Consider the following 70,092-nt stretch of genomic DNA (forward strand, 5'->3'; position numbering starts at 1 on the left):
TAACAAGTAAATTTCAACAGTGGCCAACATTTTTCCTTGTAAAAAGCTTGAAAGATGCTTAGATAGCACCAAATTCTTTGCCTTATTAGTACTTGATTCGCTGGAAGGAAACCAATTATTTAAATGTTAAACATTATTTTCAACTATGCCAAAAGCGTTGATATTGTCACCATTGCAATATTAAGAATAATGAAGTAAGATGGAGGTGGGGTTAGTCAAAAAAAGTAAGTTAGGATGTGTTTGTTCCACCTTTTTGTTCATCTTTTTCCACTTCCGCCTGGCCTGCCTCGTCCGGAATTTCCTCGGTGTCATCTTTTCCTAAAAACAGCAGTGATAAGCGTGAAGCATATTCTAACAAAAAATAAAGCTACAGACTATGCAGTCGCCATTGTTGTAAACAAACCAAATCTTGTGCGTTTTATATGCTGAAAATAACTAAGCCTGTTCTAACATATTCTTTTTTCTGATTTATAAATAAAAGCGGCAGCTCAAAGTGGTTTTTAACTTTTCTCAAAAACATATTACAAATAGCGTAAGCATAATGCAATTCATTAGATACAGAATGAAGATGAAGAGAGTACATAACAGTATCAGATACCACGAACCTTTCTTGTGTAGGAACAATAAAGACTACAATTGATCCCATATTATTGTTTTGAGGAGAGTTCTTTGTCCACTGAATACGTAACAAAATACATATATTGAATGTTGAACGCACATCATACAATGAATCGGAGAAAGTAAATGCTTTTGTTTAAACATATTTGCTGCTTCAAATTCCATGTGTCTCGCAAACTACCATAATTGCAATTGCCCTGAAAAGCAGCAAAGCATTTTTAAAACTAATATCTAAAGTAAACTTGTTACAAATATATATATATATATATAAAGATGTCAGTTCATATTTTATATACAAATCATATTAGAAGTTTCTAAATGAGAATAGACAATTATAGAATATGTAAAAAATTAAATGATACATAGTAAGTAGTTTTTACGAATGAGAAACGTCTCTAAGACCATATATCAAAGCCTGCTAACTTTAACAGTTATCATAATTGGCAATCAATTATAATGAATTCAATATAATTCATATCACTACACTCACAAAGTCGTTAATAAATACGAACACAACACTCTGTCAATGAGCCATACAACACTGAGCAACATCACTATCCCAGAGTGTTAATAACATAAATCATCATCGTTGCTTCACATCAATATCAACATGCATTTCCTTGATAACCTGTTACATCAAATCCATATAAAACATGGGACATGAAATAGCCCATCTTTTAATAAATAAACGTTCAATGTTAGGTATAAAATGAATCTGCAAAAAAACCAAAATCAAATTATTTTGTTAATGCAATAATTCATTGTCATTTTAACATCGAGGTTTCGTAAAAGGAATCAATACTTTCTGAACACTTGGTCTTATCCTCCGTGTACTGTTTCTGAAGTCAATCTTTCTATTGTTCAAATAATCCCTAGTTTCATTTGATTTTAGTTTGAATTATGATTATGTTGTCACATCGGTATTTTCTTTCTATGTTTAGATACCACTGATGAGTTCTAATCGGTAAATCCAGAAGGAAAAAAATCAAGTCGCGAGACACGTGTAACAGACGTTTGAGCCGGTCTACATATGGACGATCACACTGTGGTGAAGTACAATACACTAAAACTGGCGTCCAGGAAACACAGGTTAGGGGGCTTAATTTGTAACTAAATCCTGTAAATCGTACAACGGTCGCGTCATCAAATGTAAACTTTAGTATTACGGATTTAAAAACACGTGGGAGGTTCAATATCTCTTCCACGTGTGTTACGATATAATCCTTTCTGCACATTACTTCAACATTGTGTTGTTTTTGTAGAACAAATAACGGATTGGTTTTTTAATTTGATCAGTTTTGTCTTAACTCAGGATCCAATAACGCGAAACTGCGTGTATTAATAAACAAACCAAATTATTATAGTCAACAATTTCAGGCAAACGGTTATTGTCATCAAACTTTACAAACATCTAACAACCTCCTTTCGTTTCCGAGATTCCTCCTACGGATCCTTTTGCCGATCCTCTCGCCGATTCAACAACAGAACCTGCGGCAGGTGATGCTCTCTGCTGGGCACTACCTGGCGCTGACCTGCCACCTGCCGATCCCTTGGCTGACCCTTTCATAGACCCCTTTGCCGAGCCCTTAGCCGACCCCTCTTTGAACGAGACTTCCCGCGATTGTTTTGTTGGTGAGTACGTTTGTCGCCGAGAAGATTGCGACATTTTAGAAGGGGATGGCTGGGCAGAACGCTTTGTCGGTGAGCCGGCGAGAGATCGTTTTGTTGGCGAATGAATAGGTGAGCGCTTTTGCGGTGATGCTGTCTGAACTGAACGTCTACCCGAACCCTCTGAACGACGGGTCGGTGAGGTTGGAGCTTTATCGATTATCTCCTCTTTAACACCTGTAAATTGTTTATCAAGATTACGATAAAAAGATGCAAATTACTACACAATTTTAACATGATATAACCACACTAATCATGTGGAAAGTAAAACATATCTGTGGTCTGTCTATGAAGAGGAAATTGATACAAGATGACTGAACCGGAGTAAATATTGTTCACCACATATATAACACATAATAGCACCTGCAATATCTTTCACAAAAACCAGAAATCCTGAAAAAAGTAACAACAGGAATGTTTCCATGTGTACATGCATGTTAACAAACATGCGCTAAATAAATGGACCACAATCTGCGGATTATATATACATGCATAATTTACTTCCAAGACAGAAGTTTCCCTGTACATGATATACAAAAATACAATATTACTACAAACATTCAAACAAACAACACAACTATGAACAAAAACACCGACATGATTTTTTATTTGTGAAAAGTACATCTACATTGTTTGTACCGTACATTGAAACTAAGAACATGCACTAAATTTCAACGCCGCTAAAAACATTTCATATACTTTATATATATACTTATTGGCCACGATAAAAGGGCAAAAGCCAGGAATTAAATAACAAACGACACCGATATTCACTGGGTATAGGGTTATGCTATGATGCATGATGTGTGAGCTGTATACAAGAATGCTGCATGCGGTAGAACATTTACATAATTGCCCGGATGCGCACTCACCATCCCGACCTGGCGGAGACACATCAGGTTCTACAATGTTGTATGCGGATCCAGTTGGCTCTGTTGCTAAAGATTTCTCCTGAATCTTAACAAATGATGTTTTAGATACCGCCAGTTCTTCTTGTATTTTCTTTTCCCTTGCTTTATCAATAGGATTTGGTGATGTATAACCCTGTAATGTGTCTCTGGATTTGTCTGGCGTTGATCTCCTAGTGCTGATCTTCCCTGGTGAAGAGTCAGATCGGACAGAATCATTACTTTTCCTTTTAGATTTTGTAACAGATGTTTGTGATCTTTGTGTATTGAGTACTGGAGATTGCACAGTGGCCTTTCTATTAAGCAGGGTTGTTACAGCTGGGACGCCATACGGGGATATATCAGATTTCCTTCGTGGTTCTTTTGAACTGCTGCGTCGTTTCTTCACATTATCGGCACTTTTTTGTTTCTGTGGTATCCAGTTTCTAAAAGGTTCCTGCACTTTTCCTTCTGCATCTCTGGTAATGTCAGATATTGCAACTGTTTTGGTTTTCTTGCCCGGACTATGTCTTCTTTCATCAACCTCAGCATCTGAGTTCCGCCTTTCGTTTTCCTTTGATTTTCCAGCATGTGTTTCACTCGCAGGCTGTGCCTGATTGTCAATCGTTCTCTCGGGCTGTTTGCTCTCCTTCATTGCTTCCGTCGCATTCTTCTGATTGCTTGCTTTTCTTATCCTTAGTGTTTCTTCCATAGATTTTTGTTTGATTACTTTTTCTCGCGGCTTCACATTTCTTGATAGTTCCGAACTTTTCGATCTAGTTTGTATCTTTCTGGTATCTTGTTGGCTGGTCATCCCCTTTGGAGTTTTCTTGTCTTTTACTTTGGAAGCATTTGGCGAATCTGTATCATTCTTTAACACAGGATCCTCTACAACTACATGTTTGTGTTGGCTTTTCCCCGATTTAGAGGGAGATGCCCGAGAATCTTTCGAACCAGGGCGACTTCCTGTTGTATCATTGATATATTTGAACTGCAATTCTTCCGGATGGTTTCTATTTGGCTGGAATTCCGGATTATCCTGATTCTGTTTTCCATTCTCATTATTGCCGGATTCATCTACTTTCGCATTAGCAGTTATAGAGTTAGGCACTTCTGGTTGACTTGTTTTTTTAACATCACCATCATCATTATCATCATCTTTTGATTCTTTATCCGCATGTACAATTTCCTGTATCTGATCGCCGGAATGTAAATCACGTGTGCTGTGATTCTCTGAATGCGTAGCTTTGTCGCTATTACCTTTAACGTTGACATCATCATTCGGTATTTTTTCTGTTGTAGTTCCCTCGGATATGTCAGTCTCGGTCAAAGACTTCTGATTTTCTTGGCTTTTGGCACCAGGATCTTCTTTGTCTTCCATTTCATCCGAGTTTACGGATGACATTTGCTGTTTTTCCCGATTTTCATCAACTTTACCACCATCACCAAAACACGTATCTGCATCTATATGTTTACCGGGAGGTGATATGGGAGACTCGGTGAGCGCAATCTCATCGTCTGTAACATTTGTCTTGGCAGTATCGTTCACAGATTTACTGTCTATTCCGACAACTTGCAATTCGTTTTCGTTACAGCCATCTTCTTTGCAGTCGTCGGGATCGCATATTACTGAAGATTCCTTAGAGCGGTGATGTCCTGGCTCCTTATCTCCGATGACTTGTTTTGTTGGTGTGTTGTTCTTCTTGACTCCATCTATTGGACTGACAACCGCTGCTTAAGTGGAATTGTGTGGTAAATGAATTTATGCTAGTAATCAGGATCTTGTGGTAAAAAAATAAGAACTGTAACACTACATTAAAGATAGTAATTCTAGATATTCTGTAAACACAGTACTGTTCAAATTATGGGTTTACAGAACAAGAAAATGTTTTTAACTCTACGCGTATCAACATCAACATTCCATATGGAACAGTTACAGTAAAATAACATTTTTGGTGGTTCTATATTCGAAGATGAAATGAAACAAAACAAAAAAAAAACAAAAAACAAAAAACAAAAACAAAAACAAAAGGACTGATACCTAGAAAATCTCACTGTACGAAAGAAATTCACAATCCGTTTACCACATTCCGTCAAAAACATATTTTTGACATAATCTTTAAGTAAGACCACAATAATTTTGAAATATCTAATACAAAGGTTTACAGGATCTTGAACTGTAATATATTTACGTCACAATCTGCATTACAAGTTGAAATACGTTCATCGTCTATTCGATTACTTCATTACAAAATTACTTAAATACTATTTAAGGCATAAAAATAGTATTTCATAATGCAAGTAAAAAGAAAAGTTCAACCTCACATAAAAATGCATTCAATAAATGAATGTGTTCTACACATGTGGTGCACTTTTTCATGCAGTCATTATGCGAACGTACCTGATACATGTATTCACAGTTAAACCATGTACTTGGTATATGTGAATATCGCAAATTGCATCAAATGATTTCGTGCATTGTGTCGCTGTGAAAAATAATACGATCACTTTTGCGAACGGTTTGATTACTGTATTGTGAACAAAATTAATTTTACTACGACATCAACCGAACATTTTTGTCCATAAAACGATAACTTGAATCATGTATAGAAACTGATAATTCTCTGTTTGTTGCCACTTTTTCATTGGCCTATTTAAAAATCATAACAATAATTTCTACCAAACGAAAATATCGGAGTTTGAAGCAAAATCTTAGTTGGTCCACTTCTATAGTGTTAGAAAAATTTGAAAATTAAAAAATCATTATTGAAAAGAGAATCATATAATGTTTCGGGCCAACAAAATCTGACAAAATTGTGAACTTGTCAATGATAGTTATAATACAATGTAATTTCAGCTTATTAAACCCAGGTACTTCACATTATCGTTTTGAGAGCTCAAAATGTCCACTCTAATTACTCCAGCTACAATAAACCTTTTCATCAATTGAATCAATACATTTACGTATCATTCGTTAGTATGTATTAAAATATCAAAAGATTTATTGATTCAGTCAAATGTGTTTCCAGTACAAGTATACTTGAGACATGAGTTAATATGTAGTTGGTAAGCATTTTTTCATGTTTTCTTCCGTATATCTTATTTATTAGTAAGTGAAACTACCTTTTTACTTATAATTTCATCTACCTATTAAACAAAAAACATAAAAAAAAATAAAAAAAATGCAGCAGTTAATAACATTGCGTTAATCATTCTTGAGAGAAAATATATTATCTATACTAAAATGTTGTGCAGATTGTTTAAAAGCAGCATATAAATATGAAATGAACTTGCATTTTTGGGCATTCTATTAAATTAAGAGTATCTGGAAACACATAAGTCGAATGTCTTTATAGTAAGGAACGTTATGACAAGCTAGGCTTCAGTATCATTAAAGTAGCTTATGTTATATTTCTGCCGTAGGCAGCTTCTGAAAAAGAGTCAGTCCAGTTATGTATCCTCAGATCTAGCTGCTGTAGAAAGAAAATTGTCAAAGAGAAAAGGGTTATTGCGTAATTGACAACATCGATAAAAAGTTATTACTTTGTATTTCTCCAAATCTGATCACAGAAAATGCAAGAACAGTTTACATTGTGTAACACTCGAATAAGTAAAGATGTCACTGTTTGTCTTTCTCACGGGTTAAAAGTTTCGCGATTTAAATAGCGTAACAAAAATAACTGGCTACATGGTAATTCAGTTTAGATATATATATATTATGCAACATTACAATTTTAGTTAATGATTTTGCATAATGTTATATTAAATTTTTTCAGATATTCATGTGTATCACAAACAAAACTGAATTAATTAGTACATTGAATTCAACAAAAATTGCCTTCACTATAATGACACTATAGGAGAATGCATTTTATACCTCACATTCTGTAAGATCTAATGTACAGGTATATTTGTATGCCAGTGCTCTTTATAGAGTGTCATAGTCTCAATGTCACTCTCCTATCCTAATATTTAATTTAATGTTTCTTTGTTTGATAAGTTTATTCAGGACTCATCACTATTTTTCTGGATTTCTTGTCTTTTAATTTGAATTTTCATCATTCCTTTACACTGAAGCACTCTGTTATCCAACGAATGCCTGTCAGGTAACTAATTTGATATTCCTAAAATATAATTACTATTGTAATCTTATGAAATATTACTGTCTGTCAAATATGAGTTCAAATCAAAGCTTTTGAATGACACAGATGCTAACATGACATGACTAGATATTGCATTTTCTATGATTCAGATTTAGAGGCAGCAAATGTGAGATGATAATGTGTGTAATTAAAGAAGGATTTCTTTTGAAATAGTAAACAATATGTACCTTTGTCTTCCTCAAAATCATCTTCATAATCTAAAAATTTTATGTAATAAACAAATACAGAAATACGTGTAAAAAACAACATCAGTATAAAAACTGCGACAATAATATTTTTCAAAGAAGAGAAAATTAAAAAAAGTATGATAAAAAGTGACATGACAAAGAATAAGCGTCTGTTTTCAACATACATGTATGTAGGACAAACAGTTAATGGTATAAACACACAAATCCTATTTGAATAACAAATTGTTTAAACTGTGAAAATTGTGTCATTCTTAACTGTCACATTGTCTCAAAGACATCTTTATAATCTATGTATAAATATTTGGTTCTATCATTTTCAAGACTCTACTTCCCTGTTAACTCAGTAAAATTGCGAAATAATAATAATGATTGGTATGGAAATAGATATGTCAATTGCCAATTATTAAAACATTCACAAACCCTTTCTAACAAAACATGAAATCATGAAAATGATGTGTGTATACATCTCTTAAAAGACTCTAAGAGTAAATAATAGCTGATTACTGATTTTCCACACATTGTAATGGATAAACACTAGCTGGAAAAATGTATTTTCCGTGTGGAAAAATATTTAATAATAATCTAAAGTATCATATAATTTGTATCTTTATTTCAAAACTTTTCACAACTTTAAACAAAAAAAAGTGGAGAGCAAACATTGAAATGACAAATTTTCAATGAGGCAGAGTGACAATAACATGATTTTTTTTCTTGAGATCCAATGGTGAAAACGATGCAGTCTAAATTACATATTTTCGACAGTATCATCACATGGCGATATTCAGGCAAAGGGAAAATAAACCCACTATACAGTTTGCTGTGGTTGAATAACAGAATACTATGCTTCCCTTAGTCTGATTTCTTGTATTGAAATAATCTAAAGGTGTCACGAGCTTTACCAAAAATCTATTTCACAGTGGAGATATCTAAGCTATGTATCAGCTTTAACAAGATCATTGAAATATATAATGTAAGCTCCTCCCAAATTCTAGCATAACTAAAAATAAGAAATAAAACAAACAGATTTAAACAGTTCTTAAAAACTACACTGAAAATAAACATGAAAAAAGCAAGCAATCATCATGAAAATGTGTGATGGCTAAAGACAATGATAAAGAAAATAATACAAATTGGAGACAGGGGTTATGGCAGTATGGAGTGCTTCAGATGTATTTCATTTACAACTGATAAAAAATCCACTAAAAGAAAAATAAAACAAAGCTTTCATACTCTGGTATCAAAACAAGGTATATCGGAGGTATATTTTAAACTTTGCTGGTCGTAAATACAGTTGAATGTACTGTAAAACATCAGACTGCATTAAGAATACCACAGTTCTGTAGTCTGTGAAATGAAAATATAAAATTAAAAAATAATTTGTAAACAAATAAACAAAATAAGCACTAACCTGCTTTGCTAGAAGCTCGTGATTTTCTTCCTTCATTGTCTTCATCTTCAGCACCCTTGACTTTCTTTGCTGAAAAGAAAATACAAAATTATCAAACTGAATAAGAGAGGTTACTGGTTTCCTGGCAAATATCCTACATGTAAAGGTAGATTTTATAAACCTAATTACAGAAATATGTGTACCACACGATAAAAGCTTGATAACATACCATGTTTGTTTAGAACTATGGCATACTCTGCCCTTTATCTTAGGACACTTATCTAACCTAGGTATTCTGAGCTGTAATATAAGGAGCTGTGCATGTAAGACTTATGTTTTTAGGACTGTGGTTTATTGGGTTACATACATTTATATGTATACCAAACTGGGTTAATTAAACCATTTGCAGAGTACTGTAGGTTATTGATTAAGTCTTACAATGTTAAGAATGGTGGGTTATTGAGCTCTGTCAGTCAAAAAATGTATGTTAGGAATTTTTGGTTATCAAGTCCTAAATGTTAGAAATTAAGGTTATTCAGTCCTTTGTGGTAGATCATGTGATAGTGACTTTTGGTTTTGAATCCTACAAGTTAGGAATGGTTGGGTTTTGAGACTCTGTGTTTTAGGAACAGTGGGTTATTGAACCATGTGCTAGGAACAGTGGGTTATTGAGGCGTGTGATAGGAGCTGTGAGTTATTGGGCCCATTGCCTTAGGAATTGTAGGTTAATGAGCCATTGTGTCAGGAACTGTGGGTTATTGATCTATGTGTTAGGAACTGTGGGTTATTGATCTATGTGTTAGGAACTGTGGGTTATTGAGACCGTTATCTTAAGAACTGTGGGTTATTGAGACCATTATCTTAAGAACTGTGGGTTATTGAGACCATTGTCTTAAGAACTGTGGGTTATTGAGCCCATTGGCTTAAGAACTGTGGGTTATTGAGCCCATTGTCTTAAGAACTGTGGGTTATTGAGCCCATTGTCTTAAGAACTGTGGGTTATTGAGCCCATTGTCTTAAGAACTGTGGGTTATTGAGCCAAGTGTGTCAGGTGTAAGTATCAATTCACATATTCAGTCTTTTGTGTTTAGATGTGTAGGATATTCAGTCCTGTGTTAAGAAGTGGGTTACTGAGACCGTGTGTTAGAGCTGCTATTTTCACAATCAGATAGAATCAATACGACCTCACTCCAAACAGATAAGAATAATCATTTTTGCAATGAGGAAATATCAACATATACTGGGTATACAATGTTGATTTCACAGGAAATAGAAAATTTGCAGGGAGCATTAAAATTTCACAAAATATGTTGGCTTAGGTCTAGATGTTATTTCCATATACTTAATGTAATGTTTCTGTATAGCATTTTCCTATGTTGCACCTATAAGTAATTGAAATGAAAATTCATTAGTTACTGATCTATGATAAAGGAAATGTGTTCTACTTACAATCTCGGCTCTGTGCAGATTTTCTGTCGTCAGCATCCTCTCCAGGTCTGTAATCAACCTTTTTGGCATCAACTTCATCACCCTCATCCTCATCTTCCCCAGCTCTGTAACCCTTGGCGATTTTATCTTTGACCTCCTCTAATGCTTTCTGTACTGCAGTTAAAGCAGCGTCGTCTTCTAATCTCTTGGCGAGTTCTAAAGCTTCCTCAAATGAGGTGTGAGCAGACTGGTAGTCCATTGATTTCACTGTAAAAATAATGAAGAATTCACAACTATGATAATTATATTCAATTTTTTAACATTTATATCCTGACAAGTTATTTTTGAGCTGCAAAAGATTGTGCCTGATCCTTGTTGTGTGACTTGAAAAATGAACTATATATAAATGAAAAAATCACATTTATAAATGTTTTGAATCATTTCTAATGATAATGATGTAGAAATTAATGATTTCATACAAACCTGCCTCACAGGCCACTAATATACAATGTATGATGTCTACATTGTTTGGTAAATTTATGTAATAAATAGTTAATGGACCTCTATATAAAGATGTCCTGTCTATAAAGGTCACATGTTTTGACCCTGAGTAAATATAATGCATGGTAATATTACCTCTATATAAAGGTCATTTATTTTTATAGTAATTTTTTCTACTCTCTCAAGTGGCCTCTATAGAAATGTTGAACTGTACATCAAATCTGGCTTATCACATTAATGTTATTTAATTCAGTGGATATACCAACATGATATTCTGGCATATCACCTCATTTATAACATACCATGACGCCATGGTTAGATAACAAAATTATATCATACACTTGCAGGTTACTACTGAGACTAAAGATATCGAACTACAGAACATCAAATGTGACATGGAAAAGCATTTCTGCAACAATATCTGCAAAAATAATTGATCATGCAACAAAAAGGATCTTACATGTTCTTCCATTTGCAATGAAACTGAAGGAATGGGTCTTAAACAGAAAATTTGTGACACGTTTTATTGACTCCATATAAAAAAACTAATATAAAGACCACTATATATACATACCCTCTGACTGTGCCACTAAGACGGTAGCATGGAGCTGCCAGCCATCATCATCAGCCTCCTGTGCAGCTGATAGTGACTTCTCTCCATAATCACGAGCCTTTTCATAATTTTCACTCTCCAGGTAACATCTTCCGATTTCATGGAATAACCATGTTTTCTCCAGTGGAGATTTACTGAGTGGCAATTTTTCCTCCCATCTAATAAAGAAAAGTTTACACGCTTACCACACAGTAATGTGACAAAAATCTTAATTCAGTTGTAGTTAAAGTCTGACATGCTCACTTCAGAATTGATTTTAATACAGACAAAGATAAAAAAAAACAAAACAAGATTTCAAATCATCTTCACACTGTACCAAGAAACAGTTATTTCACCAACATAAACAAGACCTGAGGTTAGGATAATGTCAGGTTTCAGGTATGGACAAACCACAGACATATTTTCAAAGTTTTGACACAACTTCTATCAATCATTTCTAACCTTTAATAGAATGCATACAGCAGGACTATTTGACACTAGTGTGGAAGTTTCAGACATCAGTTAAATTTCATAATAATGTTAAAATAACCCTTAATCAGCAGATTGTTTAATTTCTCGAGGTTAATATTTTTTACATGTTTTGTTTGAGGCTGTTTCACAGGATTGAATTCCCTGAAACACCTGTAAACATATTTTCGAAATATTTGACCACTGTTAACATGGAAATGTACATGTTAAGAAAATTTATATTAAACATGCAAAAGTCATACGGCCACGAAAATTTCACCTGTGTAAATGAATTTGTAATGTATTACATAAATATTGAATTTTACATTAAATATACGAAGCTTACACTGATCATAAAATTAACCCCCTTGTGAAGGATTTGCCTATTGAAATTGTGAAATAATAATCTCAGCCCTGCCCCATGTCACAAAAATAACCATAACAATTTTTACATTAACTGTAGAAATATCTGCCCCATATTACAACATTAACCACAACAATATTTTCAGTAACTGTAGAAATATTTGCTCTTTGTTTAATTTGGCGCTGTCTTTAATGACTGCAAACATAACTTAACTACATGTAAACCACCATTAATATTTACACCTATACAGCAAATGTTTGGACTCTGTACTTACACTTTGATGGCTTTTTCATACTGTCCTTTCCTGGCGTAAACTCGCCCTATGTTGTCAAGGGCTCTGGATTTAGCATCCTCCAGTCCACTGAAAAGTACACATATGAAATATAGATAAATGTAAATACAGTATATATGTACACAACGAATTGTCTATGTATTTACATAAGCAAAAAAACAGACAATTTGAGAGAAGAGAAATTAATTTACTTTTTGAGATGAAATTATTCTTCTAAATTAAGAGACAAGATGATGAAAAAAAACACAGAAAAAAAAACTCACCATTTCTCTGCCAATTTCAAGTCCTCTTGATGGTGTTCAATTGCAGGTGAATATTTGCCCATTTCCAGGTAAGCATTTCCCATTTGGCTGTGGATGTTTGCAACAATCTCCCATTTATTAGAAAGCTCTTGCTCGTCCATGCTATTCACTGTTTTCATCAATTTCTTGGCTGTGCTTAGACTAGTTTCATATCGACCTTCAGATTGAGCTAAAAATTTAAAAAACAAGAGTTTTAGTGAACATGATGAATGCTCTCCGAAAATGACTTTATTGGACACAAAACGTTATCAAAGGACAATAATTCTATAGTAAAGAAGTTGTAGGGACTAAATTTGGTTTACCTCACATTCTCTTTGTATAACTAATGATTACACCAAGTTTCAATAACTCCTCAATTATGCATAATAGAGTTATGGTTCCTGTACACGAAATTTTTACTTATCAACATCTATCTACCTATGAAGTTTCATGTTAATACCTCTTGTGATATGCTCTGGACAAAATCATGACGGACGGACTCACAGACAGACAAAGCAGGGACTATATGCTCTCCCTTTGAGGAGCATAAAAACATACACATGTCATCATATGGTAAAACATAGAGGAGTTACAACAGTAAACAGGGGATCTCCCATTTAAAAGTAGATTAGACTGCTCGCATATTCTACCCATACAGTAATTTTCACCGAACAAATGATCTGTGCTTCTCAAATTCAGTTACATCTGAGGTGGGAAACATGGAAATCAATCATATATTTTCCTTAGAATTCAAAAAGAAAAAAATCAAAAGACGCACCTTCATCTATTTCCTCTAGGCTTTGCATGATGTATCCGACTCGATCTTGTGGACGAGACCTTCCACTGCGACGCATTCTTTCTTTGTCTCGTTTGCGAGCATACATGGGTTTCTGTTGGCGCCAAAAGTCAGCACGACTGTTGAGATAGTCCAGGCCTTCATATATATGTTCCTTGATTTCACGCTCCATGTATGACCTTCCACCTGTCAAGTCTACAAGAAAATATCAATAGATATAATGCATTAGGTGAAATTTATAGACCAGCTGTGGGTTTTTTTTATCAATATAAGACAACAGAACCATCAGATTTATTACACAATTTATAAGTGCAGTAATACCAGCTCTGTTTAAATTGTAATCATTATTAGGAATAATACCCTAATTTCTAAAATAATAAGCTTAAGCTTGGTATCAAGGTTTATTGTCCCATAAACATCTAGCCTCATTTTGAAACTGCTTCCTTGTAGTAGCTGGTGGCTACCTCAGTGAACAACATAAGGAAGGCTCACCACATGCTACCCAAAGCAATTAGGGTAAAGTATCTTGCCCTAAGTGTCTTCCTTAAGTGTCTTACCCTAGGTGTCTTGCCCTAGGGTGTATTGCCCTAAGTGTCTTGTCCTAAGTGTCTTACCCTAGGGTGTATTGCCCTAAGTGTATTGCCCTAAGTGTCTTGCCCTAGGGTATATTGCCTAAGGTGTCTTGCCTTAGGTTGCAACCACAACAGCACAAAGGTCCGGTTATTTCTATGTGTCCAGTGAAACACAAACTATCATGTGTAAGCAGAGTCAAACTTGACACCTCAGATCTTCCTCCAAGATTATACATGTATAAACACTATACTGCAGGAGCTCTCTCAGCCCCTCATGTTCCATTGTGTGTGTTTTGTAGAAAGTATTCAATAGAAGATAACAGAAAAAATAATTCACAGCTAATACTAATGCTGACATAAAGATGTTAAGAATATTAGTATTCAATAATAAAACACTTGTTTCCTACCACTGTAATTCTCCTGTTATAAGCCCACCTGGCTCTCTTTAGCTTTTCAGAGGAAATACTAATCAGTGGTCCTGTAATAAGCCCACAACCTGACTTTTGAGTCAGAATTTATCTGCTTGATTGGCAGTCTGGGCTCATTGCAGTAAAAATATGGTACTTAAAACCTGAATCTAACCTTACGTGACATGATCTGTAAGATCTAAAGTATCGTTTGACCTCTTTCACCTAGACTGCCTAGTTTTACTTACTTTCATCGTTAAGTAGTTTCTCCAGGTAAGTTTTATCACAGTACAGTTCCTCAAGGAGTTGTTTAATGGTCTTGGAGTCAGCCGCACTCTTCGGGCGTTCCCTCTCCTTCTGTGTAGCCTTCTGTGCACCAGGTTTACCGTAGCTTTTTGCTGGGGCCTTCTTCGTCTAATAAGTAAAACAATTATGTTTATTATATTTCATGTGATCAACGATATTACTAAATTACATGAGAAACAGGTAATCAAAGCTTTGTACAGAATCCAAGTATCATTATGTTGTAAAGAATATTGTAGAAAAAATGTACACATTTACTGTAACTATGCTTACAAAGGAATTCAGTAAATATATCTTTTTTAAGTTTAAGTTATGTCAACATGTGGTTCCATCATACAGAATTTTTTTTTAAATTTTGTTTTTCTATGTTTAAATATTATTGTTTACTTTGTTTGACAATAAAATTGTATTATGTATCTATATATGTTTTGAAAAAAATCCATTTTTTCCGTTTGAAAGTGTCTAAATATAACATAGCTGAATTAGTGTCTACAACTAGTAATACAAATATTAACATGCAATGTATCAGTAACTGTTGTGATAACAACACTAGTTTGGAGTTTTAACCCCAAGTTCTGTTCCACTGAACAAACAGATAGTTGTGAGCTGAAAAAACAACATTTTAGTGGAACAATGTTTCATTTCCTGTGACAGAACTTCAAAATTGCAACCTGAAATGTTTTTGGAACAGTGAACTAATATTTAATGGACATTGTTGAATCAAAGCACAGCGACATGCATACCACAGTGGTTTGATACCTGGTTTAGAGACGTTTGTTTATAATACAAATATTATTAGACCTCTAGTGTCAGAGCTGTACATATACTCGTAGATGTGCTCTCAAATGCTGAACATTTCCTGTGAAAAAAGTTATTAATGAATGAAATTAAATTCTTAAACTGATGTCTGAAAAATAAATATGAATGAACTAGATCTGTTTTTAAGATTTGTTAACCCCAAAAAATAAACAAACTGACAAACTAAATTAATTCATCATAAAGCTCTTTAAACAAGATTTTGTAAAAAAAAAAGTGATTAAGAAATGAAGATATTTATTTTATAACAATTGTGGAAAACAGATTCTTAAACACATATATAAAAAATAATAAGATTGAATATGAATGAAGTAGATCTGTTTTGAAGATCTGTTTTCATAAGAATAATAATCAATCTGGATTAATTTGTTATAAATCTCACAAAATGAGATTTTTGTCAAAAAAGGAACTAAAAAATAAAGATATCTATTTTACAACCATTGTGAAAAAAACTTATTCTAACTTATATTAGGCACTCTTGTTTGCCTGGATGGAGTTGTCCTACTGTGGAAGGAAACTAGAGGTCCTGTGGTAAAACCCACATGGTCTGGCAGGTGATTCCCTACTTTTACCTGTCTATTTGGGAAGTTTTACCACAGATGGTGACAGGGAAGTGTGTTACAACTGCACCAACCACCCTTCCAACTCCATACTGATGCCATGGTTACACCAATATATGTATATTACCACTTTGTATATAAAGGTATTTGGACCAAAAATCAAGTGATAACAGGCTTCTTCATGTAAGCTTATGAAATATAACCTGGTGATGTTGAATCAACATTGTGTTTTATAAATTAGTGATATGAAGAAAATTATTGTGTTAATATATCTGATCTGAAAGTCTGAAAAGGATATTTTGTCTCTGATTTTGTTTATTATAAAAATATTACACTGTACCAAAAAAAAATTTACTTAACGATATCATTAAACCTTTGAAGAGTTGAATAACAAATTAACAGCTTAAATACTTTGCACATTTTGTATTTTTCAGATTTGCATTAAGTTGAAAAATCCATATTCTTTAAAGCAGGTACATTGTACATGTGATAGAGCCAATGTTACAGCTGATAATCCCATTCGATGTGGACACCTAACATTCATTCTGCATTCACTTGTACTTATATAGACATACATACAACATTAAAACAATATTATCAACACTACAGACAGGTTCTGACAATCTTCATGAACATGCAGTTTTAATCTATCTTACATACTGTAGACTTTAAAGAATGCAATGAAATGCACAGATTATACCAATGGGACCAGATAGTAAAAAACCTCACTGCCCCCTGAAGTTAATTTGAACTATTGCATGATACCTTTAGAATAGACATCAATAATATTCTCAGAATGATGTATCGTTGATCTGATGGCTTCAGATTACATTTAAGAATTTATTTTTTGAATCTGATAAAATTAGCAATAGGTAGATAGAAATAAACACTATATAGCATTGACCATGCCACAAAATGCATTATTGTAGTGCATATCAATTTATCAAATAGCATTATGAACATGAACACTGAAGTTTAAGTGCTGTAGTGGGAATGATTTCTGATACAACAATAGATGAAAGGACTCTCTTGCATTTCAGTCAATACCGGTGTTAACAAGTGAAGACAACAGATCTACTCCATGTCTCAACATTTTTCTCACTTTTGCACTCTTTGACCCTTTGGATCCTTTCTTATCTTTTTTACCATCCTTCTTCCCATCTTTTTTACCATCCTTCTTACCATCCTTCTTCCCATCTTTTTTACCATCCTTCTTCCCATCTTTTTTACCTTTTTTCTTTTTGGAAGATTTCTATAAGAAATGTTTTGAAATTTATCAAAAAAAAAAAAAAAAAAAAAAATTATCAACCAGGTGTGCAAAATTAATTAGTGCTACCAAACCAACCAATTATGTGCTGCTATCAAATTGAAATTGTTTAAAGTGAAAAATCACATAAAATATAATAAATGATACAGAATATAAAATTACATATTAACGTATTATAATAGTATGTTGTACAATTGTATTTAGCAATGTGTAAAGAAAGTAATTTTAAAATGTTAACCTTCAATACCTAGAAGGTCTCATGATTTTTTAAAAAATGTTATTTCATAACAGATATTTTTTTAAATTTTCTATATAAAAAATTCATGTTGGCAACTCCAATTCAGACTTCAATAACACACTTCTTTACCTCACTCTTGGATATCATATACCAGCAGTGATTGAATTCTATGTGGCATTTCGTCTTTTCGTAATACAGAGTTATCTGCTCTTGTGGGCAGGTAGTGATTGTTACATCATTAAGTTGTGAGAGAAAATTATGTTGTTTCCACACAAAATTATGACAATAATCTCACGACATAACAATCACTGTCTGATTACAAGGGCAGATAACTCTGCACCACAAAAAGATAGAACTGATCTGTGTGTAGAGGAGTAGGAACTGGGTGTATTGATGTTGATTTTTATTTATTTATTTATTTATTCATTTGTTTGCAATTAGTAATGATAAAAAATAATAAAGAATAAACTTAATGATATTCATTAATAGCAGGGACAGAGATTAATATTTGGACTTCATTGCCATGATAATGTTTGTTTAAGACAGAAGTATTTTAGACAGACTTGTATGAAAAAGAATGTGTAAGGATTAATGAACTAAATAATATTTTTCCAACACCCTTAAATAATTAATGGAAATTAAAAAGATTTAACTAAATGTTAAAAGATATGGATGCCAAAATTCAACTGAAAGTATTGTTTATAAAACTGATCAAATAAGATGAATGCCACACCAGAATCTAAAGATATAAATCCAAAAAGTAAAAAGAAAATATTTCTAAAGAATCGAGAAGTAAATGAAATAGATATCTATGGGGTTCTCCTCACCTTGCGTCTGTGTCCCTATAATATGATACAGTAGAAGAATTTGGATGAAAACCAGTTCAGAACACAGTGGCATTGTCCAGATTGAAGTGATATTTTTCACTTTCAAATAATTTGGACTTAATATACTTTGGAAATTATTTGAAAAATTACTTCCAAAATATTAAAAACCAAATGAAAAAAAAAATTGCTTTAACCTCTGAAATGATATTACTCATATCTGCATGACAATGATTCCTTACCACATGACGATATACACACAAATATGTGTAGCTGTATAAGTTTTTACCCTGAAAGAGATTTGTGTTATATATTGCTGAAAAAGAAAATTGGCTCACATATATGTGAACCCTTGACAAAATTAATGATTACACTGAAACTAAAACATAAAACAGATTTGTAGTAGTCACATGTACAACAAGATTAATCATGACGATGATTGATGCTACAAGCTAATTCCTCTACCGTATTTATACAACAATAACCCCAGGACAGGAATACTGCTAGTCAGAAGAATTACTGTGCTACCAATGCAATCCAGTCTCTCATGTGAAGCCCATCGTGTAACTCTGAGGTCGAGGTAACTTGTTTCAGCCCTATAGGCTTATTAAGGAATAAATATGATAGAATCGTTTCTTCACATGAGTATATACTGTACATAGATAATATGATTTTAAACAGTACAGGTATATCGTAATAGAATTTTTTAAAGTTGACTTATGGTGGTGCTGCAGTGACACCCGTCACTGGACTAAGCTGGTTGTCAACCAAGCAGTCTGTATATTTACTGCAAGTCCTACACATAATATCTCTATCAATAAATAGACATGCAGGAGCTGAAATTGGTTCTTTAATACAAGAAAAAGATTCATATGGAACTTGTTTTAATTAATTCAAAATAATTCAGTAAATTCACAAATAAGAAAGAACTCATTCAAGGGAATCATCAACTTTTTTTTTGATGTTTCAAAATTCAAGAATCATATATTTTTGATGGCAAACACATCAATAAATATACAAATGTAATACAACAAAAGTGCCAAAAATTGAAAAAAAAATCTTTAGAAAGAGTTGTGGTATGTGATATTAAAAGAATAACGCTTTTGTGCTCAATTTTTAATAGCTGTAATGATGAGAAAACAAAATGAAAAAATATTGTTTTGATTTCCATGAAAAAAATGTCTATGAAAAACCTTGACCAGTTGTCCAAAGCATAATTATATTAATGACAAATTGACAAAAACAGTCCTTTTTCATATTATGAAATGGTAATACAAAAACTAAATTAAGACGGAAAATCAAAATAATCTTATCAGTTATTTTCTGGCAAAAAATGGATACAAAAAACATTATGAATAATAAAACAATAGTTATGCAATAATTTTGCTTTGAACAATTGGTATTAGGACTCAACTGGATCACAAACAATCAGGTTAATGATGCAGACAGTTTAAAAAGTTTCGAATTGAATTTCTTCTCTTATAATTCAGTTGTTAAACTATCAATGGTCTATCTTTAAGAACATTTTGAATAGACAAATAAATTCTTATGATATCTGACTGAAATGATTTTATTTGTTTCCTCTCCATACTTAAGATGCTTGTGGCACAGTATAATGAAAAAAAAAATAAAGTTTATGAAAATCCTTTTTTTTCAAAATAGATAACATTTTAATCAAAATATGACTTGTAATAAAAGAAACACACAAAGAAAAGATAACAACCCTTAGACCTACACAAAATAATTGTGTTTTGACATATTTTTCTACCGAGATGTTAAAGCTTGTGAACAGTACACTTGCATCATTAAGCTAACATATGTTTCACAATTGTGTCCTGAAATACAAAGTTGGTTGATTTCATTAACACTTAGAGAATAAATTCTTACATATAATTCAGAAATACACATTGAATTGTAAAACAACACTAAGAAACTGAGAGAGAGTTCAGATGACTTGTGAATCTGAGACATTGCACGTGAGACACTGTTTCATCCTCAATACTGTTAACTTATTTAGTGTCGGTCATTCATTAGAGATGTGGCCATGCAAGTAAGTGACATTCAGTTTAAAAGCAATCTATTACAGTAATCAATTACTGCGACATTCCGTTGCTAAGGTAATGCTGCTATATTCTGGTCAGAAAGTGTTGTTCTATGTAGTACTTTGAAGCATTATTCTTTATGGAATGATCTCATGCAACCTGATCTAAAAGCATTTGACATATTGGAGATATATCTGAGTTATTTTGGACCTAAAAATTAACTTTTATTTGAAGCAGGTTTACTGTTTAAACATTGGATGACTTTGTTTTTCAGGAACAAATGACTAACAGACTCCAATAGCTCCCAAATTTTTCATATATTTCTGTTACTGAATACTGAAACCCCATAGTATTTATCCTGGGTACAAGTAATACATATACATGCCTTCACTTGTCTTCTGTCCCAAAGAAGAAAGCTACCAAAAGGATTTTACCCAATAAAAATACTTTCCTGTTGACCTCTGTCAAAAAGTTCTTTAACTACATTTCCAAAACTTTTTTTTCAAATATTTACTCCACTTTCCTTTGTACAGTCTTTTATATACATCTTACTGTCTCTCTTCTCTACGTGACCTCACCACTCCCAAACTTCTCTCCCTAAAATGTTTTTTAGATCATTTGAAAAAAGGAAAATCAGAAAATATCTGTCGGACAAGAATCCCCACACTCCCATGCAAATAAGTAATGTTGTTTGATGAATTTGTCAAATCTGACCCCAACCTTTAAACCTTGACCTCCTCAATACAACAAATATGGAGTAAATATGAACCAAATCCTTTGATAGATTATCAAAATATGACACTGTTTCTGGACAGGACAGAGACTGGACATTGATGATACTGCAAATCACAATCCCCTACCCCCATCAAGTGGAAATGGCATCGTTACGTTATGCTAAACGTGCATATTAAACAAAGTACAGGACTAAATCTATACATGAATTTTTATAAAGATCTAAAAATTCAAAGACTGAGAGCAGCCATCTCTAACCATGCTAATAACCAATGTGTACAGATGTACATGTATATGAGCGAAAGTCTAAAATACATAACAGTATATTCGTGAAAAAGAAGCTTTGTTGATAGTTTAAACACAAAACAATATTTTGTGTTAACATATTACAAGATATACCTTATCAGTTTCATCTTCTGACGGTGGTTCTGGCTCAATTACAGGCTAAAAACGAATATAAATATTCTATAATTTGTTCCAGGACCTTTCTCTCAATATAACTAATTAATTGTTAATTCAAAGTGTATTAAAAGGATTTATGATCCAATTAATTTAGTACATTGCATCACCTCTCGAACAGGTTTCTGGTCAGCCTCAGGTCCAAACTTCATGAAATGAAAGTTTTATATACTCAGAAATAAAAACTCAAAAAAATATGAAAGCAACATGTATAACACAGGGAATGTATATTAAAAGAAACCACTCAAAACTCTAAATATCACCTTTGGTTTCACTACAACTTCATCAGCTTGTTTCTTAAATTTATAAAAGAAATGCTGTGTTATATTCAAGAAAAATAATTCCCAAACATATATTATAGAAACATCACCCTCATCACAATCTTTTACAATCAACTAACTCAAAGTCTGTTTTTATCATACCATATTTGCAGTATTAATAGAATTATAAAACCATACACTGCCATCAAATCAGAATATAATTTGGAAATAGATAATTCAAAGAAAAATTTACATTATAAAACTCAAAATTAAAACATAGATTTCAAAATTGATACATCATAATTTGCATTCTACGGGATGATTTTGTTGTGATTAAATTTGAATATAAAACATGTTATGAATTACCAGTGACAATTTAAGAGAAAAATTATGATATCAGTTTCTTCTCTAAGTTGTACAAACTTATGTAATCAAGTTCAATGTAATTTACTGGAGAATTTGTCTGATGATATAGTTACAATACTGATATGTAAAAACCAACAATATTAATCATAGTATATAACACAGTGTTAATGGTAAATTTCATCAAAGCAATCCAATTCTAACAAAAATAAAAACAATTACCACTTTCAGCCACTAAAAGAGAATTGCATAAAATTTAAATTACAGTTTGATAAACTTAAATTTTCTGTACTGCTGTAACATTAGTATTCTTTCTTAACAAATACAAAATATCAATTTGTATTTGTAACTAATTAAAGTAGCTGGGTATATTCATTTTACCAGTATGTCCTTGTAAAAGCCACAAGATTTATTTTTACTGTAAAATAGTATATCTATTAATCAACATCTTCATGTGCTCCTATAATCCTATAAAGTAGACTTTAATTAACAGTCAACAGGTCTTTGTATATTTTAAAATCTAGCAAAAGCCTCTCTGTTGCTATAAACAAGACCAAATTTCTATGAGATTTATTGATGCTTGAAATAAAATAATTAAAACTTTTCTTTTTTCTTTTTATCCAGTCATCACAATTTTCATTAAACATTTTTGCGCGGTTTCAGGAGGATAATATCTCCATGTGCACTGCTATATAATTCTTTATATATTTGAAGGTATAATTCATTTCTTGAGAGTCAAACACAATCAATGATAAGATGAAATGCTATGAAAGATTGATCTAAATGTCTTCAATAAAATTGATTTTGATGTTGAATATGGTGAAGTTTTCTGCTAATAAAGGATATATCACACTATATATGTAATACACTAAAATGTGCACTCTACTTTGTAATTATATAGTTTGTGTGCCAAAAAACACCAACAATATTTCTACGATAGCAGGAATCCATAACATTTTAAAATATCAGTTACATGTAAATTGAAAAATAATGTAAATCATATAATGAATATCAATAATGATATTTATTATGAATAGATAAGAGAAATGTATAAGCTTAGTTATCCAATAGTTGTCAAGATATACATTACTTACATTTTCTTGTTTTTCAAAGAAGGACAAGTCTCCTGTTGTGTCAAGTTTCACTGAAGAAGGACCTGTAAATAGAATGATAGGAATTTGTCAGAAATGAGAAACAGTCTCTAACTTTAAAAATCTGTATAGAAAATTATTCATTCTGATTTATAATTGACAAGATATGTTTCACTAACAGATAATACGTCTGTCTCGACGACCATATCAATATGGCCTACATCTACTTTTAATTATCAGTTCCTCTATACTGGTGTATTAGCTGTACCCTAATCAGCATTCAGCCACAATAGTTCAACTAAAGGGATTCCTTTTTGATATCAAACCAATTGCGAATAGTCAATGCTAGATGAGGCTCAAAAATTTTATGTTTCACTTTCACTTAAAATCAAAATTTCATCAATTTATGTAAAGAATTTAAATCAATAAATAAGTTGTTCAATTAAACAAAAGTATATGCTAGCTAACTCACTTCCTATGCTGTTGTTAATTGCTTCTTGTGCTTTCTGTATGCCAAGTCGAAACTCTCCAAGTTCCTGACGCAATTTGTGACCTCGATGAAAGAAGACCAATGCTGTCTCAAAGTGTCCTAACTGGTACAAGGCTTCGGCTTTCATCAGCAAACCCTAAATTGGACATGAAAAAAAATATGTACTGCACATCAAGTTCTTGAATACAGTGTAATTTGATTATCATGCTGACCATAACACTGGGGCTGTGATAGCTCAGCCAGTTCCAGTATTGGTCTATGTAACCTCAGGTGAATTAGATACAAAGGGCATAGTTCAACAAGCTGAGAAACAGACTGGTCAGTGCTGATGTGGTTGTGTTTATGGGCATGACACTTTACTTCAGATGCTCTGGACAATGATGGCATTAGACAGGGTTACTGTATGTTGCTCAATGAGGTTGCTACCAGCTACTACAAGTAGACTGTAGCTCAGAATGATCCAGGCAGTTCACAGGGAAATAAATCTCAACAAATGATGAATAGAGTCATGGGATTAACTTTTCATAAAATTTTGCTCTATTGATAAATGTCCTTGCTCGCACACACCAATGCCTAATGGCATGATATTACATGTACACAAAAACTCATTTTCCAATAAATATCACACATTGCTAATACAAATTGTAAAAGATGTTTTTTTATTGTTTTCCCTTCAAAACAAAACTGATGGTATTTCACAGTCCTATTTCAGTTTGATCTGACTCACCCTGATGTAGTCCTTGTCATGACTTAGTGCCTGTTCTGCATCAGCCAGGGCATTTTCTGCCATGCCTAGCTGTAGGTAACATTTAGCACGAGTGACCAGCACCACATTATCTTCAGGATTCATCTCTGATGCCTATATAACAGATACAACGCATGAAATTATATTGACATATACATACAAAGATGTACTTAAAACACACTTGAAAGTAAGTGATTAAGATACTACATTTACAGAATTTTTTACTGTTTATTTGATAATTTGGGAATTTTAGATGCCTTCGTCTGTCCTTCCTTGTATTTGGAAATGAGAATTGTTTGAATCTCTCTCTCTCTCTCTCTGTCTGTCAGAAAAGGCATTTTCATCGGTGAATCCAGGATAGCCTGTCTCCTAACTCACAAAATGTCTAATGTCAGGTTTAGTAGCCAGAGTAAAATTGGGATTTCATAAGTTGCAGGCATGTACATAATTTTAAAAACGTTATTGACATTTGTAAGAAATAATCTCATTACATTATATAAATTAGAAACAACATCACACATCACTAGTATTTATACCTCAAATAATATCTGGCCAAGGCTTTAAAAATCAAGGGTTACAGGAACTTTTGAAAGGTCATCAGGTAATAAGATCTTAGAATCAATTTTAACGTATAGTTATCATATCTGCATGTATGTTTATTCAAATGATGTAAACATTGTAAGTTATGTTTGAATGTTATTTTGACTTTATTTGTATTAGAAATAGAATTTGAATCTTTTGAATACTGGCCACAAGTAAAGAAATATCACCTAGACATTCAAGCATTTTGCATGATTTGAGCAGGTCATGATAATTGGCCACCATCAGGTTGACCATACAAATTCAGATGAGTTTGCGACACTGAAGACAATTGTTATTGAAATATATATGACATCAAATAAAATGGAAATCTAGTGTAAGAAAAATCTACATTTACATTCAATGTGATAAACTAATCATTAATGACCTATCTATTGAAATTAATAACATGACAAATGTACCAAATAGGTGTCTACCATTATGTACAAATGTACATATCTTAGAAAAAATATAAACATACATCACGTAAGAATATAAACACTAGGTCTAAAAAAGTATGTTTTTACATATATATTTATATCATTATGAATGTATATTTGCAACTCAAAAGATAATCCAGATTGATAATCCAGATTTGGTTTAAAGCTAAATCCCTAAATCTAATTATGTTATTAGCCCATTGCTTTATACTACAGTACAAAATGGCTGTTCTTTGTTGAGCCGATCAATTCGTTAATCTTTCAATCCTTAATTATACCTTTGAAATTATGACCATAAAGATAAAAAATACATCAGTACCCGTGTAAAACTCTCAACTGCCTTCTGGTACAGCTGAACGTGCACGAAATACATTGCTTCATCTCGTAAGGTCTCAAAAGACCCTGTCTCGTCTTTTTCCGAACCCATGTCGCTGTCGTCTCGGCCTTTCCTACGACCTGGCATTGTTGTTAGGTCTTTTGTTCTCTGTTAATTGGATATAGGACAATAGATCTAATCTAATTATCAAATTTTACCTAGCCGTAATATTATGATTGCCTGTAACTAAGCTAAACTACCACCAGAGGGCGCTGTACGGGCACCTGCAAATTAGCCTCTGACTTTATCCACTCAACTGTACAAGAGATAGAAAAGCTCCGAATATTTGTTGTTATTGGTAACCGACCAAAATAAAGATGATAAAAAGGCTTTTTTTTATTATTCACAAACAAACGTTCATAATTAAACCAAAGTATCACTGATACAAATATCCATATTTTCTGAAATATTAAAGAAAACCAAATAATGTAGCTAAACGACACATTCTAAAGTACGAAACTATTTTCTACAACTCTGCATGTTATACAAAATTGTTTGAAAATGGCGGACAACGACGAAAAGCAGACGCCGAAAGATGACTCAAATGAAAAAAGTCTAGAAGACTTTATAACTCATCATTACCAACAACAAAAAGTGGGTTAATGACTCTGTTTATCATATATACATGTATATTATTGTAGATCAATCGACTAATTCACCTTGGATATTAATACTCAGCTCTACCAACTGAGCCAGTGACAGATCAGAGACTGTTTAACACTAACGTACAATACATGTACATGTATACGTATGTAAAGAGTGGGTCGGAGTGGCTTGAACATAGTGTTAAGTACGGCCTCTTTCATTCAGCTGAGTGAAGGTGCATCCTTGGCACAGTTGGTGGAGTGGATTATCACGCTGGATACACTGGCTCGATAATCCCTTCTGCCTGGGCTTCCTCCCTTGGCCTTGGACACATTTATATCGGGCGCCTTACAATGTCTTTTGGAAGATAAATATATAAATAACAAGTCCTGAAGTTCACAGAAAGGATTATTGGGTTCGATTTCTCAGACCTATTTGAGCACTAAGCAGGATTGTGTATTCTCCCTGCTCTTTCACATTGCAAGGGTTGTTGTATCTAGTGTCGGGTTGAGATTTAGGAAATCTGAAGAAAAACTGATGGAGTAGTGTTTATAAGTAGCAGGTCCATCTGGCATTTGCATAGTTTTAAGTATTCCCATGGTGCTCAACAGGAATGTGTGTTTTCCCAGTTCTGTTAAACATATATGTACTTGTACAAGCCAAAACAATTTGTCCCTTTTGCAATTTAAAGAACATAAATGAGTTCTAGAAAACGAGAGAGTACAAAGTGTGAATTTCACCAATTTGGGGGATTTTTTACCCTCATTGGAGTGTAATAAAAAAAGTCTGCTTGGCAACATCATGGGTAAATTTGGAAAGTTATTGAATGAGTAAACTATTCTAGCTTGAATTATTAACTCTTCTTGGCCTGGATGGAAACACAAATGGGGTCTTACTATGGGATGAAACCCGAGTACCATGGAAAAAACCACATGGTCGGGCAAGTGACCCCATACCTTTACACGTCTGTTCCAAAAATGAAACCCTGACGTCCAGATGAATGCGGAAGATAAGTGTGTGTTAACACTGCGCCAACTGACCACCCAAAAGCTTTGAAAAGCTTTGTCTCGCAGTATTACCAGTTTTCTGTTGATGTCTTTGGTGTTACCACTTAATAATTACTTACTGAATAACTTACAATCCAGTCATATGGAAATGTAATCATTTGGACAGTAAATTTTCTCCTCCTTATGCATGTGAAATGTATGTTATTCCCAATATTTTTGTCCACAGTGTTCCTGTTGGAAAACATTAACACCACAGAATTATTCCATATATTCATACTACAGCCATATGTCATAATACAAATCATGTATTTAATCTTCAGTAGCACATGACTGACCACCCACAAAATACACATTGAAAGTTTTGGTAACACCATCAACAATTTATTGAAAAAGGTCCTGTCTGAACTTTTAAATATGTTGTGGATAATAACAGATATGAGGAAGTTGATTTGTAACAAATGCATAGAGATTGTACTTATCTCTGACTAATTCCTCAACTGAACCAAAACTTTTGGTAACATGTTTCAGGTACAAACAAAATTTTAAGACGGGAACGATAAATGTGAAGCTATATGGAATTTTTTTGATGTTGAGATCCCAGAACTCTGAACTTTGTCACTGACTGAATACATGACATGCAAGTTACAGCACACTTCTGACAATTTTGATGATGACATGCAAGTAAAATATGGAAACATATAAAGTTATGTGTAATGTTATGTATGTATTATGCAACAAACATGTCATTTCAACTGTTCCATAATACCAAACTAAAGTAGGGTTCTTGAAAGAGTAAACATTCTAGCCCCGTGATATAACATCACAGAAAACAACAGGGTTTTCCATAATTTTGTTAGTAGTAGGCTGTGTAGTGAAAGTAGGAGGCTGGCCTGCCATGTATGTGTAGTCGTGTACGAAACATTATTACGGAACTGGATTGGTGTAGGCGGCCAAATGATCAAAGTAGCCGGTCACATTGGCCGGCGACCGGCTCTTATGGAAAACCCTGAAACAACATCAATATTATTTTAATTGCGAGTTATGTTATTGCACAAGAGGTCCATAGAGCCTGTATTGCTCACCCAATTTGGTTTGATCATAATTTGCTTATCAAAGAGAAGAATTTGAAAGCCCAGGCCAAAGTTTACTGTCACATTCTTTACCTGATTTGGCCCCACCCCTTTGGGGTCAGACCCATTAATAAAGATTAAAAATTGAATCCTGTCAAACCATGGATACTTCCATTTCAAAGTGATCAAAATCCCATCATCCCTACACAAGACTTTAGATGTCAAAATCTATTTCACCTATAAGGCCTCGGACCCTTCTACCCCCAGGAGGGTGACCAAATCAGACACTTATTTTATACTAATTCTAATCCTCTGCCTGTTGATACTTTAATCAAACCAAATTTGGTAGCAATCCTTTCATCCCTAAAGGGAAGGAGTTTAAAGCTCCTTGGGGCAAAAAACCCATAATTTATATAACTAGGTGAGCTTCCTCTAAGGATGCTTCTGATATCTAGATTTGTATAACAGCTGCAGTTATGTAAGACAATGTCAGAAATGCTTCATCTTAATTTTCAGTTTTCTTTTACAGGAAGATGGAAAGATGGACGCAACAGATGATATTGATGATGAACGTACTTCAAATTTTTTTGACAGAGCCATATCAGAGAGCAGAAGGTAAACACATTAATATTTTTCCTGTATTTTTATATATATATATATATGTTGCTACTACTTCATTGATCATATATCTATCCCAGTAGTACATATCCAATGAACATTTGTTAGACTACACTGTTGATATTACTTACTTGATTCTATATATATATTCCTATATAGAAAAAACTTGATTTGACGAGATGCGAGTAAATTATAAATAAAAATGATTTTTGACAAAAGAAGAAAGACGTTACATTTTGCACTAGTGCTTTCACTTTATTAGATCTTCAGGTGCATAGTAACTGTACATAATGGTGTGGCGTCAGAACATGTTATCTGTTGATGACGTCATAATATAAAAGGGGCATAATTATATTTTGCAAACTTTACAATGTGGTTATATTTTGCAAACTTTACAATTCCTATATATATATAAAATATATATAATTTATGATAATTCTTGCATGATGCAGGTACTTTAATATTTCTGTGAAAGAAATCAATCACAACAAAATTGAAAACATCAACTTTAATACTTTCAAGGATGTGATGTCTCTTCTAGAGTTAATCCTCTTTTATAATTGGAAAATGTGGTAGAAAACCTTGCAATAACATTTCCTTATCCTTGCCTTTTTTAAACTATGAAATTTAAATCCTCAGAATTTTGAGTTCATATTTAAACTTTCTGAATATGAAATCATTAGTTAATATTTCTGTGACTAAAATCATTTTTTAAGAATGATTTTTGCTGTTTTTGTTTTATCATACTGATTTACCGGGTAGTTAATGCTATTATTACAGGATGAACAAAGAAGTGGACAAATCACAGGCAAAGCTTGACAAGCTTGCAGCAGAGTTCGGGATAGAAAGACTTTCTGCCTGGCAGGCTGAACATGCTGCAGAGGTTCTGACCCCCGCACAGATGGCCTCTATTGGCCTTCAACAAACAGACTCTTCCTGACACAGAAAATGGAACAAAGAGCAAATAGACTGACACTAAATTAAGTTATAATGTTATCAATTGGTTATGCAGTAGTAGAACTCTAAATCAAATTATATTTCAATCTGGTCCTCTCAACATGTATAGTTTATATTCTTTATCAAAATTCATAATTTTTCATTAAATACCATTTATTATTGTGTTTATTGCACAAAGAATATTGTTGGTGTTTATAGCAAGTTGGCAAGTTATTTCAATGAAAAGAGTAACCTTAGTTAATACTAGCTGCAGCATACCACTTGACTAGAGAGAATTTCTCTTTACAATGATATATAGCTCCCATCACTTGAGCATCAGACTAGTAAGTCCGAGTTCCCAGATTCAATTACTCACCACAATATAGTACCACTCGACAACAAGACACTTAGCTCTAGATTTTTGATTGGTTTTATAGTCACAAAATAGTACTACTTGACAACAGAATACTTCTCTTTAGATGTTTGGATAAGTGTCAGTCTAGTAATTGTAATCCAGAAGTTGTAGGTTTGTATTATAGTGGAGGCAATGAAATAGTTAATGACCTCGAAGCTTTGTTACAAAACGATAGATTTGCAAAGTCACCATAATTACTATACAAGCAGCGTATAGAAACTGCAATTAGCCTGTAATTCTGAAACTGAGATACAAAATAATTGTACTGTATCAAGTGTAATTTGATTACATTCAGGTACTTATGTCTTAATTTTTAAGTACAACTCTAAACCATTGGTTTGGTCATTTTCATTAGGTTAAGATGTAACACTGGTAAATACTAGCTCCACAATTGTTTGAATCATAGGTCCTGATTTTGAATCGCTGCATGGCACTGCATTAAGTAATTACCTTGTATACAAAGAGATCTGTATCTTTCATGTATGCACACAAACAATTTACATACTTTTATGTAATTAAAGAACTAAATGGGAAAGTAGCCCAGAGTATCATTTAGGTATATGTATCAACACTTCAGCGAGGTTGATGGTAACCATAGATCTTTGACATGTAGCCTATCAAAATGAGTGATTTAAAGTCATACATGTATATGTGCAGTAATCTTAAATCCATTTTATCTAATACATGTGTTACTGACAGTACATTGTACATAATAAACTCCCATGTACATGTATGGAACATAACTCCATATACTGTATAGCTAGGAACCAATATCATTTAAAGAAAAAACAAAGTCATTTTCATTTTCATTTTTTTTTTTATTTTCTTTTCTTTAAGTAAAGGGTTGTTTATACACAGAATAAAATGTTGTATTGCTTTATTTATTCCAAAATTTTGTAAGACAGTCATAGGCAATGTTAATTCTTGGATTACTTCCCTTCAATCAGACATGCCTTTAATCAGACATGTCACTTTCACATCAAAATAATGCAAGGGCCATTTTCTTGATGTTATGAATAATGCAACATACGTACAATGTACCAGTGACAACAGGAAAGTGTTCATTAACATCACTGACTGATTGAGAATTTATCTTGTGTAAATGAATTATTTTAATTCATTACATGAATTTATTACATAAATTAAACTCTTTGAACAATTCTCTTGTTTATTTTCATTTTTACCACAAATTCCATCAAGAAACGAACTAGGGAATGATAGCTCAGCAAATTAATTATTAAATTTAGTGTAAACAGCATCATTAACACTTAATGAAGAGAAATTCTCTTATAATTCAAACTGTAGTTATGACTGTAGGTATGTGTATTTGAATTGTATGTACGTCTGTAAATCAAAGATTTTCACAGCCCAGAGGCATGAAAGTAAAACTTGGTATTTCAACTACATCACTTTACTATAAATGTCCTTACTTAGAATGGATCTTTTTTATGTCTCAGCAGACTGTCAGATCTTCTAAATGTTTGTAAACAAACTGTACACTTGTATGGTTTTACTCCATTGTGTATCATTTCATGTTTTTCAGACTACCGCGGTATATTTGTGTTTAAACCTTGCCCGATGAGACTTCACAGTAGTAAAGTCGATGTTCTGTATGTGTGAGATGATGATTGGCAAGATCAGTGGCATGTCTGAATAATTTTCCACACACTTCACAAGTAAATGTTTCTCCATTAGTGTCATGTAACTTCATATGATAGGCAAGACCACTTGCATAAGTGTATGTCTTTTGGCAAATTTTACACACAGATTTTTTCTGTCCTGTGTGTTTACCAAAATGCATTTCAGACTACCTAGCTCTGTAAATCTTTGACCACAAATTTCACACTGAGAGTATGAACATGTACTATTCTTGTGAGTTTTGGTATGCTGAGTAAGGCCGGTTAAACAAGTGAATGATTTCTGACTTATTTTACACTGAAACAATTTTTCTCCTCTATCTCCTGAGGTGGTCCCTTAAGTGACCTGAATGGAAAAGTCCTCTCTCGCAATATTCACACTTCAGATTTTCTCCAGTATGTTTTCTAAAATGAAGCTTGAGATCTGATGCCAGCTTGAAGACCTTACCACAGTGATCACATCTGAGGGAATTGACTGGCTTTGAAAAGTCTACACTCAACTTTACATCAGACAATAGTAAACCATCATATTCTTCATCATCACAGTTGCAGTGATTGACCAAGATTGACCAACATGATTTGTTTGTGTAAGACTTAGTATGATCCATTAGGTTGGTAACTTGATGAAATTTTAGCCCACAAAACTTGCAAACTGGCACACTTCTTTTCTTACAAATTACCATCCCATGTTGTCCCAGAATATATGATTACGCGTAAAAAAATTTTTGAACAAATTTTAAATTTCAATGATTTCTCACCAGCTTGCTGTAACATATGTTCTTTACAATAACTGGAATGGATAAACGTATGACCACACTGGTCACCTTTGGATACATTTATTCTAGTGTAGAGGTGTTTATGGTGCCTGAGACTGGATGCAAGTTTAGACACTTTTTGGACAGATTTCGTAATCATGTATAATGTTGATTGATCATACATAAGATTTCAATCCAACAGTGTCAGGAAATGTTTCTGCACATAGAGTTAGCTTGAATTCTTTTTGATTCTTATCCATGTCATTGGTAATTTGTTCAAGATGCTGGTTAGACCTCCTGTTAGGAAAATTGTTTTATTTGTACTTTTATGTTAGTGCTAAATTTTTTTATTCAGTTGCACCTTCTGTTATTGAAGAGTTATTCTGATTCTTAATAGATTCATGGATACCTCGGCTTTGCTCTCGCCAAATTCTTTGCTTTGATAAGTTTTATGTTGAAACAGTAACAGGTTTATTTTCCTGAAGTAAAAGCCATTGTCCTCTTCTGATGAACTCTGATGGAGGGTTGACATGTTGTGGGCACCATAACAACATCTAAATGTGGAGCTATTTCTTGACTTTGCTAGATCACTTAAGTTGAAGGTTTACTAGCTGAATGTTGCAGTCAGCATAATCATTATAATATTGCAAAGGTCTTTAATTCATTTTTTTTTTTCAGTTTCATTAAATTCTGAATTAAACATGGAGGCGTTTTTCATGGCAAATCATAAAACTATTATTTTCTCCATTGATTTTTTATTTTCACATTATTTAATTTTGTTGATTCATTAAATCGTTAATGACAAAGAGAAAAAAAATAGAATCCCTCGAAAAGAACAGCTTTTACTGGTTTACCAGCAAGATCATTACAATTACAGGAGTAAATTTCTGCCAAAATGAATTGATCAAGGATAGAAAAAGAATAAAATATTTTTACTCATTACGTTTGATAGTTAGGAACCATCAAATTACTGGGGGTGTAATATTATTATAATGTGCTAAGCGACACTTGATTGTCAATGATGTAAACGTCTCAATAAAGCAGTCTAGTTAACATGAGCATATGGTGCCACGTTGTTGTTACAGGGGGTTGTTCTCTAAAGAAGTCTTGTATTACTGGTATCAAACAGGTTTTTAGTCAAATCATAAGCTTACTACTGCTGCAAGTGAACCACTGGGACTCGACAATTTTTAATCGATACATCGTAAATGAATATGGATCAGCCCTTTTGTGTTATTTTCACATTTCGGATAAGATTACATCATAGATGGTACATTTTATTTTTGCTGAATGATATAACAATATACAATGTACATGCAGCACTTTCACCAGTTTATATTTAATAATCAAATGTTACATTCAAATCTCAATATGCTTAATAACCTTCTGAAGTGACCAGAATATGTCCCAATTCACCTAGACTATATGAGCTTGTTAAAACAAGGTCTTTACGCTTATTCCAATAACGTGGAGATAAGTTAAATATATGATCTACGTCTCAATTTATACATTTTTCCACTGTACCGCTTTCCTCTTATTACTATTTAAGTCCGGTAACTTTACAAACGGGCATTTCGATTATGTGATATATATGTTGGGCGCAACCCTGCATATGGCTTGTCCTGCATTTGAGGGATAATTACTGCTTTGAGTAATCAGTTAGTTACTCAAATGCAGCTTCATTTTGCAATAAACACTTAAAGTTCTTTTTTAAAAATACAACAAAACAGGCATATTTTTAATGACCTGCTTGCTTATGCCAGGGACGTATAAAACAGACGTCCCTGCCTATGCAACATTGAACTTTTCGGGACCGAGGTGTCTCTAATTCATATACAAAATATATGTGACAATTGTCACTACTGGTATTAAGGTCTATTAGATATGCAAATTTTAATCACAATTTATGTACAAGTTGTTATATATCTTACTACACTAACCCCTCTGATGTACGTACATGCACTTTAAGAGATATATATCTGTACAGTACACATTACAACACCAAAACACGGGACAACGCGTGCTTGAACTAAATGATGTATGTTTCGAAGATGTGTTTTTCGCCACAATCGACGTCACCGATACATAATTAAAATACTTATTTATTCATGTGGAAGCAGTGAATCACAAGAACTGCGAATGTCACCAAACGCAGTAACCAACAACCTCCGGAAACAGACATATGTATATAACATACAGTCGCGTTGGCTGGTATGACATCTCCGGACAACGTATACTTTACAGTGTGCCATAATGAAGAAAACATTGCATAACTCCATAAAATCGAGGCAAGCTGGTTTATTATCATGACACACTGTGAAACAAGTGCGTCTATCGTCGCCAGAACACTTACGTTCGTCGTTGAAAAGATACCCACACGGGGTGGTCTCGTGCACGGAGACGGACAACCTGTCAATCAATTTGTCCTTTTCCCGCCTAACCATCTGCGGATACGCCGAGTTACGCATTCGCGGATTTCTCGCTCCAGAGGAACGTTTGTTTAAACGTTGAATTATATAGCGGCATTTCAGAAAATATTAATTCATCGTTTTGTTGATAAAAATTTTAAAATGTATGCATCTGATCAGCAAATTTAACATTTCTTCTTTACGAATATATAATTTTAAATATTTTAGGTGAAAATTAGTTGTGTCATTTTTTAATTGAAACTCACACATAAATCGCCTTCATAGTCTTGCCATTTTCTTTTAACAAGACAATTATTTTGACAACCTCAATGTGAAATAATAACAATATTATGTATACGTCGTGTCACTTTTTAGGCGAAAATTGCACATAATTTCAGTTCACAGTCCTAACGCTGTACAGGTAAACACGGCATCAATGTACGTGTATCGATGAGACATTAAGACGAACTAGTGTTTATACACAGTAAATAATCATATTGTTTTCTTATCAAAGTGCATTGATATCTCTGAAATAAAGGATTTCATATGTAATTAACGAAATGAATATTAAAATAGAGACGACATTTCCACATAGCGACAAAACTTTAACTAAAACATAGCTCTCGTTATGTAAATATCAACAATCACTGGGTTTATTTTGCATGCCTCATTTTTTATGTTTCATTTTGTGTGTGTGTGTTTTTTTTTTTTTTTTTTTCGTTTGTTTTGATTTTATTTTTTTTTTTTTGTTTAGTTATGTTTCGGTTGTTTTTGTTTTTCATTTATTTATCAATAGTCTTCAGGTACCTTTCTCTCTACATTATAATGATTTATGAAGTATGTTAAGGTGTAGTGCGAAACCATCAAACATAGTAATTTTATTTATTTATATATGTTTTAGTGCTGAATGAAGTCAAACTTAATTATTCAGTATTATTCATCAAATAAAATCTATATATTTAGTTAAATATCTCAATCATGTGAGGATACGTTGTGAGAAACACAGGTAAATCTCAGGTAATAATCCTAGTAAGAAGAGTTTATAGGAGACTGTCTATGATTGCTTTGCCATTGTTTCTTAAAACAACGCCATGCTGTTGTGAATAAAATGTTGTCACTCGGAGAATGTGTACAGTTTACCATTGGTGTGAATACATACTGACCGATTCACTTACAGAAATAAAACCATACTGACGAACCACGAAACCATTATTGAAGAAGTGTACAATGTATATACTTTGTTGACATTGATACTTACATGTACAATCCATTTTAACGAAAAGTCATGATTATAACTGAGGCATTCATTTGTTATTTAGTTTATCTGGGTTCAGAATGCTTTAAGATGTTTTCGGGAATTTCAAAGAGGTAGGACGAGATATAAGGGCTATTCGATTAGATTTTCAGAAAAAAAGGTGTACGGGCGTGATTACGTACAAGTCACGGGTAATTGCTTTGCTTTTTCAATTGTTTTTCAGTCAATATCCATATTTCTATAACTAATCTGAATAACCAGTTCCGTGTCAATAATTATCGGACGAAGTGATCCTTAGGTAATGTCCGTAATGGCAATTGTTGTCCTGTGCAAAGTTATACAGAACATCTTTTCATTCGAAATTTATTTCATATCCCACTTAAATGATGATACAGTCAAGTGCGCACACGTTTCTACGTATACCTATATAAATATGTAGGGAGATACTGAGTAACTCAAGTAAGATCTTCTAAATTGACAATTAATTATATACCATGGATATTTCTATCCCCTCCCATGAACACAGGGTAATTCTTTTCTCATAATACTGTCATCATCAGTGCACAACTCATATTTCAGACGTTTGTCTACGCTATCCCAAAACGGCGTATGTACCATTTGGCTCATCATAATTCAGTTTACTTGTGTTCGGGACATAAGTACTAATTGCTAAACGCCCCAGGGCTGGTAACTTTCACACCCCAGCGGATGACAATTTTTTGTCCCCGCTCCCCATCCACCTAAATGAGTTGTCTCCAAGAAGTACTGAACATGGAATCGCAAGCCAAACTTAGTGAGCAGGTGACTCTCGATTCCATTTTTGCCCTATTGATGAGGATTGAATCTAGACTAAGTGAAATCGAGCAAATTAAACAACGAGTTCTAGCAATTGAACAGTTCCTGTTAGACTTTAAGGATACGACTAGTAAAGTGGTAAAGGTACAGCACGATGTCCAGGTGCTGAAAACAGACATGGTGGCCATAAAATCATCTACAGATGAGGTTCGTAATAATTTGGAGGGTCTGGGACGTAACAAGTAATTTATTTGACATTGGGGACTGGGGTGTTAAAGGAGGATGACGTCATCGACCTCAAGTGTAGATCTATGCGTCAGAATTTACCTTTTTTCGGGATTATAGAGCGAGCTGGGGAGGATTGTGAACGTGTCGTTTGTGACTTTATTAGGGACAAAATGAGAATCCAGGAGGACATCGCCTTTGATCGGGTTCACCGGATTGGACCGAAGCGCTTTTCCAACGCTTCCGATCGATCTGGTAACGGGGAACCTACAGGGAAACCGCGTTCTATCGTAGTGCCGATTCACCACATTTAAAGACCGCGAGAGAGTTAGAAAGCAGGCTCTCAGGACTCTCAAGGGTACTTCGTTTGGAGTGTACGAGCAGTTTCCGGCTGAGGTGGAGGAGCGTCGTAGGGTGCTCTATCCTCTTTTTCGACAGGCCCGGAGTAGGGGGAACCGCGCGCGCCTCGTGAAGGACAAACTGTACGTCAACAATGTTGAGGTGAACCCGCAGCCGCCGCCCCCAGCCCAGCCAAGTGCCCGGAGAAAGGACAACAAACGTATGAGGGTGAGCTCCACACCCAGTTTTGGGTAGGACAGACATGAGGGACAGGTAGGAGAGCTATCTGAGCTAAAAAGCCTTGTATGGAACATTAATGGTGGGTTAGAACAGAAGCTCTCTGACAAATCATTTGTAAATTATATATGTACATACGATATTGTATGTCTTCATGAGTGTTGGATAGAAAAAGATTTTGTCTATGATATTCCAAATTTCTATTGCAAATTTATCAGACGTTCATTATCCAAACATAAACAAGGAGGTGGCATTGCTGTTTTTATTAAGGAATGCCTTACACCATTTGTTAGTATATCTTCCATATCGTTTGATTCACTTGTATGGATCAAAATTGACAGTACGTTAACTACATGTAACTCAGATTTGTATCTATGTTGTTTATACATCCCCCCAGACAGATCGGTATTTTATAGGCCATATAATTGTGATATTTTTCATGAACTTGAAAATGAGATCGCTTCTTTTTCCGACTTGGGTGAAGTAATCCTGGTAGGAGACTTTAATAGTAGATGCTCTAATTGTGACGATTTTATAAGAAACGACCATCTAGGTGTTGATATTGCAAATAGACTGCCCGTCGTAAATGAGTATGTGTCGGACTTAGAATTGCCTTTGCGCATCTGTCCCGATACGAGTGTGAATTCGTTTGGTTTGAAGTTAGTGCAACTATGTATTGAAACGGATCTTCGTATTTTAAACGGACAACATCCAGATGGTTTTTCTAATGGGTACACGTACTGCGGCCCAACGGGATGTAGTGTCGTAGATTACATTGTAACTACCCCAGATATTTTTTCATGTATACCCAAATTTATAACATGTAGTTTTGACACCTTTTCTGACCACGCCCCGTTACATTTCGTAATCAAATGCACTGCTTCTTGGGTAGACACTGGAACGTCTGGCGTTGATTCGCAGCCTCGTGGCAGTCACAAAGTGTACAGTGGAATACTGTAAATTCTAGAGAATCACACGATGTTCTTGTCGATAACCTACATGTTTTTGAAAATCTTGTTACAGACAACGATTTGTCGAATAGTGAGGGTATCGAGAATTGTTTCTCAACTTTTATTGACGTCATTACTGACGTCATGTCTCCGTTTCATTCCTCGAAACCTAATGATCACGTCCGGGAAGGGTTGGATCATAGTCAGGAACCCAGCCTGTCCGACAACAAACCTTGGTTTGATGACAATTGTAAATACTTATACAGACGTTATCGTAAGGCATTAAAAGACTTTAATTCCTATCCTTCTAATATAAATCACGAACGTCTTATCTCTAGTAAGCGGATTTATAAAGTTACAGAGCGCAGACTTAAACGATCCTATTTAAACGTACAGTGTGATATGATGGATTATTTGAGAACTCATAACCCTAAATTATTTTATAAGAAGTTCAAAAAGAGTTCTAACATTAAGCCTAACGCTAGTCTTGAAAATTTTTACCGACATTTTAAAAATTTAGCGGCTACATATGAGGAAAGAAGTGATGTACTGGAAAATTATGACTGATACTTTATACGACGAGTTAGACTTCGAAATTACAGCAGAAGAGATTAAATCTGTCATTAACAGTTAAATAGGGGAAAAAAGTCCTGGCACTGATGGAATACTTAATGAATATTTGATAGAGTTTAAGTACGTTTTTGTTCCCATTTTACAAAAGATGTTTAATGCTGTTTTTAATGTCGGTTATTTCCCAAAAGTGTTATCTAATGCTTTGATTGTTCCAATATTTAAAAAGGGGGATAATTCTTACCCTGGTAACTATCGTGGAATCAGTTTGCTTAGTAACATGTTAAAACGTTTTACGGGAGTTTTGAGCGCCAGGCTAGTGAAATGGGCGGGCGATTACAGCATAATTACTGATGCCCAGTTTGGTTTTCGCCCTGTGTTGGGCACAGTAGATGCCATATTTGCGCTATATTCATTAGTTAACAAATCCTTATCCAATAAGAAAAGGCTATATTGTTGTTTTGTTAACCTTAAGAAGGCCTTCGACTCGGTGATAGGTGCAAGCTATGGTATGAGATTTCTAAGCTTGGGGTCAGAGGTAAACTTCTAGATGTGATTAAATCGTTGTACACTAATATTAAATCAAGTGTTATGGTAGACAGGAATCTGTCGAGTTTTTTTGAAAACCAAACCGGAGTTTTACAAGGGGAAATTATTTCCCCGATTCTTTTTAGTATGTTTGTAAATGACTGTGAAATGGATTTCCTTAACAACGGCGTTCAGCCTTTTGAATTGCAAGAGTTGGCGTTATTTTTACTCGTGTACGCTGACGATATGGTGCTGTTCTCGGAAAGTGTTGAAGGTCTACAGAATATGCTGGACAATTTATTATCATATACTATTAAGTGGTCTATGTCGGTTAACGTTGAAAAAACAAAAATGGTGGTTTTTAGAAAGTCAGCAGTACTACTGGAAAATGAACAATGGCAGTATAATGGGGTAACACTTGAGTCTGTGAACTCCTTTTCTTACTTGGGAGTGAAACTTAATCAAAGTTGGCCTCACAGGGTAGAAAGGCGCTTTTTTTCGCTTAAGCGAGCCTGTAAGCCTACGTTGTTGAATTTTTGTACCTTTGTTGTCACTTTTTGATACGTACGTTGGCAGTGTAGCTAACTATGCCTGTGAGGTGTGGGGCTTTCACAAAGCACCGACTATTGAACAACTCCATCTTGATTTTGTACAAACAACTGTATTTTAAAAGCATGTTATCAAGATATGTATCGGGAGTGTGAAGCAAACCCACATTGTAAGAACTGGGTTATGTCTATTCAACACGAACTTGGTTCTCTCGGTATGTCTAATTATTAAACACCCAACAGTTTCTTTAGCAAGGCAGAGGCTCACTGATATCTATAAACAGGATTGTGAAGCTTTTTTTGACACTACACCGAAGTGTCTGTTTTATAAACATATTGTTGATCATGTCTGCTTACAACTTTATTTAAGTAAATGCTTTCCCCTTAAATATAAAAAGGAAATTGTAAAATTTCGTCTGTCTTTACACAACCTGTTAATAGAAGCTGGAAGACACCGAAAAATCCCCCGTAACTTAAGATTCTGCCCATTGTGTAAGTCCGACGTAGAGGATGAATTTCATGTTATTCTGAAATGTCACTTCTTCTTAGAGTTAAGATGTAAATATATCAAGACATACTATCGTAGGAACCCCTCTGTCTATAAATTAATCCTATTTTTATCTTCCGGAAATTCTAAAGAATTGAATAAACTAGGAAAGTTCATTTACTATGCAAATTTACTGCGATCCACTTTGATGGCTAATAAATAGTCTATTGTAATGTAATATTGTTCAATGTCTTTTTTGTAAAGATGTGGCCATGAATAATTACATTTGCTATATTGATTATAGAAGCACAAATTACGATATGTGCACATTTATTAATTATTAGATTATGCATACATATTAATTACATTAATTACCTGTGTGAGTATTTTCACACGAAGCTGACCTGTATTAATATTAATATAATTATATCGCTTTGTTATATATCGATGAGATGAATTGCTCAATGAATATGAAGAATATGAATACCTGGTTTCTTCTCAGAAAATATTGACGTATTTTTTAAAATGAATATTCTCTTATATGCAGATGACACTTTAATTCTATTTGTATTTGCTAAAGGATTACATATAACTCTTAATATTTTTAACGATTATTGACAAATCTGGAAGTTAAATATTTAAATATTGATATACAAAAAAAAAAAAAAAAAAAACTCAAATTACAATTTTCACAAAAAGGAAATTTAGGAATCAAGCTAGATGTACATTTTCTGATGGACAAATTGAAATTGTTGACTCATATTCATACCTAAGAAAATTTATGACATTTTTAGTGCCACAGATTTACAGTTTACTTTCTGCGAAATAGGGTGGTATTTCAGTTGTGAATGGCTCAAACCCGCGTTTCGTTTTTAAAAGAATCTAAGTAAACCGATTTTGTTTTTGGTCACAGAATTAACGAGATCAATTTTAAAAAGTGAGATTTCTGCAATACTGTTTGTTTTGAAAAAGACTTATTAGGAGTTTTTGGTTAGAAAAAATGATATATAAAGAAAGCAAAGATAATTAACTATTATTGATATAGTATTTCAATTCAAAATATTCCATCATACAATATCGTACAGAAAATATCAATTTATATGTTATAATTAGCACTCATAATAATCACATATCAAAATAGGTACAAACATGCATTTTCTAGCATTTGAAATAACTAGGAAAAGTAGAAATATGTTTCTGGTTTTACCTGACATAGAATTTGACTTTCAAGACTGTTAAAAGAAAAAATAATTATGTTGTAGTATATTGTGTATCATTATAATGGACTTGCAAAAAAAAGATAAAATTAAAAAAATCCCGGACTTGTTGCTTAAAAATTAAGATCATGCATGGATTGATGCTGCAACAACCAAGCCGAAATGAATTACATAAATAAACTGACTCATTGACTGCTATATACAAATGTATGTCATAAACCTTAATGAGAAATAAAATGTACAAGTTCAATGAATTCGAGATTTGCTCTGTATTATGTATTTATATTGGATAGAAGCATTGCCACAGTAGAGAAAAAAAGTCTTTTTAAAAGTGCTGTGGTTAATCAGTTTCTCATAATTGTTATCATTTTCTTTGGTATAATGGGAAACTTTAAGATAAAGTTAACCGTATATGTTGAAGATCCCTTCCGATCCGAATCCTCAATCAAGAATTTTCAGTTGTTATTCTTCAAACTTTAATTGCTACAGTAATAATCAATTGTTATGTTGAAATGTGTTTTCAAATTCTCGATCTTCTCGTAGTTTTATTTGTTTTAAACAAAATTCAGGAGTGTCTTTATCATATGCCCCTGATCAATTCAGATGATTTCTTCGTATATTGACTGAAGTAATGTGCTATCATATAGGACATAGAGTCAGACGATGAGAAATTAGCCCATGAAAGAGATGGTTATAGTTCACACATGTCCAGGTAAACCACGTGACTTCTCAGTTGGGGGTTTACTGGCGCGTCCTTCGAAATAACTAACCATATGCGCTCATATGATAAAATGTAAGGTTTTTATTCATAAGATATTGTTGACCTGAATTGTAACCCTTTTATTTTTAATATAATAATTGAAGGTGGTTGATTATCTGTTTGTGATTTTGAACATAGATATTTATGAAATCACGGATTAATATTCGAAATAAGTCCGACATGTATTGTACCGTATTATTACGGACTAGTAGATGTGTAACCTCTATATAAGCTACAGCAGATACCTATGTGACCATGACTGCACGGATCTCCGAGTCTAGGTATGATAAAATCACTCATCCATGACTGATCCCATTCTACCTGAGCGCTCACATGGCTATGACTCGACTAGCGATAAGGGGACGTAATCCATGATATCCCATAGGCATTAATATAGTTACAAATGAACAAAATAGTTCCAAAATCTCACCATATTTGAGTTTTTTCGTGAAAATATTGCTACGTAATTTGCTATTTTAAACATAAATACCTCTCGACAGGTAGGTTTTATTAGCAACAGTGAATTTTAAGTGAAACTGTGTATCATGCATGCAAATGAGTGTGTACCAACACATAACACTCTATAGGACATATATAAAAAATATACGAAAGGGTTGATGGTGGGTAGTGACCTAGGCTCGCTTATAACCGGAAACAAGGACTTTAAACTCCTAAAGAAGAAGTCGATCGTGCGAGCGTCTCTGCTCCAAAACGTGGCATTCAAACATCGCTTCTCGGGCTTTTGGCTAGGATCAAAGTAGTATCTGTTCTTATTAGCTTAATATCGATACGTGACCAACCGGGGTACATTAAACTGCTTTTTGGACTTAGGTGAGATGGCGGGGGCTTGCTTCCGGTATAGCATTACCACCGGGAACGACCCGCTCTCCCGTGATAGAGTAAAATGTTTTCGTCCGCTAAAACGGTCATAATAATGGACGTAAAAATCCATTAAAATAGATAGGGAGGATGGTGGGCATGTGTTTGGTCCAAAACGTGGCATTCACACGTCCTTACACAACATACAAGTTACATACAGTAGAGCCAAGTAATGAATTAAACTGCACATTATAAAAACTTTGCCCTTACTCCTCTCATCAGTGATATTAAGTGGTTACAGTTTTAAATTAAAATGAGTCCGATATTTACTGTACAATTACGGACTAGCAAATGTGTAACATATACTCAACAAAAAAAGAAAGGTTAACATGTTTCCTTGGCGAATACCTGTAAATGAGTGAAAACAAAATGACGTTTGTGCAATATTAGAAAATGGTAATGTTTTACATTACAAAATCCAAGGGGGATACCAAAATCATTCAAGCGTGAAAGTCTGTATTAGCGAAAGAGCTGCACGAGGTTTTCTGCGACTAACTTGTATCTTCGCTTGAATTTCCTAAACATTCAAACTGACAACTGTTCCTTAGATCCTTCGGACTTAGAAATTACCGAATCTTGCTATTTATCAACTTTATCATTATGCCCCGGTTGTCACAAGTACAGAGAGAAAGGGCTGTAGGCATGATCCAGGCTGGGGAGTCTCGCCGTCATTTTTATTGCAGTGTTAAGACAATTTATTCTTTTATTATTATTATTATTTTCCCTAATATACATACATTTTTTAGGGACTTCATTCGTGGGTACTAAACCCGGAAGTATTTAATTGTTGTCTTAGTCCACATGTGGGCTCTCGGCAACACTTGGAAAGACAGGCGACGTTCGGAAAAGATTGGCGCGAGACACTGAGTGTAGAAACCCGAAGATGACGTCTTTGTGAAGGACGCCCCGAACAAACTATGACAAAACAAATAAGAATCTACATTCAGTATCTTCCGAGAGGGAGGGGGTAATGAGATACCTAACATGACGAAAACAACGGAAATACCAGACTTTAACAAATTACACTAATAAAGCAAGTGAAAGGCGGTAGACGAATTGAGAAAGAGCTCGTTGGAAGGAACTCATTCACAGGAAGCACACCACAGCATCAAGAGCTCGCCACTTTGGAAATGTTCGATGCCACTTTGCTTATAGCTGAGAATGAACCAATGCCCGCACCGCACGAGCTTTCATAGTAGAGAACGTTACTGATTGACAGCATGGATTGAAAGATCAGGTCAATAACATAGACACGGGCTGACTCTAAAGAAATATCACTTTTTGTGAAGTCAGGTCCCCAATTTCGTTTGGGAGACATAATTAAGATACTTTGACAGAAACTGAATTCAACTTCAGTTTATGTGGTAATAGGACAAAATATGAATAAAAGAACAATTCATGCCTAGACTACTGAAAAACCCAACCAGAATAAGACCAGGAAGGAAATACGTCTCCTGCTTCATCGACTACACCCGCTGTGTAAATTCTGGCCAATCCAAGTAAATGTTGTAATGTCATGTTCACAAATGAGAACCATGGAAACAACAAAGTAACTAGAAATAGAATAGAATACTTTCCAATGCATGAGGTTGTCGACATCTTGCACGGCAATCTTTGCTAAACTTTGAGCACCGAGAGTCAAAATTGAATCACTTGAAAACGGGATCAGTCTGTTAATAAAGTTTCCTTATAGCTCTTGGGTGATTTTTGTTTGGCTTTTCAGGTAAGTAAGGACACTACCGATGTTTTGTGACTATTTCACGCAGGTACCTGAGGCTGAAGACGGCATGATTATTGCAAACACTTCGACAGTTTCGCTAGCTTGTGCCTCATCCAATGATATACAATAGATATTGTTACGGACAACTATATAGTCATATAGTACAACGGATGTTGATGTTTATGATTAATTTGTATCATTATCATTTATACATATGGTAATTATCTAATGTCTTTTCATGACCAATCAACACTTTATTATTATTATTACATTCTCAACGGCTCGTCAACACATAAAAAGTCATTAGGGTCATCAAACGGTAAAACACACAGCGATCCAACAGGTAATAACATTAAACAAACTAAAAGATAAAAGACAAATGCTAAAAATCTCAAATGAGTATATTATCACAAAAGATTAAGATGGTAAGTCAAAGTCAATTATATAGACCAACATCTTTCAGAAAACCTAGAATTTTACAAATCTCAGCTGTTTCAAAATGGGTCTTCAGACTTGTAACGTTACGATAAAAAAATCTGGAGTAGAGAGAAGGTCAATGCAGTCCAACAAAAATGTTTAACGGTGAATGGCTCATCACATCCTTTACACCGAAGGTTATCTTCGCCTTTCAACATATATGAACGTGTAAGGTATCAAACAAAACGTTCTGTATTAACATTAATAGGATACCTATATGTTCCTCGTCAATATGGCCATGAAGAACACAGTTTCTCCTCTCTCCATTCAGTAAGACGTGATATAGTAGGTAAAACAATTAAAATGAATTTTCATAGCATTCAGTATTAGTGTCTTGACATGCACATATATGATTTTAAATTTGAAACATAGAACGACGATTGATGATCAACAAAGTAGTGGGCGGTTTCTAGCATCACATGTATTGTGACGCCACAAAATAATGAGATAGTGAATCGAAACGACAGATATATTTTTGGGTCGGGTTCTAAGCTGTCACTAAAAGACAACATAATTACTATACTTGTTTGAACATTTGGTTGTTATCTATTATTCTCTGGCAAACTGCTTCGGTTATGCCATATTTCATGGGAGTGAAAGTAAACTGAATACTGTATGTGAAATGTTAAAATATCCATGCGAGTTTCCATATTTGGTTAATTGGTTGTTTACTCATGAGACATAAAAATCGCACAAAGTCAATTAAGCATTGGAAAATTTTTATTAAAATAGAATAAAAGAATCTAAATGGATTTTGATTACAGAGAATAATTTATGTCTCAGCAAAGTGGTAGTGGTGTTGTTTATTGTAGAGTATCAGTAAACAATCACCAAGGATCAATATATGGGATAATGATATTTACATATACCATGGTGACAATAAACCATGACGTTATCTAGCAAAGAAACATCAATGGCAATATATATTATAGTGATCACAAATGATGAAACATATACCATGACAACAACAAACAAACGACAACATATACCATAGCAACAACAAACTATGACAACATATACCATAGCAACAACAAACTATGACAACACATACCATAGCAACAACAAATTATGACAACATATACCATAGCAACAACAAACTATGACAATATATACCATAGCAACAACAAACTATGACAACATATACCATAGCAACAACAAACAATGACAACATATACCATAGCAACAACAAACTATGACAACACATACCATAGCAACAACAAACTATGACAACATATACCATAGCAACAACAAACTATGACAACATATACCATAGCAACAACAAACCATGACAACATATACAATAACAGCAATAAATTCTTATAACATAAATCATAAGGATAACAAATTATGATAAAATATAGCATAGCGACAACAAAGTTTGACATCACGTATCATAACAACATCATATTATGGCAACAAATACGATAGAAGCAACATACTATAACATATTCCATAGCGACAACAAACCATGACGAAATATACCATGTCGACATCAAACCATGACAAAATATACCATGTCGACATCAAACCATGACAAAATATACTATGCCGACATCAAACCATGACAAAATATACCATAGCAACAACAAAACCATGACAAATATTCCATGTTGACAACAAACCATGACAAAATATACTATGTCGACATCAAACCATGACAAAATATACCATAGCAACAACAAAACCATGACAAATATTCCATGTCGACAACAAACCATGACAAAATATACCATGTCGACATCAAACCATGACAAAATATACCATGTCGACATCAAACCATGACAAAATATACCATAGTAACAACAAACCAATGACAAATATTCCATGTCGACAACAAACCATGACAAAATATACCATGTCGTCATCAAACCATGTCAAAATATACCATGCCGACAACAAACCATGACGAAATATACTATGTCGACATCAAACAATGACAAAATATACCACAGCAACAACAAACCAATCACAAATATTCCATGTCGACAACAAACCATGACAAAATATACCATGTCGACATCAAACCAAGTCAAAATATACCATGCCGACAAAAAACCATGACAAAATACACCATGTCGACATCAACAAACCATGACAAAATATACCATGTCGACAACAAACCATGACAGAATATACCATGTCGACAACATCAAACCATGACAAAATACACCATGTTGACAACAAACCATGACAAATATACCATGCCGACAACAAACCATGACTAAATATACGATGTCGACATCAAACCATGACAAAATTTACCTTGTCGACAACAACAAACCATGTCAAAATATACCATGTCGACAACAAACCATGTCAAAATATACCATGTCGACAACAAACCATGACAAAATATACCATGTCGACATCAAACCATGTCAAAATATACCATGTCGACAACAAACCATGACAAAATATACCATGTCGATAACAACAAACCATATCAAAATATACCATGTCGACAAAAAACATGACAAAATATACCATGTCGTCAACAAACCATGTCAAAATATACCATAGCAACAACATTCAGTTCACACCCAAATGTTGCGATGGATAGGATCGTGTATTGTGTATAATTACCAGCATAGTCTATGGTGTTCATCTTGTTATTTCCATGAATCCATAAGGATGTTCCACAAACAAGTAAAACACATTACATTAAGACCACAAACACACTAGAGTTGCACACAATAGGATATGAAAAGATTATTGAGGCAAATAAATTTGTTTTGTTTTGAAATTAACCCAAAATATCTGGGTACGTTGCACGAATACTTGTTTAATCTACTGCGTCAATGGTGGATGGGTTTTTACTATTTTTATGTGTACGTCTACTCTGTCTTTAAAATAGTAAATGAAATTGTAAATACCAATAACAGCGTAATAAATGTGAATATTGACATTGACATAAAATGATATTTTAGAGTCATACATATTCGGTCTATTGGTTAAAAGTGGAGTCGAGAGAATCACAACTTAAGCTAACAAAAAGGCAAAAATACCTATTTTTCTCATTTTTTCATTCTAAATGGCTGACTTAAGCTTACTTTCACTCTCCAGACTAAAGAAATTATTGAAAAAAGACCCCTTGTAAGCTAAGTTGTTGTAACGTCATTAAATCAATGTTGCTTTTGTCCTGAAAACGAGGATCAAACAAGGAAATTTCGCTCACATAAAGGAATGCTATATTTTCACCTAGTAACAAATTTCCTGGTTACGTGTTTGGGTTATGCAAGTTATTTTGAAAATATTTGCATTTGAAATCTTCTAAATTTTGCGGTATTGTTCACTAACATTATTTCAAAATTTGTCTGACGCCCGAACTTACAGGAATTCATTCTTTGAGCATGGCGTTGAATGGTGCAGGGACAAAAAGTGGTTTTCGGTCTCCGTCTCCACGCTTCGTGTATTTCGAAATTAGAAATGTCTTACAACAGCTGGACCAGCAATCGTTTTCATTGAATTCTATTTTACAAATATCTACATAGAGTGGACAGATCAGAACAAAATGGAACTCGTCGTCTACCTGGTCAATTAAATGCAGCTGCATTTCACCTGAATATCTGAATCTCGATTCCTCGAACGTGAAAGAGAAATAATTGGTTTGGGTGCCTTGCCCTGCAATATAGCTTTTCCCCGGTGCTCCATTTTCCTACCACAGTAAGAGATTTAGCACCAGTTCTGCCGGATGTTGCTATTGATATTGGTACTGAGACTACAGTAGAGGTGAGTCAGAACAAATTCAATGTATTGTCAGGGAACACTTTACGGAATTAATTATTTATCATATCCGCTTTACAATATCATGAAAAGCATGGAAGATGTGCCTTTTAGGTGAACCTTGTTGAAAACAGAAGTCATCCGTATCAAGCTCGTTTTCGTCCAACAAGGCATCACTTGTGTCTCAGAATGATCTCGTCGAAACAGAAATCGCTCAGAAGATCAAGGTTTGTGTCACCAGGACACAATATAGAGGTTATGAGAAAGCCATATTTATACTGATACAATATATGTATGGAAAGACAAGCAGTTCATATCACATGTAAATAGAGTGATACGAATACCAATTGACACGCACATGGAAAAGGAATGAAGAGATATGACATTGTTCTCATTGTTATTGTTTACAGAAATTGATATATATGATACTTATTGACATACACTAAAAAGGAAACATTATTGATCTTCACAGAAAGTGATGAAACTATGCAATGAGGAAATATGTATTTTACAAGAACACTTGATATATGGATATTATAATACCACATTGAAAAGGCAACGAGACCACTTGGAATAAACGCTTTGATGCTATGTTACCAAATATTTACGAAGTAGAGATGTTCCTTCTGTAACAGAAATCATAATGAGGTTTCCGTCAATGTGTTTTGGACTACTTGTTTGGACCATGTTACACCATACTGAAGGGGAAATAGGTATGTGAAAGCAAACAAATCAGGTTTAATAAGTGGAATAACAAGAAAGTTACCTTTTCAGTTCCATATTATTTTGTTCCTAGGTTTTTTGCAGATAAGTAGACTATAACGGGCTTTAGTCCGCTATTAGTCATTTCAGCAGACCATTTTGTAGACTTGAGTATAAAAATATCTGTAACCAATCCTCATGATCCTGCATTTGACCGTGGGCATTCCAAACAACAATGTACCTACCAATCCATTCATTCCCAGTTCTATTTTCCATCTTTATCCCCACCCATTATTAATCTTCATTTCAATCTACATCTCCATCTACATTCTCGTCTACATCCCTGTCTACATCCCCTACCACATCCTTTTCCACATGTAGATTTTCATCCCCACCAACACCTCCATTCCTTTCCTTATTCATTCCTCTGTGGTGTATTTATTCCAGATAACACCTGTACATTACCCAACATCGCCTTACACAAGAATGCTTCTCAATCCTCTGTTATTTACCAAGGCGTGGCATCAAAGGCCGTGGACGGCAACCGGAGCCCGAAGTTTGATGATGGCACGTGTACACACACGCTCTACACCGGCGACAGATGGTGGAATGTAAATCTTGGCTACATCGCAAACATCAGTCAGGTTGTCATATCAAATCGTAAAAGTGGATCAGATGCATGTAAGTACAAATTTCAAAATTACGATATTATCATCAGATATCAAAAATCAGATATATTGTTTTCTTTCAAGGAATCAACTGCTTCAATATTTTCCAGATTGGTAGACGTCGTCAAAAAGCACTCTGGAAACTTTTTTGTAAGTGACCGTGTATATGTTATTGTTGAGGTACATGGGTAGGTTTGGTGAGTGACTGTGTCAATCTGTTATTGTTGAGGTCCATGGGTAGGTTTGGTGAGTGACTGTGTGAATCTGTTATAGTTGAGGTACATGGGTAGGTGTTGTGAGTGACTGTGAATCTGTTATTGTTGAGGTACATGGGTAGGTTTGGTGAGTGACTGTGAACATGTTATTGTTGAGGTACATGGGTAGGTGTTTAGAGTGACTGTGAATCTGTTATTGTTGAGGTCCATGTTTAGGTTTGGTGAATGACTGTAAACATGTTATTGTTGAGGTAAATGGGTAGGTTTGGTGAGTGACTGTTATGTGTTATTGTAGAGGTTCATGGGTAGGTGTGGTGAGTGACTGTGAATCTGTTATTGTTGAGGTCCATGGGTAAGTGTGATGAGTGACTGTGAATAATTTATCGTTGAGGTACATGGGTAGGTTTGGTGAGTGACTGTGAATCTGTTATTGTTGAGATACATGGGTAGGTTTGGTGAGTGACTGTGAATCTGTTATTGTTGAGATACATGGCCAGGTTTGGTGAGTGACTGTGAACATGTTATTGTTGAGGTCCATGGGTAAGTGTGATGAGTGACTGTGAATAATTTATCGTTGAGGTACATGGGTAGGTTTGGTGAGTGACTGTGAATCTGTTATTGTTGAGGTACATGGGTAGGTTTGGTGAGTGACTGTGAATATGTTATTGTTGAGGTACATGGGTAGGTTTGGTGAGTGACTGTGAATCTGTTATTGTTGAGGTACATGGGTAGGTTTGGTGAGTGACTGTGAATCTGTTATTGTTGAGGTACATGGGTAGGTTTGGTGAGTGACTGTGAATCTGTTATTGTTGAGGTACATGGGTTGGTGTTGTGAGTGACTGTGAATCTGTTATTGTTGAGGTACATGGGTAGGTTTGGTGAGTGACTGTGAATCTGTTATTGTTGAGGTACATGGGTTGGTGTTGTGAGTGACTGTGAATCTGTTATTGTTGAGGTACATGGGTAGGTTTGGTGAGTGACTGTGAATCTGTTATTGTTGAGGTACATGGGTTGGTGTTGTGAGTGACTGTGAATCTGTTATTGTTGAGGTACATGGGTATGTATTTTGAGTGACTGTGAATCTGTTATTGTTGAGGTACATGGGTAGGTTTGGTGAGTAACTGTGAATCTGTTATTGTTGAGGTACATGGGTAGGTTTGGTGAGTGACTGAGAATCTGTTATTGTTGAGATACATGGATGGTATGGTGAGTGACTGTGAATCTGTTATTGTTGAGGTACATGGGTAGGTTTGGTGAGTGACTGTTAATCTGTTATTGTTGAGGTACATGGGTAGGTTTGGTGAGTGACTGTGAACATGTTATTGTTGAGGTACATGGGTAGGTTTGGTGAGTGACTGTAAACATGTAATTGTTGAGGTACATGGGTAGGTTTGGTGAGTGACTGTAAACATGTTATTGTTGAGGTACATGGGTAGGTTTGGTGAGTGACTGTAAACATGTAATTGTTGAGGTACATGGGTAGGTTTGGTGAGTGACTGTGAATCTGTTATTGTTGAGGTCCATGTTTAGGTTTGGTGAGTGACTGTGTGAATCACTTATTGTTGAGGTACATTGGTAGGTTTGGTGAGTGACAGTGAATGTTATTTTTGAGGTACATGGGCAGGTGTGGTGAGTAACTGTGAATCTGTTATTGTTGAGATACATGGGTAGGTTTGGGTAGTGACTGTGAATCTGTTATTATTGGGGTACATGGGGAGTTTTGGTGAGTGACTGAACATGTTGTTGTTGAGGTACATGGGTATGTATTTTGAGTGACTGTGAATCTGTTTTTGTTGAGGTACACGGGTTGTTGTTGTGAGTGATTGTGAATCTGTTGTTGTTGAGGCACATGGGTAGGTTTGGTGAGTGACTGTGAATTTGTCATTGTTGAGGTCAATGAGTAGGTGTTGTGAGTGACTGTGTGAATCAGTTATTGTTGAGATACATGGATAGGTTTTGTGAGTGACTTTGAATCTGTTGTTTTTGAGGTACATGAGTAGGTTTGTTGAGTGACTGTGAATCTGTTATTGTTGAGGTACATGGGTAGGTTTGGTTAGTGACTGTGAATCTGTTATTGTTGAGGTACATGGGTAGGTTTGGTGAGTGACTGTGAATCTGTTATTGTTGAGGTACATGGGTAGGTTTGAGTAGTGACTGTGAATCTGTTATTATTGAGGTACATGGGTAGGTGATTTGAATGACTGTGAATCTGTTATTGTTGAGGTACATGGGTAGGTTTGGTGAGTGACTGTGAATCTGTTATTGTTGAGGTACATGGGTAGGTTTGGTGAGTGACTGTGAATCTGTTATTGTTGAGGTACATGGGTAGGTGTGGTGAGTGACTGTGAATCTGTTATTGTTGAGGTACATGGGTAGGTTTGAGTAGTGACTGTGAATCTGTTATTATTGAGGTACATGGGTAGGTTTAGTGAGTGACTGAACATGCTATTGTTGAGGTACATGGGTATGTATTTTGAGTGACTGTGAATCTGTTATTGTTGAGGTACATGGGTAGGTGTGGTGAGTGACTGTGAATCTGTTATTGTTGAGGTATATGGGTAGGTTTGGTGAGTGACTGTGAATATGTTATTGTTGAGATACATGGGAAGGTGATTTGAATGACTGTGAATCTGTTATTGTTGAGGCACACGGGTTGGTGTTTTGAGTGACTTTGAATCTGTTGTTTTTGAGGTACATGAGTAGGTTTGGTGTGTGACTGTGAACATGTTATTGTTGAGGTACATGGGTAGGTTTGGTGAGTGACTGTGAATCTGTTATTGTTGAGGTACATGGGTAGGTTTGGTTAGTGACTGTGAATCTGTTATTGTTGAGGTACATGGGTAGGTGTGGTGAGTGACTGTGAACATGTTATTGTTGAGGTACATGGGTAGGTTTGGTGAGTGACTGTGAATCTGTTATTGTTGAGGTACATGGGTAGGTTTGGTGAGTGACTGTGAATCTGTTATTGTTGAGGTACATGGGTAGGTTTGGTGAGTGACTGTTAATCTGTTATTGTTGAGGTACATGGGTAGTGTTTTGAGTGACTGTGAATCTGGTATTGTTTAGGTACATGGGTAGGTTTGGTTAGTGACTGTGAATCTGTTATTGTTGAGGTACATGGGTAGGTTTGTTGAGTGACTGTGAATCTGTTATTATTGAGGTACATGGGTAGGTTTAGTGAGTGACTGAACATGCTATTGTTGAGGTACATGGGTATGTATTTTGAGTGACTGTGAATCTGTTTTTGTTGAGGTACATGGGTTGTTGTTGTGAGTGACTGTGAATCTGTTATTGTTGAGGTACATGGGTAGGTTTGGTGAGTGACTGTGAATCTGTTATTGTTGAGGTACATGGGTAGGTGTGGTGAGTGACTGTGAACATGTTATTGTTGAGGTACATGGGGAGGTGTTTTTGAGTTTCTGTGACTGTTATGTTTGAGGTCCGTGATAGGTTCGATGAGTGACTGTTTAAATATGGTATTGTAGGGAGCCATGGGTAGGCTTGATGAGTGACACACTTTTGAAATACAAGGTTGGGTTTGGATGAATATGTGTATCCAGTGATATATTTTGCGTTTGATTCTTTCTTAAAAGTAAATAATTCTTGAAGTAATTTTTAATTTTACAAGGACAATATGTTTAAACTGATATATACTGTTCTTTATTTCAGATAAACGCTTGCGGAATTTCGAAATTTGCTTATCAAACACTTCCAAAAACTATTTGAATGATCGCAGCCGATGTTGTAAACAGATTGAACACATTGGCGAAGCGGAATCCAGATCATTCTACATCGGATCCTTCGGACAGATTGTGATGATAAGAAAGTTTTTAGATGATAACGAACCACTAACATTATGCGAGGTTGAGGTGTTAGGTAAGATTGGCTGGTTAGAGATGCCCAGACATTTGACATGTTTGATATACTGTTAGGTAAGACTGGCTGGTTAGAGATGCCCAGACATTTGACATGTTTGATATACTGTTAGGTAAGATTGGCTGATTAGAGATGCCCAGACATTTGATATGTTTGATATACTGTTAGGTAAGACTGGCTTGTTGGAGATGCCCAGACATTTGACATGTTTGATATACTGTTAGGTAAGATTGGCTGGTTAGAGATGTCCAGACATTTGATATGTTTGATATACTGTTAGGTAAGATTGGCTGGTTGGAGATGCCCAGACATTTGACATGTTTGATATACTGTTAGGTAAGATTGGCTGGTTAGAGATGCCCAGACATTTGACATGTTTGATATACTGTTAGGTAAGATTGGCTGGTTGGAGATGCCCAGACATTTGACATGTTTGATATACTGTTAGGTAAGATTGGCTGGTTGGAGATGCCCAGACATTTGACATGTTTGATATACTGTTAGGTAAGATTGGCTGGTTGGAGATGCCCAGACATTTGACATGTTTGATATACTGTTAGGTAAGATTGGCTGGTTAGAGATGCCCAGACATTTGACATGTTTGATATACTGTTAGGTAAGATTGGCTGGTTAGAGATGCCCAGACATTTGACATGTTTGATATACTGTTAGGTAAGATTGGCTGGTTAGAGATGCCCAGACATTTGACATTTTTTATATACTTTTACTGATTTAAAGGTATTGTTATTATCTTGTCATCACCTAGTCATCGAATGTATAGTTACCCCGTAGATGGCATCGGCAACATCATGTTTGACGTATCTGCGTCTTTCCTTAACTAATTCTTTCTGATTTCTGTTTTGTTAGAAGCATTGGATGGATCATCTTCAAATTTTATATGTATGTTATCATTTATCCCTAGTTGTGCATTGTCCCATTTTTGGACTAATTCGAAAACAGGTGGCCATTTTTGGATGGATATGTCTCAATTTTCATATCAGCATTCCCCTTGATCCCTAGCTGTGCTCTTGAGTTTGAGACTGATCAGATGCCTTGAGGCAATCGTGGATTTTGACAAGCTTGTTTACGATATTCCATAAGATATATGTTATGTATATTTCTCAAATGTCATATGAAATTCACATTCCTCCTGGCCGTTTTGATTTAGGGACCAATAAAAGATGGCTGTCAGGTGGCTGTCTTCGATTTTTACTGTGCAAGTTTTTATCACTATTTTTCGAGAATTACTGGAGGAGTCTCTCTCATTTTTTCATAAAGAATAACTACCTTTGATACCTAGTTGTGCCCTTTTGAGTCTGGGATAGACTGGAAAAATAAAATGACTCATAGATGACCATCTCGGGGAGAGGAATTTTCAAATAAAGATGAAATGGTAGTGAACGTCAAGATCCCCTTGCGATCTCTTGTTTAATTGTTGGTTTTTAATACTGGGCCAATTTTTGTTCTCTCCTTTTGTTAACTCACTTTGTGGCTATATTTTTTTATCTCTTTGCAGAAGCCAGACAATGTTCCAATGTGACGATGTCAACGTCAACAGACCTTTCACAGTGTGAGTGATATATATCTTACTTTATTTTTGAATTTTCCTTTTGCGTATAAAAATGTACATTTATAGTAAAACAATTCTATTGTGGTTCTTTATCGAGATACAAACGTTTACATAAACTCAAATTCTTCGTGCCAAAGGAGGAATGCTTTGTTAGCTTCAAGGCGGTAAGAATAAGAGAAGTATGTGAAGGTGTGTTTGGGTGTGTGTGTTCGGAAGGGTGAGTGGAGGTGTGTGTGTTTCTGAGGAAGCGTGAAGGTGTGTGTCTGACCAAAGCTTTTTATGTAAGATATTTAATTTTCGGTCTTAATCTGCAAATGTCATTATCTTGTTTAAACCATGAAGTTTTTACGAAATTTACTTGCTTATCAGATTGCGAGCCAATATCTACGAAATCCACCAGTTCCGAGTCACCGTCTACGACCTCTACCACCTTTGCGAAACCGTCTACAGCCATTCCTAGTTCTGAGTCACCGTCTTCTACCAGGCCAGAGTCATCATCTTCACGACCTGAATGTCCATGTACCTGTACACGTAGTACCAATATCCCCAATACTACTGAGGAACTAATAAAGAAAATCACAATTCTCAAGACAGAACTGACTGTGAATAAAAAGATGACGAGCTCTAGTCGAAGGAAATTGATATCGGCACCTGATGATCGCGTATCGTCGAGGAATATCGGAATTGTTGGTATATTGATGATGTGTGTACCCGTGGTTGTCATTGTGCTTATGGACATATCTCGGCTTAGGCTTTTGGCCTCCAATCCAAGGACAACGACGAGCGAACAAATTTAAACTTTTGGAAAAGAGACCTTTCCAATTTTGGTTCGAATTGGGCTCAAACGAAACAGAAAAAAACAACCAATAACACAAACAAATGAACGAACAAAACAAAACGTCTGACCTATGTTTAATTGGCCTTCTGTAGGACTTCGTGTTTTTTAACATCGGCAACAATATTTTACAGATCTCTATATTTTGACATAGCTGTCACATGGGTAGTACCTTGAATCAAATTTCACCGCTCGATACGGTAGTAGTCGAGTGCGTTCGACTACAAGTGAATATGATTATCTATGTGAAAAAATAAACATTAATTTCAGTAGATACTGGCATCTCTTTCACGACACACATATAACTGAGACGAGACTCGGACAGTAATTCCTCTGGCCTTAATGGTACTGCTGTAGACAGGAGATTGCACGTGCCTTCATTTCCTGATGGAAGAGGTTCATCAACCTCCAACCAGCCACCTTTACGGCATGCTCGATATGCTAGTGAGAGTGACAGACCAGTTAATCCCAAAGGATTCGACGAGGAGCAGATATTCGCAAAATTGTTCTGATTAGGAGTTACATGAAATCATTTCCAAAACTTGTATCAAGATATGCTTTCGGATTGTGCAGATAAGTCCATGTAATAAAAAAGAAAGCATAATTTCATAGAGATTTTCAGGGGTGTGATATTGCTTTTCTGAGCGAATGCTGGCTAAATGATGAGTTTTCAGTAAATAGTTTTGAGTTTTTTTCAACTTTCAAAAGACGGAAATGAAAAGGGGCGTCATGGTTTGTTTACTTAAATCACGGTTGAAAAATTATTTGTCCTTTACTACTGTCTTTATAGGTGGTGACTGTCACGTAAGCATGTATAGTTTGTCTATAAATGGTAAGTTTTAATTTGAGTTTGTTTTTCGGTGTAAGGACTCTTAATTGTCCGCACCACTGGGCGGATATACGTCACGGGCTTGACCGGTTGTGCACGGAATGGACACTTGTTTACGGTCCACAGTTTTGTGAGTTCGTGTAGCCGATATGTAAATATAGCTGTTTCTGATATTGTGAACAAGGCACAGACGTCAGACTGTGGTAAGTTATGTTTCTTTCTTCCGTTTCCATATGTTTTTTTTCTGGCATTATTTTATCCATGCCGTCAAATCTATCGGGTCAAGCAATCGAGGTGTCGGTGCACTCCAATCATGCGTAACTATTGTTGATACATGTATGATTTCTGGTGTATTTAGATAATATAAACATAATAGATTGTTGTGTGTAGAATTATTTAATAAATATAGGGTTCTTGTCCGTTTTAAAATTCTATGGAAGCTCTGAGCTAGAGCTATAGCGTTAGTTGGAGTGTGTACGCGCACTGGGTAAAAAAGTATGGAAGCCGTGAGACGCCAACTTCTATGAATTGTGCTTAGTCGTGTTTTTATAGCCATTTGGAGCCGCACACTTATCCCTTTATCTTTATTATATTGATTTACGTATATTTACAATATATTAATGAATATTTATATTATTGATAATTAATTATTACTTAATTAGTATGCCCGGTGAGAGTGAATCTGTGTGACTACAGCATTATTTTCCACTATGTATTATTGTAGCTTCACATGACGGACTAGGAGTCTCAGCTATCAAGCCAGGACCAGTCAGCTGTGCCAACTCATTGTGACTCCAGCGTCAGGACCGACCGGATAAGTTCTCTTCGCCAGGGTCAAGGTCAGCATGGAATACATGTGTTGGGTCGTTACGTAGGCCAGGGTCAGCGACTTGCTTGGAGGCTGAGTCACAGTATATCTACTATTGGGATGGCTGTCGTGTCAAGGACACTAGTGTGTACATCCCAGCTTTCCTGTCGTGTCTTGGACACTAGTGAGTTTGCCATTTTGGGCGTTTCAAGCAAGCATGGTGCTGCTTGATGTGTTTATACCTCTTGGCTCTGGATTGAGCGTGGTTGCAGGTTAGCGACTGTCTTGCACCGGAACTGTACCAGGATCCCATTCGTCGTTGTGTGTATAGCTACAGACTGTAACTTGTAGTAATTGTGTTTGTGAATGAGTGAATTAGTGAGGGTGACGTGTTGGTATTATAGGTTTTTTTTATTTAATCTCTTTATTGTCATCATTGTAAATAAACATTTGTCATTGCAATCAATCTTTTCGGTGTTCATTTCCCGGATCGCTGACCGACGCTCGTTCCACGTTAACATCTTGGTGGCAGCGGTGGGATTAGCCAAAGTTAGTTGTTCGGGAATAGAATCCTGTTTGATTGGTTTCAAAGTCTAGATTGTTTGACAGATTCCCGCCAAATTTCCTTTACTTTCATTTTCTTCTTAACGTTGGCATTTGGGGACTCTATATAGGAACTCTGAGGTGAGTTAATTGGCCTGAGCAAGGATGACGCATGACTTCCGGTAAGTTCTTATGCCTGGTTGTATTGAATATTGTATTGGTTGGTTTTCTTTGCAGTCTAGTGATTTAGTTGTTTTGAAAATGTCCTCTCTTTCAGCAATTTTGGAAGCAGGTAAGCGACTTCAACTTGAAGGCGACCAACTACGATTGTTCATTCAAGAGCAGCAAGCCAAGGAAAGAGATGACCGTGAAAGAGAAAGGGAAGAGAAAAAGATGCAAAGGCAAATGGACGAGGAAAGAGAGGCTCGGGCTGACAGGAGAGCAGAAGAAGAACATAAACGCAAAATGGAATTGATTCGTGCAGGACAGGAGTATCAATCTGAATGGGACAAATCGGGACGTCGGAGGGAGACCAATCCTAGAGATACAATAAAGAAGGGTCCCAAGTTACCTGCCTTCAATGAAGAAAAGGACAACATCGATGCTTACATCCAGCGCTTCGAACGGTACGCAACGGTACAGAATTGGGAACGTGATGGATGGGGAGCTAACCTTAGCGCTCTTTTGACGGGTAATGCATTAGCGGTGTTTTCTCGTTTACCAGTCCATCAGTCTCTGGATTTCGACGAACTTAAGAAGGCATTACTGAGGAGATTTGATATGACAGGGGAAGGATTCAGGAAAAGCTTCCGAACATCAAGACCCGATGGAAGTGAAACATTTTCACAGTTTTCCATTCGCCTTGAAAACTACTTGGAGAGATGGGTCGAACTAGCCGACACTAACAAGACCTATGAAGGCTTGAAAGACTTGTTTTTGAGAGATCAGTTTTTACAGGTATGTAACCAGGATCTGATGTTGTTCCTGAAGGAACGGATTCCCGTGTCCCTTGATGCAATGTCCAGACTGGCCGATCAATATGCAGAGGCAAGAAGAACGAAAGCGGCAAACTTGATATCTTCTAAGGGAACCAAGGCAGGAAGTCATAAGGCAACAGCTTCAGGACATTCGCCGTCAACAAGTTCTACACCTGGGAAATCTACAATTGGTTCAAGCGACTTGCCCAAGGAGAGGACTTGTTTCTATTGCAAAAAGGTTGGACATATTGCTTCAGATTGCCGGAAGAAGAAATCTGACAAGATGAAAGAAGGTCAGGCAGCCTCTATGGTAAAAGATAAAGGGAACACGAGTGGCGCCAACACCATACCGAAGATGAGTTTCGCCTGCAATACAAAGGAGACAACTTCCATGCCGGTGGTGCTGGGACGTGTGGGCGGTAAAGTTGTCACCGTTCTTCGGGATTCGGGTTGTGATGAGGTAGGAGTGAGACGTAGTCTCGTTGAACCTGAGAATATCACCGACAAGACCAAGACTTACATTTTAGCTGATGGTTCTCGTCTTGTATGCCAAATCGCCAACGTACAGATCAACACGCCATATTTTAACGGAGATACTGAAGCCTTCTTGTTAGAGTCACCCTTGTACGATGTGATTATTGGAAATGTTAAGGATGCCCTTCCGGTAGGACAACCAGATGAGAAGTGGCAGCTTGATTCGTTGAATGCGGTTCAGACGAGAGCGGAGGTCAAGAGGAAAGCTAAGCCGTTGAAACCGTTGCAGGTATCGGAGTTTATGACGAGTTTAGGTAGTGTGAAGGAGATGAAGGAGGAACAGCAAAGCGATGGTACCCTGGAGAAGTTCCGTAAGTTGGCAAAGGAATCGGATACGTATGAACGCGATGATGGGGGTAAGTCTTCCCTGTTTTACCACAAGGGATTAATATATCGAGAGTTCAGAAGCCCTGGGATTGCAACTGGAAAGGTGTTTAGACAATTAGTCGTACCAACGAAGTATCGACAGATGATAATGAAACTAGCTCACGAGTCGATTATGTCGGGACATCTGGCAGCAAAACGAACGACTAACAGGATTCTTGCAGAGTTTTTTTGGCCTGGTCTGCAGGGCGATGTGACTCGGTTCTGTCGTTCGTGTGATGTGTGCCAACGTACCTTCCCTAAAGGCCGAGTACCGAAAGCGCCACTCGGCAGTATGCCATTGATCGATACGCCTTTCAAGAGGATAGCGGTGGATTTAGTTGGTCCTCTCGAACCTGCAACAGACCGTGGCAACCGGTTTATACTGACAGTAGTGGATTTCGCGACTAGATATCCGGAGGCAGTAGCACTTAGAAGCATTGAGACTGAGCGCGTTGCAGAGGCACTGGTTGATATCTTCAGCCGTGTTGGAGTACCCAGTGAGATGTTGTCCGATCAAGGGGCCCAGTTTACCTCTGGATTAATGAAGGAAGTGAGCAGACTATTGTCGATCCGCCAACTAACGACAACGCCATATCATCCTCAATGCAACGGGTTAGTCGAGCGTTTCAATGGTACACTGAAACAGATGCTAAGGAAAATGGCCGCTGAGAAACCCAAGGACTGGGATAGATACATCAATGCCCTCTTGTTCGCTTATAGGGAGGTGCCGCAAGAAAGCTTGGGGTTTTCACCCTTTGAACTATTGTACGGCAGAGCGATACGTGGACCGATGATGATTCTGAAAGAACTGCTAACGAAAGAGATTCCAGATGACGACGTCAAAACGACTTATCAGTATGTAATGGATTTGAGGGAACGGATGGAGGAGACATGCCAAGTTGCAATGGATCACTTGAAGGATGCCAAGCGAGTTCAGAGAAGGAACTTCAACAGGAGAGCCAAGTCACGGGAGCTACGACCAGGCGACAAAGTGTTAGTGCTTCTGCCGACAAAAGCTAACAAGTTACTGATGCAATGGCGTGGCCCATACGAAGTTGTAGAGAAAGTCGGACCGTTCGACTATCGTGTGAACAGGGACGGTAAAATCAAGACTCTACATATTAACCTGTTGAAAAAGTACATGAAGCCAGTGGACAATGTTGCGGAAGATACTGAGGGAATTCTTGCAAACACTATAGCAAGTGTTGTTGCTGATGGTGAGGAGATTCAGGGGGACGCGGATTTTCCCAGCAGACTGGAGTCCCTTCCTAGTGATAGGGGAAAGGAACATGTTGAAGATGTTGAAATCTCTGGAGGCCTGAACAATGCACAAGCAGATGAAGTGAAGGAGCTCATGGACAGTTATACAGATGTGCTAACTGATCTTCCAGGCCGGACAAATCTCGCCCAACATGAGATCAGGACTACTACCGATGCTCCCGTTCATGTGAAACAATACCCCTTGCCTTATATTACCAAGGAGGTGATCAAAGAAGAGGTGCAGAAGATGTTGGATATGGACGTTATCGAGCCATCATCATCCCCATACTCGGCTCCTGTTGTAATGGTCAAGAAAAAGGAGGGGACGAATCGTTTTTGCATTGATTTCAGGAGACTAAATCGAGTCACGGTATTTGATGCCGAGCCGATGCCAAACACAGATGATATTTTCTCTCGGGTAGCGGGTGCAAGATACTTCTCCAAACTGGATCTCAGTAAAGGCTATTGGCAGGTGCCGCTCTCGGAAGACGCAAAAGAGATGACAGCCTTTTCAACTCCACAAGGCCTTTTCCAGTTTAAGGTAATGCCGTTTGGCTTAGTAAATGCCCCGGCAACATTTAGTAGGCTGATGAGGAAACTTTTAGTTGGTATGGAACACATCGATAACTTCATCGACGACATATTGATTTACACAGACACATGGGAAGAACATATGGAAGTACTTCGCGATCTTTTTGCAAGGCTTCGAGCAGCAGTGCTAACAGCAAGACCAACAAAATGCTCGATTGGATTTTCCAGTTTGACTTGTTTGGGTCACATTGTTGGTGATGGAAAATTGGAATTGGAAGAGTCGAAAGTGACGGCCATCAAAAACGCAGAGAGACCAGAGACAAAGAAACAAGTTCGCTCTTTTTTGGGGTTGGCCGGATTCTATCGGCGTTTCATTCCTAATTTCGCCGCAGTTGCCGCCCCCTTGACTGATCTGACGAAGAAGGGATGTCCAAATAAAGTTCTTTGGAGCGAAGTGCACGATAAGGCATTCTCTACTCTCAAGAACATGCTAACAGCTAAACCGGTGCTCAGACTTCCAAATTTGGAGCAACAGTTCATTCTTCGAACAGACGCATCGGATACTGGCTTGGGTGCTGTGCTGCTGCAGGAAGAAAACGGACAGAAAATGCCTGTCGCCTACGCCAGCAGGAAGTTACTTGCCAGGGAAAAGAACTACGCAATTATAGAAAAGGAATGTTTGGCAATTGTCTGGGCAGTCCAGAAGTTTGAACCTTACATCTATGGGAAAGAGTTTATCCTTGAGACGGACCATCACCCATTAACTTACTTGCACAGATCAAAAACTGCGAATGCCAGACTTATGAGATGGGCGTTACTCCTACAGCCATACAGATTGAGGATTCGTGCCATCAAGGGTTCCGACAACGTTGGAGCGGATTATTTGAGCAGACTCTAGGAATACATGTTCCGTGAGTATGAGAAAGTGTATCCACTTTCTTCGAAAGCAGGGGGAAAACTGTCACGTAAGCATGTATAGTTTGTCTATAAATGGTAAGTTTTAATTTGAGTTTGTTTTGCGGTGTAAGGACTCTTAATTGTCCGCACCACTGGGCGGATATACGTCACGGGCTTGACCGGTTGTGCACGGAATGGACACTTGTTTACGGTCCACAGTTTTGTGAGTTCGTGTAGCCGATATGTAAATATAGCTGTTTCCGATATTGTGAACAAGGCACAGACGACAGACTGTGGTAAGTTATGTTTCTTTCTTCCGTTTCCATATGTTTTTTTTCTGGCATTATTTTATCCATGCCGTCAAATCTATCGGGTCAAGCAATCGAGGTGTCGGTGCGCTCCAATCATGCGTAACTATTGTTGATACATGTAGTACACTTGTTTTGTGGTGTGTTTCTGCTATATCATTTTAATTTCATACTTCCTATTGATTTCTGGTGTATTTAGATAATATAAACATAATAGATTGTTGTGTGTAGAATTATTTAATAAATATAGGGTTCTTGTCCGTTTTAAAATTCTATGGAAGCTCTGAGCTAGAGCTATAGCGTTAGTTGGAGTGTGTACGCGCACTGGGTAAAAAAGTATGGAAGCCGTGAGACGCCAACTTCTATGAATTGTGCTTAGTCGTGTTTTTATAGCCATTTGGAGCCGCACACTTATCCCTTTATCTTTATTATATTGATTTACGTATATTTACAATATATTAATGAATATTTATATTATTGATAATTAATTATTAGTTAATTAGTATGCCAGGTGAGAGTGAATCTGTGTGACTACAGCATTATTTTCCACTATGTATTATTGTAGCTTCACATAACGGACTAGGATTCTCAGCTATCAAGCCAGGACCAGTCAGCTGTGCCAACTCATTGTGACTCCAGCGTCAGGACCGACCGGATAAGTTCTCTTCGCCAGGGTCAAGGTCAGCATGGAATACATGTGTTGGGTCGTTACGTAGGCCAGGGTCAGCGACTTGCTTGGAGGCTGAGTCACAGTATATCTACTATTGGGATGGCTGTCGTGTCAAGGACACTAGTGTGTACATCCCAGCTTTCCTGTCGTGTCTTGGACACTAGTGAGTTTGCCAATTTGGGCGTTTCAAGCAAGCATGGTGCTGCTTGATGTGTTTATACCTCTTGGCTCTGGATTGAGCGTGGTTGCAGGTTAGCGACTGTCTTGCACCGGAACTGTACCAGGATCCCATTCGTCGTTGTGTGTGTAGCTACAGACTGTAACTTGTAATAATTGTGTTTGTGAATGAGTGAATTAGTGAGTGTGACGTGTGGGTATTATAGGTTTTTTTTTTATTTAATCTCTTTATTGTCATCATTGTAAATAAACATTTGTCATTGCAATCAATCTTTTCGGTGTTCATTCCCCGGATCGCTGACCGACGCTCGTTCCACGTTAACATATATATATATATATATATATATATATATATATATTCATGGTTTGACACACACATATATATACATGCACATGGTTTATGACACGCACACACACACACACACACATATATATTCATGGTTTCACACACACACATATATACATGTACATGGTTTATGACACGCACACACACATATATATATATATATATATATATATATATATTCATGGTTTCACACACACACATATATACATGTACATGGTTTATGACACACACACACACACACACATATATATATATATATATATATTCAGGGTTTCACACACACACATATATACATGTACATGGTTTATGACACACACACACACACACACACACACACACACATATATATATATATATATATTCATGGTTTCACACACACACATATATACATGTACATGGTTTATGACACGCACACACACACACACACACACATATATATATATATATATATATATATTCATGTTTTCACACACACACATATATACATGCACATGGTTTATGACACGCACACACACACACACACACATATATATACATGATATCTCACAAACACAAATATAAAAGGACATGGTTTATGACACGCACACACACATATATACATGTACATGGTTTATGACACACACACACACATATATACATGTACATGGTTTATGACACACACACACATATATATACATGTACATGGTTTATGACACACACACACACACACATATATACATGTACATGGTTTATGACACGCACACACACACACACACACACACACATATATACATGTACATTGTTTATGACACTCACACACACACACACACACACATATATACATGTACATGGTTTATGACACGCACACACACACACACACATATATACATGTACATGGTTTATGACACGCACACACACACACACACACATATATATACATGTACATGGTTTATGACACGCACACACACCCACACACACACACACATATATACATGTACATGGTTTATGACACGCACACACACACACACACACATATATACATGTACATGGTTTATGACACGCACACACACACACACACACACATATATACATGTACATGGTTTATGACACGCACACACACACACACACACACACACATATATACATGTACATGGTTTATGACACGCACACACACACACACACACACATATATACATGTACATGGTTTATGACACGCACACACACACACACACATATATACATGTACATGGTTTATGACACACACACACACACACACATATATACATGTACATGGTTTATGACACGCACACACACACACACACACATATATACATGTACATGGTTTATGACACGCACACACACACACACACACATATATACATGTATATATACATGTTTATGACACGCACACACACACACACACACATATATACATGTACATGGTTTATGACATGATTATATGTCTGTTACACAATCATTTCACAATATATGTACTATTATTGATTCGGTTATTAATATCATGCAATTTCATTTTATTTACAAAATAATATTGTAATTGATTTAATATCTAAACTTTTAAAGATGGTCGGGAAAAGCCTTGTACAAGTGGTCAGCAGGCAACTTTTCCATAAGAAATGCCCAAATAGATGTAAAACTGTTACTTATTGGATTATTGTTTCGGAGAAATAAGTCGGACGCTTACTCACGCCACGATCGACAATAATTGAAGAAATATCATCGTGCTCACTTTGCATAGACTAGACGGGGATATGCGGCGAATCTGAAATACTCTTTTCAATTTTGAAGGTAATATTTTGGAAGCAGGTTGTTTGATTGTTAGATTTTGAAGAAGTTTGTAGACATACAAAGCTATACGCTCACCTGGTGCTTGACCAAATGAGATGGTCTTATATATTTCTAAAATAAAGACTGACAAATTTTGAGAAAAGAAATGACATTGACCCATGTTCAAGGTCACAGGAGTTTAATATGTTAATCTTAAAGCAACTTCTCATTAAACAAATGACGAAGAAGCCATGTAAAGGTTTGAAAAGGTGTGGTCTTGACCCTTATTTAAGGTCATTGTGGGTCATGATACTTGGTTGGTAGGCCTCTGGGATAAAGATGTTAAATTGTCAAAACCTCTGAAAGACTTCTTCTGGTACACCAAAACTCCGATAAAGAGGATAGCTCATGGAAAGATGTTTCTAGGTCAGAGCCCGACAAAATTCGGGAGAAAATAGGACATTTACCTATAATCAAGGCCATAACTGTCATTGCTTAGAATACTAAAAATCATGTGAGTAATTTGGTCCCACTGGGCTATAAGCTTTATCTTTATTATATATAGATAAAGTAGCTAAAACACAGCTGAATTGATTGTAACCTGTGAACCAAGAGAAAACTATTATAACACTGGAAATCATCACCAATTAGAAAGTCATTTCAAAGATTGAGTTTGGCTAGACCAACCGTGACTGGATGAAAATGGGGGTCGCTGTGCTGTAACCGATGACATATCTTGGTTGCTTTTCTTTTATATTTTATATTTTATTTTGTTCAATAGTATATAAATGTAATATGTGGTTCAATAGATCACACGTGCGCTTGAAAAGATAGGTAGATAGCTTCTGGTAAGTATTTTTACTTTGAAAGTGAAAAAAATCATTCATTTCCTATTATATATATATATACTATATTTAAAGATAGAATAAATTCATATAGATATAAGTTAATGACAGAGATATCTATTAATTTCAGAGATGCATGTATCTTTATTGTCTATGATTTCATTATTTAGTTTTAAATACCAGAGTGATAACAATGAAAATAATACGTTTTCTTTATAAGGGATAAACTACATGTCTAGTTAAAGTTGTCTTGTAATAAAGTTATCACAGAATGCACAAACTCTCAAGCGCAGGTATTTTATCATTTTAAAGGGTGAGCGATATATACATAGATGCTATAACAAACAACAGAACGACAATTATACGCTGATATAGCGAAAACACAAACTATTAGTTCCATTAATTTGCTTATCAAGATGTACATTAAGATTACACGATGTAGTTACAAAGTAAATCAATAGGATTCCAAGACATTGATACTAAATATTGATTATGATTACGTTTCAAAATGGCAATTTTCTTCATGATGCACGGTAAATATTCCAGTATTTTACAGTCAATAAGAAAGTGTCTAGAATAATAAAAGGTCTCGGAATTTTGATTTTTTTCTCGTTTTCTCATGGCGCATAATTTGATAAATATTTGGAAAACTTTCTGATGATGATATAACATTTATCTTTTTGCATCAACCAGAGTGTCTTGGAGATATATTTAATATAATTGTAGATTCTTGTTGTTTCAGTTGTACTTACTCTCAGAAGGTAGATACGGACTGATGCGACGAAGTAAACCAGACTTTGCCTTATTCGGGATAAGTTTATTATGATATAATCTACCCACGTCAGTCGTCGTAAACATTAACACCAAGATGCTTGTTATTTACAAACGTGTTCCTGTGTATCATAGCTCATACAATTTACATATTCATATAATTTCTTTTTGGGTTTGTTTGAATGAAATACACCTACTATTTTGTGAACATTTATCTATTTTTAACACACCATTCGCTAACATTGTTTACACCATGGTGAAG

The 70,092-nt window shown here is 35.5% G+C and overlaps 2 protein-coding genes and 1 pseudogene across 2 annotated transcripts; 2 read left to right on the top strand and 1 right to left on the bottom strand.

The window, feature by feature from the left end:
- Positions 1-2,029: 2,029 nt before the first annotated feature.
- LOC132555869 (muscle M-line assembly protein unc-89-like) lies at positions 2,030-26,284 on the bottom strand. The gene is made up of 15 exons (XM_060220229.1): positions 26,141-26,284; positions 24,785-24,916; positions 24,040-24,193; positions 23,571-23,632; positions 21,794-21,838; positions 14,861-15,026; positions 13,616-13,828; positions 12,820-13,027; positions 12,539-12,625; positions 11,415-11,611; positions 10,361-10,606; positions 8,933-9,001; positions 7,504-7,533; positions 3,159-4,904; positions 2,030-2,463 (listed from the first exon to the last, which is right to left on the bottom strand). The coding sequence occupies exons 1-15, from the start codon at positions 26,282-26,284 to the stop codon at positions 2,030-2,032; spliced, it is 3,933 nt and encodes a 1,310-aa protein (XP_060076212.1).
- A 414-nt stretch (positions 26,285-26,698) lies between these two features.
- LOC132555836 (uncharacterized) lies at positions 26,699-31,987 on the top strand. The gene is made up of 3 exons (XM_060220197.1): positions 26,699-26,791; positions 29,389-29,474; positions 30,258-31,987. The coding sequence occupies exons 1-3, from the start codon at positions 26,699-26,701 to the stop codon at positions 30,415-30,417; spliced, it is 339 nt and encodes a 112-aa protein (XP_060076180.1). The 3' UTR covers positions 30,418-31,987.
- A 12,278-nt stretch (positions 31,988-44,265) lies between these two features.
- LOC132555870 (U2 spliceosomal RNA) lies at positions 44,266-44,429 on the top strand (annotated as a pseudogene).
- The last annotated feature ends 25,663 nt before the right edge of the window (positions 44,430-70,092 follow it).

This window comes from Ylistrum balloti, unplaced genomic scaffold (assembly GCF_031769215.1).
Source record: "Ylistrum balloti isolate Yb309-2 unplaced genomic scaffold, AGI_CSIRO_Ybal_v1 Utg370520, whole genome shotgun sequence".
Lineage (NCBI taxonomy): Eukaryota > Metazoa > Mollusca > Bivalvia > Pectinida > Pectinidae > Ylistrum > Ylistrum balloti.

What these genes read in the sequence shown, in the direction of transcription:
- LOC132555869 (XM_060220229.1), bottom strand. Translation starts at nt 26,284, where the DNA reads ATGCCAGGTCGTAGGAAAGGCCGAGACGACAGCGACATGGGTTCGGAA. An exon ending in GAAACTACTTAACGATGAAA is followed by an intron (nt 13,829 to 14,860) that starts GTAAGTAAAACT and finishes ATTTTCTTGTAG; the next exon opens with ACTTGACAGGTGGAAGGTCA. An exon ending in TGATTTTGAGGAAGACAAAG is followed by an intron (nt 4,905 to 7,503) that starts GTACATATTGTT and finishes CCACTTAAGCAG; the next exon opens with CGGTTGTCAGTCCAATAGAT.
- LOC132555836 (XM_060220197.1), top strand. Translation starts at nt 26,699, where the DNA reads ATGGCGGACAACGACGAAAAGCAGACGCCGAAAGATGACTCAAATGAA. An exon ending in ATCATTACCAACAACAAAAA is followed by an intron (nt 26,792 to 29,388) that starts GTGGGTTAATGA and finishes TTTCTTTTACAG; the next exon opens with GAAGATGGAAAGATGGACGC. An exon ending in GCCATATCAGAGAGCAGAAG is followed by an intron (nt 29,475 to 30,257) that starts GTAAACACATTA and finishes CTATTATTACAG; the next exon opens with GATGAACAAAGAAGTGGACA.